Source organism: Chenopodium album, chromosome 17 (genome assembly GCF_948465745.1).
Source record: "Chenopodium album chromosome 17, dcCheAlbu1.1, whole genome shotgun sequence".
In the NCBI taxonomy this organism is placed as follows: Eukaryota; Viridiplantae; Streptophyta; class Magnoliopsida; order Caryophyllales; family Amaranthaceae; genus Chenopodium; species Chenopodium album.
The window spans coordinates 40,934,700-40,995,647 of record NC_137850.1 but is presented as its reverse complement, the minus strand read 5'-3'; the positions used below and the strand labels follow the sequence as shown (position 1 = coordinate 40,995,647).

At 36.9% G+C, this 60,948-nt stretch overlaps 6 protein-coding genes, 1 non-coding gene and 1 pseudogene across 11 annotated transcripts; 3 read left to right on the top strand and 5 right to left on the bottom strand.

The window, feature by feature from the left end:
• The first annotated feature begins 1,578 nt into the window (after positions 1–1,578).
• LOC145587985 (putative sulfate transporter 3.4) lies at positions 1,579–6,580 on the top strand. Its single transcript, XM_081644626.1, has 12 exons — positions 1,579–2,039; positions 2,519–2,567; positions 2,649–2,856; positions 3,759–3,930; positions 4,169–4,234; positions 4,351–4,464; positions 4,632–4,748; positions 4,874–5,000; positions 5,105–5,391; positions 5,484–5,674; positions 5,757–5,842; positions 6,053–6,580. The coding sequence occupies exons 1-12, from the start codon at positions 1,647–1,649 to the stop codon at positions 6,271–6,273; spliced, it is 2,031 nt and encodes a 676-aa protein (XP_081500752.1). The 5' UTR covers positions 1,579–1,646; the 3' UTR covers positions 6,274–6,580.
• A 1,601-nt stretch (positions 6,581–8,181) lies between these two features.
• On the bottom strand, positions 8,182–13,989 carry LOC145589719 (uncharacterized). Of its 2 annotated transcripts, none has more exons than XM_081646399.1 (3): positions 13,447–13,989; positions 9,871–10,097; positions 8,182–8,630 (listed from the first exon to the last, which is right to left on the bottom strand). In XM_081646399.1, exons 1-3 carry the CDS (start codon positions 13,668–13,670, stop codon positions 8,614–8,616), a joined length of 468 nt encoding a protein of 155 aa, XP_081502525.1. In that variant the 5' UTR covers positions 13,671–13,989; the 3' UTR covers positions 8,182–8,613. The 2 variants fall into 2 exon arrangements, with proteins under 2 accessions (XP_081502525.1, XP_081502526.1); XM_081646400.1 differs by having other exon boundaries at positions 8,182–8,621.
• Positions 13,990–14,098: 109 nt separating this feature from the next.
• Positions 14,099–14,172, top strand: TRNAR-UCG (transfer RNA arginine (anticodon UCG)). Its single transcript has one exon. It is a non-coding gene; the product is annotated as a tRNA-Arg (tRNA).
• A 503-nt stretch (positions 14,173–14,675) lies between these two features.
• LOC145589718 (MAR-binding filament-like protein 1-1) lies at positions 14,676–22,552 on the bottom strand. Of its 2 annotated transcripts, none has more exons than XM_081646397.1 (4): positions 22,096–22,552; positions 18,308–18,351; positions 16,926–17,066; positions 14,676–16,721 (listed from the first exon to the last, which is right to left on the bottom strand). In XM_081646397.1, the coding sequence occupies exons 1-4, from the start codon at positions 22,400–22,402 to the stop codon at positions 14,925–14,927; spliced, it is 2,289 nt and encodes a 762-aa protein (XP_081502523.1). In that variant the 5' UTR covers positions 22,403–22,552; the 3' UTR covers positions 14,676–14,924. The 2 variants fall into 2 exon arrangements, with proteins under 2 accessions (XP_081502523.1, XP_081502524.1); XM_081646398.1 differs by having other exon boundaries at positions 18,308–18,348; positions 22,096–22,551.
• A 10,176-nt stretch (positions 22,553–32,728) lies between these two features.
• Positions 32,729–35,472, top strand: LOC145587984 (uncharacterized). Of its 2 annotated transcripts, none has more exons than XM_081644625.1 (2): positions 32,729–33,546; positions 33,814–35,472. In XM_081644625.1, exon 2 carries the CDS (start codon positions 33,944–33,946, stop codon positions 35,177–35,179), a length of 1,236 nt encoding a protein of 411 aa, XP_081500751.1. In that variant the 5' UTR covers positions 32,729–33,546; positions 33,814–33,943; the 3' UTR covers positions 35,180–35,472. The 2 variants fall into 2 exon arrangements, with proteins under 2 accessions (XP_081500751.1, XP_081500750.1); XM_081644624.1 differs by having other exon boundaries at positions 33,719–35,472.
• A 3,243-nt stretch (positions 35,473–38,715) lies between these two features.
• Positions 38,716–40,839, bottom strand: LOC145588991 (uncharacterized). Its single transcript, XM_081645571.1, has one exon. It carries the CDS (start codon positions 40,837–40,839, stop codon positions 38,716–38,718), a length of 2,124 nt encoding a protein of 707 aa, XP_081501697.1.
• Positions 40,840–43,206: 2,367 nt separating this feature from the next.
• LOC145587983 (pentatricopeptide repeat-containing protein At3g16010-like) lies at positions 43,207–46,771 on the bottom strand (annotated as a pseudogene). The gene is made up of 3 exons (XR_014101510.1): positions 46,651–46,771; positions 46,107–46,200; positions 43,207–45,452 (listed from the first exon to the last, which is right to left on the bottom strand). The product of XR_014101510.1 is annotated as a pentatricopeptide repeat-containing protein At3g16010-like (transcript).
• A 6,681-nt stretch (positions 46,772–53,452) lies between these two features.
• On the bottom strand, positions 53,453–59,265 carry LOC145589717 (heat shock 70 kDa protein 14-like). The gene is made up of 10 exons (XM_081646396.1): positions 59,105–59,265; positions 57,337–58,529; positions 56,737–56,964; positions 56,504–56,599; positions 56,180–56,404; positions 55,101–55,295; positions 54,864–55,010; positions 54,598–54,747; positions 54,380–54,510; positions 53,453–54,065 (listed from the first exon to the last, which is right to left on the bottom strand). Exons 2-10 carry the CDS (start codon positions 58,504–58,506, stop codon positions 53,858–53,860), a joined length of 2,550 nt encoding a protein of 849 aa, XP_081502522.1. The 5' UTR covers positions 58,507–58,529; positions 59,105–59,265; the 3' UTR covers positions 53,453–53,857.
• Between the last annotated feature and the right edge of the window lie 1,683 nt (positions 59,266–60,948).

The window sequence follows — 60,948 nt, the reverse complement described above, 5'->3', positions numbered from 1 at the left end:
TATAAGTAGGAGTTCATGTTCAATGTATAGCTAATCGAGAAAAACATGTACGTAGATGGAATATGCTGAAAATTGTCTTTATTTTTGGTTTTCGAATGACGAGGCTATAGCATAGTACTACGTGATTGATTTTTTATTTTTTAATTTTATTTTTTTTAACTACGCATTTGCCTATTTTGAGGGTAAATTTTTGAAAGATAAAAATTCTTCCTAATAGTAAGTTGTTAAAACTTTTTTTTTTTTTTAATGAATCTTAACTTGTTCTCCATCTTCATTCAAATTTTTTTTTAAAAGATTTAAGTATAATGAGTAGAGATGCTATTCAGATAAACAAATTGTGTGTTTTTGTGTCAACTTTGGACTATTCACCAAATATATCAAGAATTAAGTATGTAATAAAAGTAGGATTGTAGCATTGCATTATTTTTTTATCCAATCAGATCAAGTTCGAGCAATTTATTCGTGTATGACTTGAGTCAGGGTTGAGTTTCTCTTAGTAACTTCGAGTTGAGTTAAGGTCATCGATTTACTTTCAGATTTGATAAAAAAATCGCATAGTTAAATCAACACGACTTACTTAACTTTAAGGGATGAAATTGGTTATCAATTCTCATTAATTTAGACTTAGTTTTCCGTTGAAATTTGTATATAAAACAGAGACATGAAAAGTATACATTTAACAATGTAAAATCTTATAAATCAATTACTATTTTTCAATATGAATGACTTAGATTTTCCATTTATTTATAAAGTTTTATTCCGTACACATGCTCACACTAATTTATATATAAAAAATACATAAGTATTTATACATCCGTCAATTAGACTTGATCTAGTTCTAAAAGCTTACATCTAAGTTTTAAAATAATTATACCGCGTCCAATCACCCCGTAAGCATATTCAATTGATCCAATAAGACACATCTATACTAACATAGTAACATGCCTATCTCATACTTTCAACTTTCAAGTAAGATTTACAATTTACATACAATACAAGGTACTCTTTTGGTACATTCCGTAGATTCCAAACCATTATTTGGTGTTTATACCCAAGAGAGCATGCAAATGATCAGAAAAAACCTTTGTGTTACAAGCTCCATGAGCACAACACACGCACATAGATCCAAATTGAAACATAAATGACTCTCACTCTTCTAGTCAAATGGCTCAAACCCTTGTTGTAAAATTCATGTACATACCTTATTGGTCCACTAACAACATCCTTTTTTTTCGAAAGAAACACTAAAAAAAACTACATCGTTATTTAATTTTTTTCCCAAAAAAAAAAAAAAAGAAATGAAAAAAGTAAAACCCTAAATTACGAAAATACCCTTTATAACACTTACACCATTTCTCCTCATAACACCCACCCCTATAAATTCCAATTCCCATCACCCCTCATTTCTACAACTCTAGCTCAAACACACACTCTCCAAACAATTCCTTATTATTATTAAAAAAAAAAAAAACTAAAAAATTAAATTACCAAAATACCCTTCTCACCACCTATAACACCCACCCCTATAAATTCCAATTCCAATCCCCCTCTCATTTCCCTCAACCCAAAACACACACTCTCTCCAAATTATCCTTTAATCAAAACTTCATAATTTTCCCCTTTTTTCTAAAATCTAAAAAAGAAAAATGGGAGTAAACTCAAATAGAGTAGAAGATGAGAATCATTGTTTTGAAACAACTCTCAATATCATCCCAAATCACAACAACAATATTAATAATACAACAGCACAAACAATGGTGGTGCAATTACCAAATAACCCTTCTTCTCCAACAGAATTACACCGTGTTTGTTTGCCACCAAAAAGAAGCACTCTCCAAAAACTAAAACACAGGGTTTCTGATATATTCTTCCCTGATAATCCATTCCATAAATTCAACAACCAAACATGGCTTAAGAAATTTATTCTTACTCTTGAGTTTTTATTCCCTGTTTTTCAATGGGGTCCCACTTATAGTCTTAAGCTTTTTAGGGCTGATCTTATTTCTGGCCTCACCATTGCTAGCCTTGCCATCCCTCAGGTATGTTTTTTTTGTTTGGTTCGTGCATAACACACGTCGGTATTTTATTTTTATCAGAAAAACAAAGTTAGGAGCGCAAAAAACTTACCAGAATTAATCTTAAGGAGTATGATAAAATGGGTTGCTATTAGTTTGTTATAAATGTGCACAAATTCTGTTTTTTTTCTTCTTCATATTTTTCCTCTAAAATTAAGATATTTTGCTGAATTTATGACTTATGAACGAGTAGAGTATGAAAATTAAGTAGAAATTGTAAATATCTAAATTCATGGAACGATCCATGATTTTAGTAGCTGGCCAACTTTATGCGTAGTACTACAATACAGTGACCGATAAAATATTTAATACTTATAAATAGTCCGATCTTTTATTTTTATTTTTATTTTTAGTTTTATAATGATAGTGTATATTGAATGAGAAGTCTTAGTCAAAGAATTTAATTAACAAAATCTTACATTACTTCATTACTTGGATTGCAGGGAATCAGCTATGCAAAGCTAGCCAACCTACCACCAATCATTGGCCTATGTAAGCTACTCATAATTTTTTTTTTACTACGTCCGTTTTTAAAAGTACTTCCTGTTTATACGTCGATTGTTCGTCCTGTAGATTCAAGCTTTGTGCCACCATTGATATACTCAATACTAGGGAGTTCAAAGCATTTAGCAGTGGGCCCAGTTTCAATAGCTTCATTAGTAATGGGAACAATGCTAAGTGAAGTTGTTTCTCCAACTGAAGAACCAATTCTTTATCTTAAGCTTGCTTTTACTTCTACCTTTTTTGCTGGTGTTTTTCAAGCTGCTCTTGGTTTTCTCAGGTTTGTTAATTTTTTCTCCTTTTTTTTGGGTTTCAACACTTTTTTTTTTGAAGAATATTCTAAGAATATTCTTTTTTTGGGTGGGGTTGGAAAAAATAGTTGAAACACATTTAATGGCAAAAAATCATCATTATGTATCATGTATGTGATCTTACATGTGAATTGCGTAATATGTATCATATTAATGACATATTGGTACATAATTGCTACTCCTATCTCATATTACTTGCATAATTTTAACCGGAAATTATGTTATACTGCTTTGACCATTGGTATGTTTATAATCTATTTATAAAAATTATAAGAAAAAAAAGTAAAACTTTTAGAATACTACACTTTAAGATAACACATGAAAAATAACTAACAAACTAACATTTGAATGTGATGGTATGTAAGAAAATTCAATTGATTTTTTCATAATTTTCATATGTATGTAATGGTATATAAGCGGTTTTAAAATATCACTATAACCGTTTTAGATCGTGAAAGGTAGCTCTTGATTTAAGGGGGTCGTCATTTATTTAGACAATACAATTATACAAGTAATATTTCTAAAAAATAAATGAAAATTTCTTTAGAGAGTTACAAGCTAAACTAGTTGACAATTGACATCACCCGATGTCGGTACTTCATACTCCGTACAATTTAAGACAATCTTCCACACTAAATGATGATAGTGCAATGAATTACTCCATGTTCCCAAAATAAAGAATTATATAGCGGTGGGATGATTAATAGAAAGAGCCAAAGGAATTTGGACTATTACAGAAAGAGATATACCCAAAATTGAAATAAATAATTTTTTAAAAAAAAAATTGTGAAAAATAAATAAATTTAAAGTAGCAATTTGTAATTTTGTAGTTGAAAGAATTAAATTCAAAAATCTGTGGGTTTAATTGCAGGTTGGGATTTGTGATAGATTTTCTGTCAAAAGCAACCCTAATAGGATTTATGGCTGGGGCAGCAGTCATAGTGTCATTGCAACAGCTCAAGGGTTTACTTGGGATGGTCCACTTTACTAACCAAATGCAGATCATTCCTGTTTTGTCCTCTGTTTTGAAGTACAAAGATGAGGTATTCTACGTGATTATGTTTTTCCGTATATATTCTTCTTAATTTTATCAATATACACTTGTACTTGTACTCGTAGATCTCGTACGAAGTATAACCTAGGAGTACAAGTATTTTTGTAAAAATGTCCGTTGTCTAGAACTGTAATTCTATTGAAAATTTTATAGTTAATGAAAATAAAATATTAATGCATTTATGAATAGGGTTGATATTGATAATTTTTTATTTTTTGGGATTACAGTGGGCTTGGCCAACAATTTTAATGGGCTTATGCTTCCTTTTCTTTCTTCTTTCAGCAAGACATATTGTAAGTAGCACTTTTGCTATTGTTTTTCTTCTTTTGTTTTTGTTGTCTTTTTACAATTTCATTTGATTTATACTATGAATTGACACATTTTTTTGTCTTTCTAAATTTTTACCCAGAGTGCCACAAGGCCTAAGTTGTTCTGGTTATCAGCAGCTGCACCATTAACATCAGTTATCGTCTCTACAATCATGGTGTTCGCCATTAAGCCAAATCCTCAACGTATCCCAATTGTAAGAAAGTTAAATAAACACTTGGATTTCATACATAAATTATATCATATTATAAAAAAAAAAAAAAAAAAAAAACTCTATTTATTAAAAAAAATGGTACATTTGAAGAATTCATGGCATTGTTTAGATATCTAATAATATCATGCTGTTCTTTTGTAATATACTAGATTGGTCACTTGCCTAAAGGCCTCAACCCACCTTCAGCAAACATGCTCTATTTCAGTGGCTCTTATCTCGTTCTTGCTATCAAAACCGGCCTTGTTAGCGGCATTCTTGCCCTCACTGTAAGCATTCTGCATACTAATAGTTCTTAACTTCTTATTTACGCTATTTATCCAACAATATAAGAAGTGCATTTCTTGCAAAAGATCGAAACTTATATGTATATCTTTCGCCCCCTTATTTGTAGGAAGGAATTGCTGTTGGAAGAACATTTGCAGCCCTTAACAACTACCAAGTTGATGGTAACAAAGAAATGATGGCTATTGGTCTCATGAATATGGCGGGTTCTTGCTCTTCTTGCTATGTCACAACAGGTAATAATTTCATATTCTATAATAATCTATACTTCAGGAACACATTTTATTATATTTTTTTCCCCGATTTTTAGCTAATTATTTCTTCAAATAATAATTTGCAGGATCATTTTCAAGGTCTGCAGTAAACTATAATGCAGGAGCTAAAACCGCGATCTCAAACATAGTCATGGCATCAGCAGTCCTCATTACTCTTTTGTTCCTCATGCCTCTGTTCCATTACACGCCGACTGTTATCTTAGCTGCTATCATCATCACAGCAGTCATTGGTTTGATCGATTACCAAGCTGCTATTCATTTGTGGAAGGTTGATAAACTTGATTTCTTGGCTTGTGTATGCTCCTTCTTCGGCGTCCTCTTTGTTTCAGTTCCTCTAGGACTTGCTATTGCTGTAAGTCAATCTGTTTTATACTCTTTAAGTAAAATATCATATAATGTCCTTGGAATCCTGCCTCATGATATAATGAAATAATCATTTTACAGGTGGGAATTTCGGTGTTCAAAATTTTGCTTCATGTCACAAGGCCAAACACAAATGTTCTAGGAAACATTCCCGGAACTCAAACTTACCAAAGCCTTGGTAGATATAGAGAAGCAATGAGGATCCCTTCGTTCCTCATCCTCGCTATTGAGTCTCCTATCTACTTTGCAAACTCGACTTATCTTCAGGAGAGGTTCGACTACTATCCTAATCTCATGGCATTCAGAAATATATATTAAATATTCTTAATTATACTAACACAACTTGTGATACAGAATACTAGGATGGGTTCGAGAGGAGGAAGAGCGAGTCAAAGCTAACAATGACAGCGTGATGAAATGCGTAATCTTAGACATGAGTGGTAAGTTTAAATCTAGCATCCCCTGTTTTTTCTTTAGCTCAAGCAACTACTTTGAAATTGATACATAATGTGCCTCTATTTTGAACTATGCAAATCTCACAATATTGTCGAGTTTATGTAGACCAACCCTTACCCGACAAACCACCCTACACTGAATGATACGCGTAAGTACACCACCTAATTCACCCATTTGCAATTTCTTTAATGCAGCCGTAACAGCTATAGATACAAGTGGGATTGAACTGCTTGGCGAGCTCAGGAAGATGCTTGATAGAATGTCGCTGCAACTAGTACTAGCAAATCCAGCAGGAAATGTGATGGAAAAACTGCACGTTTCAAAAGTCATAGAATCCTTTGGCACACAAGGGCTTTACTTGACAGTCGGAGAAGCGATAGCTGATATTTCCTCATCATGGAAAGCTCAACCTTAACCAACCTCCAAGAGACAATTCAAGTAGACATAAAATATAATTGGAATCATTTTAGGTTAGAATTAGTCGAGCAGAGTTGTAGCAGTACCATAAATGTAACTAATGTGAACCATCATGTTCCAGCTCTTTCAAGGAGGAGATTTTGAGGCCTTTTTTTTTTTTTTTTTTTTTTAAAAAGTAGGTCTTTGTCCTTTGGAAAAAAATAATGGAAGATAAGTTGCGCGAAATAGCCAAAATACCCTGTGATTACCTATTTAATAATAGTGAAAATTAGTGACGGTAGGCAAATACCGTTATTTTTATGTTCTTTTTCCTTCCATGTTGTCGTTTTCGCTTTCGTTTTATAAAACCTTATCAAAAGAATAATTAATCTGTTGATTAGAAAGAAAAGCTTCAAATTTATATTAATGAAAGGTTGGAGAAAAGAAAAGAAAAGTGTGTATATAAATTTGTCTGATTAGTACAGATTTTTGACACAAAATGGGATACCCCATTAACAAGATTCTGAAGTATAATATTAGAAGAAACAACAGTACAAACCATTAAGCCAATTTATGAATGTTGATAAGCATATTATAGACTAGGTAACCCTACCACATTTCTACTTTTCAAAACAGAATCAATTATATATATTTTTTTTTTTTCATTTTTTGATAAATAGAAACCATGAAAACTGCCTTCTCATCTTAAAGATGAGTCAATCTTTATCAATCACAAAAAAAAAAAAAAAAAAAAAAAAGCACTAATATTTTTGATATGATATAGAACTATAGAAGTCTTTGTTTGTAATATACTTTTGGTTAAATGCAATATTTGTGATGGGGCTCAACTTCCAACTTGATGAGTTGACCCTCACCCATTGATAATAGGATGTAGCCGTAGTCACTCAAAAATTGATCTATCTCCTTGTCACAAGTGTATGATTTTATGTTTAACAACTTAAAAAGTTAAAAGTTCACTAATTTTACAGTGTAAAAGTGCTTAAAATATAATAAATAATTATCACTATGATTGATAAAAGCTCAAAATATGAACAACCATATCTTTAACACCAATGTTGAATGTTTGAAACATTCTTATCCTTAACACCCTAACATAAAATAAATGCACTTATCTAGTTATCTATGAATTTTGCCCAATGCAAAGTTGCAACACTTTCTTTTTAGGGACTCGTGAGATGTACACTATTTTCCAATCTCTATGACGGAATCTACCCAAACGCGATGTTTGCATAATACACGATATCTTGACACAAGCCAAAACCGGCCTTATACTTTTAGCTCCTAAACGTGGAAGGTACAATTTCCTCACACCAACTCGTGTACGTACAAGGCAAAGTTCATGCTCTAGAACATGGATTTGAGGACTTCAAATGTGTTTATGAGACATTCAAAACTTTGCTTTGGGTGTACCTTCTTTATGTCCTATCAATGTATTATAGACTTATGTAAAAGGAGTTGGAAAACAAATGGATATGGCTAAGAGGGCAGCAACAATTACTGAGACAATTGGCTACTTTATACTTGCTTCTAGATTTTACCTATGATTGTCTCCAATGAAATGAACATAGCATTTCAATAATTGTTATCTATACTAACTAAATGGATAATTAAGATGTCACTTCTATCTTCTTTTGTGGCTCCACTTCGATTATTTACATAGATATTTCTGTAGATTTGATACAGTAATTATTAGAATATAGAGTTCTTGGTCTCAAAATAATGTCCCCTCTTTCGTAAGGAGGATACACTGAATTGAAAGCCGAAATAGCTTCTTTCAATGAGGCGGACATACAAACGAGTAGAGCATACAACTGTGATTCTAGTTGCATAAAAGGATAAATGCAAGCAAGTGTGCAGAGACGAATGCATGCACAAAAAAACAGAGACAAACAAAGAAAGCCAAAAGTAGTACAGGAGGAGTTCATGCCAGCAACACCAAAGATTTTCCATTGTCAAGAAAAAAATAACGGTCCGAAACAATGCACAACCAATGAACCAAGGCATTTGAGATTTGATTAAATGAAATCTGAACAATTGATTGATCCTCTTGAGAAGATGCCTAGAGATTTTACAAGTTCTTCGAAAACTATGCGTACCTAATAACAGCAAAAGCTCTATGTTTCAAATACCTCTTTAACTCTTGCCAAGTGCTGCTCCCATGTGGAATCAACCAAAACAATAAGAGCTCCGTGTAAAGCGCTCCAGTCAATCCATCCTCGTGAAATATAACTTGATAATCTATATATACTTGAGTTTCCTCCACAAGCGCCTTAGAGAGCAAAGCCACCAATTCCAAGTTAAGAATAACAATTTCTCTCACATAAGTTTTTCCGGCCAATCATACATCTGTACAAGCTAAGTGTCAAATCAGAACACAGTTTATGGATATTATTTATTTTGGATTTTCGGTCAATAAGAAAACAAAACAATTGCAAAAGAATTACATGCTCTCAACTTTGAATTTCAAGTTATATGCATTTCGACAATGAACAGTGCAACAAACTGATACCAAACAAACTTCCCATCCAATTGATCCCATTAGGCAAAGCAATCAATCAAACAACTCCCAAGAGATGAAGAAAAAAGCAATCATCTTCATAAGTGTTACCATTTTGCACACTGAAACACCCTAACTTCACCTAATACTTAGTATCTGCCTAATCTGAATTACCAACTTCATCCTACATGAGACTATTATCCGATCGCACTAAACCAGACTATATCACAAAGTAATTCAACATACCATCAAGACTACAAAAACCATACCCCATGAATATATCACAAGGCAATTCATGGTACCATCAAGACCCGAAAATTCCTATCCCATCAAGACCATAACATGCGATTAACACCTGAAACCCCCCAACAAGTTAGGAAGTGAATCCTACAAATTCCAGTCTGCAGCTGCCTCCTCTAGTAGCCACTGCAAAACAGTCCTAAACCAGTGGATCCACAAGCCAAACACACAACTCATTATAGACCTTGAAACATTAATGACAAAAGGGAGATACAAGGAACTCGAACAAACAACAGAGCATTCAGACCAAGCCTCAGACCTAAGGTCTTTCACACCCAGACTACTCATGTCACTGACCTAGTGGGGCATGATTTTTCACAGGTAATACAACAACATTTTGAAGTGCAGAAACAAAAGGTTCAATATACAAGCATTCTGGTCCAGTATAAGGGTAATATCATAATATGTATCAGAATAATCACAAAATTCCAGAATATACAAGCTAAGTTTAGGATGTTTGCTATCAGCCCATTTGGTGCAGGTATATTCTAGCCTTGGAAACAGCATTAAAAAAATTGATATTGAATCACTTGTTAGTATCTATGAATTGACAACAAAAGCAGCAAGTTGGTATTGTCTTCTCATATGTTCATTATTGGCGCTCGGTAGAAAGAAAAATGAAAGAACTAAGAAGTTAAGATTAAAAAAAAAAAAAAAAAACCAACCTATTGAAGCAGCCATATAATGAGTATATCACAGATATACACAGAGCAAAAAAAATAAAGCTACAGCTCACTGAAAACTAGAGTTTTGAAATAAGAAATTAAATGCCAAGGTGTAAAATGATTATTTGCTTACTTGAACGCAAACGAGTAATGGGAATTTCCCGAAGTTCACGTCTTATGCACAAGTATTCACCAAGTAATGCCATAACTGCAAGTCCAGCGATATTGACAATCCACCACGTAAATGACGAAGGCCATCCACCATACACAACACAAATGATGAGATGGATGATGTAGATAGTTGCGGAAAAATCTAAGCACTTTTTTGCCCTCTCAACCAGATAAAGTAGATAGCCAGCTCTGATCATAGATGAAATTTCATGAATTAGACTTTTAATGACATCTAAGAATTACGATCAAATCTAAATAAACTGTTTCAGAACTTAATATGCACTTGAAAAAGGTGAAAAGAGAACATCAGGATATATCTTATACAAGTCAGCAAAAGATCACGCTTGTTTAGAGAGAATGAAAACCTAGTAAATTTTCATAGCTATTACTGCAAAGGCCCTATGTAGTTCAACCATCTGCTGATCACAGATGATGGAATGAGGCCCCCTCCAACCCCATTGGACTTTGTTCTAGTTCAGAACACTGATTACTGGTACAATCACATCCTTTATAGGTTTGTTGATGTATTACAATCAAGTACTCACAGTCTACTCCAAGCAAGAGAAAAGACAACCCAATAGAAAGGAAAAAAAAAAAAAAATAGTAGTCACCAAAGGCATAAACAACATTTACCCCCCCCCCCCCCCCAACCTTCTCTCTTTTTCTTCTCCCCTTATAATGTTGCTTAAAAACTTTGCAATAATGCATTAAATTCTAGGCTAATTTGATTAATAAAATATGTACGGTCTAATTTTTTAAGAAGATTCCTCAAACAAATTGCATCAATTGTTGTCGAAGCTGCTAAAAAATCTTCACAAGTTGACAGTGTTACCAAGTTACCACTGTCTGTTTTTCAAAGTCCAGATGAAAGGTGCAAGTTCATTTAGTAGTACTTTCTCTTTCATCTTGGTCAGAGACCCATTTATTATCAAAGTTTCCAACTAGTCTTAAATTGTCTCCATAAGCATAAATCATCCCATAATTTAAGATGTTTTTTTCTACCATCCATTCCTGTTTGCAGCACTTCAATAGGATATATAATAGGTGTCTCAAAACTCCAAAGACAATATTCCGTCATGGTAAAGTGCCTCAGACTTCCAACTAGACTGCTGTATAAAGTTGAGTCATTTAATTTCCTCTCCCCAATTTATTTTCATACCTGTTGCAACAGTACAGCATAATGTTTTGCACGATATTCATTATAAACTTCCTTGGTAGCTTATTTGTGTAGTTCTTCTCTAAAACAGAAACTAAACTTTGAAGTGGATCAACTTCAATTCCAAAAATAACAATAGTATAACATCAATCTCTAATTTCAAGCTCATAAACTTGTAGAACACGGCAGCCTTTGGCTATTTCAATCTCATCAACATCACAACATGTAAACTAATTCTCAGAATATCTCCTACATACTCATATGGCCATTTAATCAATCCAAATGGAATCTTAATACCCATCAATGCCAGCAATTCAGCCGTTAAATGCCTTCTTTCATGTCTTCGAAAAAAACTTTTGGTACTTGATACTTCAACTTATTTCTTAAGACTGAAAAATGTGGGCTTAAAAATGAGGAACAAAAAACTTCCACAATTAGTTTGTAGCCTTTTTCTACAAAATAACACCCCCCCCCCCCCCTCTCCCTCTCCCCAAAAATTAAAAAAGTCAGAACCAGCAGTATTACCCATTAAAAAGATGCTTGTAACATAAACTTTATAAGAGAAGAGCAATATCAGACAAATCACAAATGAAAAGGCAAAGAGTCCCTCTCAAATAACTTGAATTTAGTCTACCATAACCATTTACTTTTTTCTATTTAACAAGCCGGAGACATCCACCACTGGCCAGAAAAGATGGCGAAGATGACAACTTCATATTAAACGTTCATATTATACGTCTTTAAAAGGACCAGTCCTCCTATGCTATCTTTTAATCAAAACGACAGAATCTGAGACAAATTCAAACCTAGCTCATAAAGCTAAATGCAATCACTTTTATAGCATTGTGAAAAATCTACAATAAAGGTCTTTCCAAAGCCAACTTGCAAGTAAATCTAGGCTCTTATCCAAAAACCCAAAAAAAAAAAAAAGGTACAATAAAACATAATGATCTGCTAATGAAACACAAGTTCCTAACAGCACAAAAGCCCACAGCGTCCATAATAGTCCTAAAAAAAAGTAGCAAAACCTAATAGTAATCACATAAATAGGCCTAAGAACCTTCTCTTTAGGAGCAATCCTTAGATGCCTTTCACTCTGTCTAAAAAATTCACTAAATATTTTACCGCTAAGACTTATTTCAAAGGAGCAAACAAAGTAGATTAGAATCCATGCCCTTGTTCATCCATTCATTTTCTACTAGCATTCAATACCTTCAACAATACTCTTAGTGACAAAATATAAGAGAAAGCTAGCAATAGAGGAGTCCGGAGTCAAACTTCTATGTCACTAATAGTCTTTAACATCCTCCTCACTCAAAGACCTTTTACTCATAACTACTCATGTCTTGATAGTTGGTACCCACCACAAAAATTCCAAAGTAATAAAAAATTCTCAACTCTAAACTATTGGCCATATTAAGAGGCGATCTGATGTTAATTCCTATTGTCTTATCGTTCTTTATTCATGAAATATACAACTCTTGTTAGCCATTTTGGGAGCTAAGATGAAAAATTGTTTCTTACTTCATACATCTAGCTTTCGGTAGCAATCACAGAAGACATAACAACTAGTCCTCAGAACTGTGCTCTTCCAACAAAGCCAAACTAGTACATAAAACCCAACATGTCTAATGATCTCCTGAATTGAACAAAAGTTTTGACTCCATCAGACTATGATTCATATGCTTCAATATCCACATAAGAGCAAACCAATCCAGCCCCTACAAGTGTACTGAATTATCTTGAGTGGAGTTATATATTTAGGTTACAAAAACCACATATTTCACAATTAGCTACAATAGCACAAGCCCACCAAACCCCTCCTCCAACATATGCACAAAAACAGATCAACCTCAAAGCCCACATTACAATGACACTATACCACAACCGCGTACAACTACTCATCAAAAAGAAATTGACCAAAATCCATAATTGAGTACCCACCCTTCTTTTGTGATTTGAACTACAACAAACACCTAGTAACAAAAGACTTCTTCATTTAAACAATTCTCAATCACCACCGCGAGGCATAATCATAAATCCAAAGTCAGATCAAAACATCATTCTTAGTAGTTAGTACAGAAAGCACCCTCATTACTCTTTCATAAAACTTACCAAATCAATCAACCAAATTACCAAATCCATTCAACTTCATCAACCCTCAAGCATCTTCAGAAAATTTACCTACCCCATTGATCCAAACTAGATCATAATTCTCAAAATATAAGTTCAACCTAACAATAAAATACAAACCCACCTTACAAAAATAAATATAAAAAAATCCCAAATACAGCAAAATATCTGAAACTGTAATTACAACATAATTAATGAATTATAATCAAAATTATAAGAAATTGAAACAAATTAAGAAAATGGGCTTACCCAGCAAGGGAAGTGAGGAGGAAAGAAGCAATGACACACCAACCAGTGACGGTAGAAGCAGTAACAGCGGCGAAATCGAAGAAATAAAAGAGGCCCATTCTTGAAACCCTAGTTCCAACTAAAAGGGCAAACAATAATCCCAGTGTTACATAATACAAACATTGCAAACACACAATTTGAGCGACGATCATCCATGGGTCCCACACCACCGCCCCATAGAACATGACTCTACTTTCTCTCTCCTCTCTTTCTCTTTCTCTCTTACTGAAATTCGATCAACACTGAATTCCGATTCCAGTAATTAGGGTTCTACGGAACCCATGAAATCAAAATTCGGATCTTTTGGATTAAAATCAATGGATCAGATGTGAAAGAAAGATTAACAAATTGGGTGAATGTTGAAGATCAAATTGATCTGATTTGGGGGAGGAATTGTTGCAATAGTTGAAATTAGGGTTTGAGAATTGGGAAAAATCAGTGAATCGGAAGAGAAAAGGGGGAAGAAAGGAGACCGTTGAGCCACAGCTGATTCTTCCACTTCACATAAACAGAAAGAAAGAAAGTGAGGAGAGAGAAAATCAGTTTTATTTTATGTTAATGAAGAATTATTTATTATTTATTTAAATTAATTATCATAAAATATTCATCAATAGACCGCATAGCGCAGTGGATTAGCGCGTTTGACTTCGGATCAAAAGGTCGTGGGTTCGACTCCCACTGTGGTCGAATTTTCTTTTTCAGTTTGTGATCTATTTTTTGCTTTCTGCATGAAATGCGGCTTAATGTTTTTTTTTTTATTTATTATTTTTAAACCCTCACGGATTTATTTTTTTTTTTAATTTTTTATTTAGTATTTGCAGGCAAAGCACTTGGGACTTGAGAGTAGAGGGGAAGGTAAGGGAATCCGTACCCCCTAAGTACCCTCACTTGGTTGGATTCGAATCTCAAACCTCTAGAATTTGAGGTAAGAGTCTTACAAGTGAATCAACACTTTGTTGGTAATGCGGCTTTATGTAGTGACTAGTTTTGAGTTTGGGTGATACCCCGCTTTTTTTAAGTCTGAGTGATGCAGCCATGCAGGTCTCGTGACTTGAAAATACTGTCAACTTTCCCAAAAATATACTCCCTTAATAATTGGACTAAAAAAAAAAAAAAAAAAACCATTTTATATCTCTAAGAAATCTATATAGAACAAGGAAAAGCCATCTACTGATTTGAGGTAAAGAAAAAAATGCAAGTAGAAGCTTAGAGCACTAGAGATTAATAACTCAAATATTCAGTCAAATGTGCCTGTGGATCTTGACAAAAAAAATTTACATCAGTTTCTAGAAACTCATCTTTACATGGCAATGGCAATGGCATTAGCATATATTATGTGAAATTACAGAAGCCAGAGAAACTATAGGCTAGAGTAAAATAATGCGAGAGAAAAATCAATGATTAGAACCCAAGAAGGTGGACAATTTACCCGAGAGCTCTCACTGGCTACTTGTTCTTTTCCTCCGGGTAGTTTTCTTTACTGGTGCTGCAGTAGAATCAATAGCAGGCTCAGATTCTTGCTTTGGTTGGTTGTTAACAACTGTTTGAGTTTGAGATTCGGTTTCTTCCTCAGAATCACTGTTAGATGCAGGCAATTTTCGTTGCTTAGGCTTACCGTTAGATGCAGTTTTTGAAGAATTTACTTCAGCTCTCAATCTTAAAATTTCACCCTTTGCAGAAGCTAAATCCTCCTCCAGTTTTCTGGCTTTCTTCTGCAAATTCTCTCTTTCAGTACCAAGCCTCATGATAACACTCTGTGCATCTTCAAAATTTTCTAGGGTTTCTTGGGCAGCTTTCTTTTCAGTTTCAAGAGAATTGTTGAGGAATTCTTTTTCTTCCTCGAGACTGGAAATTCGGGAGTTAGACACCTCAAGATCTTTGGAAAGCATCAATGTTTGTTGATTCATCTCATCAAGTGATCTAGTTGCTTCATTGAGACTGGCCTCGAGAGATTTTCTTGCCTCCTTGTCCTCCAGTATTTGGTTTTCCAAGGTTTGTACTTCGTTATTTAAGGAAGCAACCATTTTCTTTTCCTCTGTCAAATCATTGGTTGCACTTTCAGCCTTTTTATACACTTCAACCAATTCCTGCTGAAGGCTATCACAATTCTTAGATGTTGCTGTCAAATCCTTAGACAAAATTTCGAGCTCCTTTTTAGTTCTATTCAGAGCCTCCTTCACTGAACTTAGATCCCCAGCTAGTGTTTCTGAATGTAAAGTAGCCTCATTTAGGCTTCTCTGAAGTGACTCTCTTGTTGTTGAAAACTCTGCTTGAACTTTCGAGAGTTCAGCCTCAAGCCCTGATGACAACTTTCGCGACTCTTCTAACAGCTTATTCAGATCAGATGCTTCAATTTTTGATGACTCAAAAGCTTCTTTTGTCAGTTGAAGCTCCTGTTTTAAACTTTGCACAAATTTGGTTTCTTTATCAAGCATTTCCATATAGTTGTCCCTGTCTTGTGTCAGATCAGATATCAAAGCCTGCTTAGCACTAGCTTCGTTCACAAGCAGCTCGTACTTTTCTTTTAGTACATTCAGTTCACTCTCTTTCTCCTCTAGAAGTCTCCTATCATCAGCTGTCTTTTTCTCAGATGATGATTTCAGATCATCATACTCATGCTCAAGCGTGTCGAGCTTTAATTTTAAATTGTCACGATCAACCGTCAAAGAATCAACACTAACATTCAGATCGTCCAACATCGAATTCTTCTGCTCTAGTTCATTTTGATACTTCAACAGTTGTTCATTCAAATTTATAATCTGTGATTTAAGGTCATCAACTTCATCCCTAGTTTGTCTATAGGAAGAGTTCAACTCAGTCAGATCAGAATCCTTTTGCGCAAGAGAGGAGTTAAGGCCTTGTATAGTTTCCTCCTTTTCCTTTATTTCTGAACTCAACAAGTTAACTCTTTCTTGCAAGACTGCAACTGAGCCATCCTTCTCCTTCACTCTTTCTTCAAGTGAACCTTTTTCTTTTGCAGCCTTATCAAGTTTAACCCCAAGATCTTCAATATCGAGCTGCAGCTGTTCTATTTTCTGTTTTTCACCTTGTAGCTCTCGACCTAGCCCAGTTATTGTGCTGTTTGCCGACTCTAAACGATTTACCAAAGACAGCTGCTCTTCTTTTGCTTTGTTGAGTAGCTTATCCTGTTCTTCCTGTTTGGATGATAATTTTGACTCAAAGTTCTTCTCCAAGGTTACAATGGCAGCATCCTTTTCCTTCAGTTGGTAGTTAAGCTGCAAGTTTCAAGACCGTTCAATAAGACAGTAACACACTAAAAGAATTAACATGTTGCATCAAACATTTGGGGAAATTTCAAGATAAGTAACCAATCACATGAGGAAGCCTTAAAGACTAAATATACAGATGAAAGCAGACTGCTAAAAATAGAGGGAAAGGGAAGATTACCTAAAAATAATCAATAAGAAGAAATGACTTACATATTCTATCTTCGCCTCTGATGTTGCCTTGTCCTTTCGCGCCAAAGAATAGAGAGCAGCAAGCACACCAGAACCAAGGAGTCCTATTGCATTTAATAGAGATAGAAAAGGATTCGATGATGAATTTCTTTGACCTGTTTTCTGCCAATAAAAGTTTCTCATTTCAGCTAATAGCTAACTTCACCAGGACAGAAAAAAAAGTAAATCAATTTGATCAGTATACGGTACTCCTGGAGTACCTAATATTGTACTCCAGGCCTAATCTAAATTAGCGTGCTAAAAACCCAACTAAAAGAAGCGCTTGCGAAATTTCATTTTACGAAATAACAAATAAAGAATATGAAATAACTTAAATTATATATAAGAAAGATGGACCAAAATTCAAACCATTTTATTTCTCACTCCACTCACTTTTCTTGTTTCTCTCTCCGTTTAAAATTACAATTTCTCCATTTGAAATGGAGTGGAAAATCTTCAACTGCATCCATCGAAGACAAAATTCTTACTCAAACAAGCCCAAAACTAATATAGTAAAATACATAAAGTTTTTGAATAATTGTAAATTATTTTGCTAATTAGTGTTGAATTTGTGACAATTTTTGTATTTTCTAAAATTTAATATGCAATTAACACATGGAGATATATGTAGTAGATGAAGCTGAAAAAGGAGAGAAACAAATTTTGCTTCTATATTTTGATTTTAGGCTACTGTTATCTCAAGATGATGTTACTGTTCTTTAGATCTTATGTTATTTTGTGTTTATTGTGTGTTATTTTAGTCTTTGGAAGTAGTGGAGGTGAATGTTATTTTGTAAATTAAATGAGATTATTCTACTTAAAACCTAATGTTATTTTGCTTCTTAGGCTTCTGTTATTTAATTGTGTTCCTGTGTTATTTTGTTAAAACCATGTGTTATTTTACAGACACCATATGTTATTTTGATAAATATAATTATGTTACTAAATCGTGTTATTTAAATTCTTATATTGTGTTACTTTGTATATAACCTTATGTTATTCTTTAAATAATTTAATGTTATTCTATACATTTAGTTTTATTCTGTTGCTTTTGTCTGATTGTCTTCTTCACACTATCTCCTTCTTCAATCTGACATCATTAATGGCATTCAAATATGCTTTTTAAGTTTTTCTCTCTTTTTTTCCTTTCTCCATCTCAATTTACTGATTTAGCTAGGGTTTTGTAGTCCTTAATTTTTATCGAACTTTTTTCTCTCTTGTTCTCCGTTTGTGCATATTTGTCTTTTGTTTGTTTTTTTAATAACGTTGTTTTAATCCCGGAGTACTATGCTCATGGTACTCCAGGAGAGCGATAGAAATTGCGAATTTGAAGTATTTATCACAAAGAAAGAAAACAAACAAACCTCAATGGCTTGATTTTCTTCTCCGCTTCTTTCTTTATCTTCTGCTACAAAAGAAGTTACAGAACCATGTAAGAAACTCAGGACCACATAAACAGAAACCGCATTTACCATTAAAGCGTGTATATTGGTACATCTATCTTCCTCCACCCCCTAAAAGATACCCTTTAGATATCAACCCAAAAACCCTAACAATGGTGAGTATCACTCCATGGAAATCCAACCAAGTGTGGGCCAAAAAGATTGGAAAGCTATTAGCCAAAAGCCTTTGAGTCTCTCCATGGAGAACCACCCAAGTTACGCCAAGAACCTCATTGTCGCAATAGAGCTAGTGCTCCAATTGCTCTCCTTAGTGAAACACTTGGAGAACTCCTCCAAGATAACCATTGCACGTGGTCAAGGTTTTTTTTTTTTTTTTTTTTTTCCAGAGGCAAATCTGCATAATTAGGACTGAGAAGTCCATTTTGAACAGCTAATTCACAACTTAAATCATGAGTGTTAGTGTGTTACCATGTTTCATACTATAAAGAAAATTATTAAACTCTCAATCTGCACCTTCCACACACGCTCTTTTAAGAAGAAAATAGACAAGGGATTTGAAGATATCCAACTACAATACGGAACTACGTATTTATTGGCCTCTCAACAGACTGTAATATTTTTTAACACAGATCACCAAAACTATCTTCACGCCAATTAATGTAGGATACATGCATCTGAATGTCAACTGAGAGTTTTGGAATATGAACCCTAAGTTACTAAAAAATAATACTTCATAATAATTAAATATATAAAATAAAAATTAATGGGTTCTTTGACCAGAATTAAGTTGGGAAGCCATTTTCTGGCAACGAGATTAGTGTAGTCAATGAGCCAAGCTTATTAAGAAAGAACAAAATTAATCAGTTGATTGAACAATATAGTATAAATCATACCAGAAAGAGAGAGGGGAGGGGGGGCAGTGCAGTAAGAACTACAAACAACCTAAAACTGAGGGACACGTCTATTTTAAGGATATATTTCAGTCACAACCCTCTTGATAAGAATAATATAGCTTAAACATTCATCAACATTAACAACAAAGCCTTAGTGCCATAATGATTTGGGGTGAGCTAACATGAATCGTATACGGAACCGCCCGCAAAATAATGTAATGTAGAAAGAAAATGATATAATGAAAGTGGACAAAAAACAAGAAAAAAAAACATAATGAGCAAAAATGGGAGCAGTGTAAGTGAATGCCCAAAAAGAGAATACTAAAATAAAATTTTGATAGTAAGGGGGGCAAGGGGAGATAAAAAGAGAGGAAAAATGAGAGTGAAAATACCAAAGTTTGAGAAAACCTTAACAAAGGCAATAAATAGACTTTGCAAAACACAATGAGTTTAGGAACAACCAAAAAAAAGAAGAGGGTACATTTAAAGTCGTGACATGTCCTCAACGTAGAGTTTTCCCTCCACCCTATCCAATCCCATATTTTCCCTATCCTCAAAAACTCATATCACTCTCAGTTTGGTCTTCCCCTACCCCTCACAAGTCACAATCCCATCACTTTGCCACTCTTCCAGCCTCCTTCACAGAGCCTCACTCGATCTCCGTCTTACATGGCCAAACTACCTTAGGTGATTCTCCCTCATCTTGTTCTCAATAGATGTAACCCCTACTTTCTTCCAAATTATTTTATTTCCAACCAACCCTTTCTAAAATTCCTCCAAGGACTTCTAAGATATTGTTTCACTTCCTTAAATAAATGAATAGCAGGACAATTCAGATCAACATCACCTTCACCTACTTAAATATCATCATTTGAGAGGATTGTGGAAGCCATCAGTCGAAAGGGCCTAGAATCTTAGGCCATTACTGCTTCTTACAGTTTGACTATAACATGTTGTTTGGATAGCAAATAAGGAAGGAAAGGAAGGGGAGGGAAAGAAGGGGAAGGGAATGGAAAAGAAAGGGAGGGGGAGGTGAGCTCCATTTCCCCTCCAAATCTCTCCAATTTTGGAGGGACTATGCTTATTAAAGAGAGAGGGAAAATGGATCCCTCCCTCTCCTTTTGCTTCCTTCCCCCAATCCTTTACCCAAACAAGAGAGTTTGTGCCCCTCCATTTCTCTTCCTTTCTTTTCCTTCCACCTGCTTCTATCCAAACAAAGCGTAAGACTCTTAAAATTTGACCACCACCATGAGGATATGCTAAAGGGGGAATTGAGTTGGCTACAAATGATGAACTAGTTGAGGCTTTGTTCTTCCTCCGATTGGGAATGATCAACAATAATGATGGACAATTCTCTAGGCTTTGTCCCCTCTCTCTCACCAAGGGAAAACAAAAAGAAAAAGAAAACACAATAAGAATTCACAAAAACAAGCCTTGCACCAAAATATCTACTCATCCTTTACAAATAAGAGAACATATAGGCGGTAATGTGTAACAGTTCAAGCTTACTGTTTATGGCAGCTTCAAGGAGGCAACCTCCAGCTCTAATAGGAAGATAGAGAGAGGAAGAGAGGAAATAGAGAGAAAAGAGGAGGATTTATTATCATTCTCGACATAAGGATCAATTACAGCTTGTTCATTATTTATATCAGCAGCTAACAAATGAATTGGTTAGTAAGCAACTTAAGAGTTAACAGAATTCCTAGTTTAAGGAAAAGAGAACTAACTCCTATTCTAGTAATAATCCTGTTACATAATGTGATATAAGAACCATATCGAACAGGGAAGAAATAAGGAGTGTCCGTGAACCATAGTGACCTAATCATTCATAGATCTGTAAATAGCGAGGATATCAGAAATCAGAATACACCAGGCTTTGAAATGCACAGGTAGCAAACAGAGGTAACCCTAAGCACTAAAAAATTATGTTATGAAGTTGAGAAGAGACAGGGGTTTGAACAGAACCTTTAAAAAATCTACAGCCTGCAGAAAGATGGGGAAATAGTATCCAGACTACCCACTATCCAGGCAACCAAGGGTGATCAAGAAGATGAAAAATGATGTAATGGCTTGTCCTCACCTCCTCTCTTTCATCAGACTGCAAAGTTCATGTATGCCCTCTAAAATCATTAATAAATAACAGGAAATGAGGACAAACAAACCATAAAAAAACCCAAGGACTTAGTTCCACCTCAATATATCTTTGCTGGTCATGAAGACTCTTAGACACGTCGCATTGTCGCTTGAAAGCTTTGACTCCTTGAGATTAGGCCAATAATAATCTACAAAATCCTTAAACCTGCTAATCCACTTCCTAATTCTATATGTCATTGTCAAATTGCACATTCTTTTACCACCTCCAAATCTTCTCTCCTTAACACCACATTCAAAGGATTATAATTCCAACTGAAACTATAAAATGTATGCTGATCCTTCTCAATCATCACATTCCTGTCAATAGATCATCCAAACAGCCCAACTTCCTTTCCTCATCGAAAAGCCGACAAATTATTAGTTAATCTTACCCGCAATCTCCTATAAAGATTCCAATACTACTACAACTGAAATTTCAACTAAACTATTTCACATCAATATATGACTGGAAAAAAATTAATTAAAAAATTCAATACATATACAGTACAAGATGAAACAGTAACAATTCAATACACAAATACAGTGAAATTCGAGCAAAATTCCATGGTTGAAGAGCATGAAACACCAGATTAAAACCCAGAAAAAATCACAGCATCTAAACAAAAAATAATCAACACCCATCTCATCAAACGCCAAAATTAGCAAATGCATCAAATAATTCCAAACAAAAATTGAAAAATCAATACCCTAAAACAGATTTACCAGAGGCAAAAGCATCATTATTCCAAGGCAAAAGGGGAAAAACTGAGATGCCCAGAAGCAACAAAGCTCTCCTTTTACAAGAATCGATATCTTGTGGGGTCAATTGGCGATGCAAAGAAGCCATTGGAACTCTGCAATTTTTACTGCTTCTCTTTTTACCCTCTGCATTTCGAAGGTAGAGGAAGAGTGGACGAGAAGAGAGAGAAAGAGATGAAGAAGAAGAAGAAGAAGAAGAAGAAGAAGGATGAGAAGGGGGAGGAGAGAGAAAATGGTGAAGAGGAGAGTGTAAAAAGTAAGAGCTTCCCATTGCTAAGTGTCAATCAACAATGGCGGATTTGGGTGATTTTGTTGTTTCTGAGATAGAGATGAGCTCAGAGACTGACACCTTGGTTCAATGGTGTTTGATTGATTTTTTCTATCTCTATTTTATTTTAATTGTATTTTTGTCAACAAATAAGATTAGAAAATGTGGCTGAAATACAAAAATGGAATTGAACAAGTAATGGAATGTGATTTCCTTCAAAAAAAAAAAAAAAAAAAAAAAAAAGTAATGGAATGTGATACTGTTTTTATTTTTTTTCTTTTTCTTTTTTTTTAACAAAATGTGATACTGTTATCAGTTTGTTGTCAACTGAGAAATTTTTGGAGCCCTTAAAAACCCCATTTAGCCGCAATTTCTATCTTACTCCCGGAGTACCATGCTTACGGTACTCCGGATTAGTTAGATAGTATTAAAAGAAAAAAAAATCACTACTAATACAAATTCGCAGAAAGGGAAAAAAAGAGACTGACGTTATGGGAGAGTAAGATAGAAATTAGGGAAAACATAGAAAAACTTAAAATCGTGATTATTGTACGTACGTTGAAATTTGGGGGGGGGGGGAAGAGATAGATTGTGAAAAAGAAAATTGAAAACAAAGGAGAAAGAATAGGATAAGGCAAAATAACATTTTATTTTAGCAAAATAACACAAGGTATAATTTAAAACAACATCATGTCTAAATAAAATAACAAAGGTACTAACATAAAAAAAAATTTAAAAAAAAATAAATAAATAAATAACACTATGTTTAAGCAAAATAACTTAAAGTTCGCATATCAAAATAACATATAGTTTGTGTAAAAATAACACATGATTTTAATAAAAATAACACAATAACAAAAATAAAAGTTAAAAAGAAAATAACACAAGTTTAACTTAAAATAACACAGATCTTAAAAACAACGACGAAGTATTTTAGTTCTAATAGACATTTTCAAAATAACATATACTCAGTTTAAAATAACAAGTTTTAAATAACAGGTGTTCAACTTAAATTACACAATCTCATCACATTTGATTTCATTTGATGTTAAATTAATGAAAAAAAATATAAACAATAAAATAAATATTGAATAATTTTTGTAAAAAATAATAATAATTGAATTTAAATTTATTTACTTACTTATCTTGTTTTAATGATTTGTCCCTTTTTCTATGAATTCATGAATGTTGACCCATTTTGATGTTGTGAAATTAGAAATTCACATTTGATTGAACAATTTTGTACTTGTTTGTAGTAGTTAATGCAAAATTTGGATGAATATTAGTAGTTTTTGTTGAATAAAAGAGGGTTTTAATGATGTGAAAATGGAAGTTTGAGAAATTGGAGAGAGAAAAGGTGGAAAGAGAAAATGGAGAGAGCAATTAATTTGAAAATCTGATTCAATTTGATTATATAGTTCAATATGTTTATATTATTTTGTTTTAAATATATGTTATTTCACTAAACTTTGTTATAATAGGTTGGAGTACAATGAACATCATACTCCAGGATTACCTAATACTAACTCCCTTTTAGCCATCTCTCTACTATGAGTCAAGGATAGAAGTGAGTGAGTGAGTGACGCATAAGCATTTTAAAAGAGAGAGAAAAAAAATGTCAATACGAGATAAGACTCGTAAGTTACGATAAGAAAAATTATTATGTGTAGTAGGTTATATTACCTTAATATACCCCTTAACGGAGCATTATGGAGCGGTGCCCAGTTAATATGGCATATTAGCATTACAATGTTAATATATTGGCATTTTCGTAAACATGAGAGGGGGTTTGTATTATTTTAATGTTTTTATTTTTTGCAGGTGATGTGTCACAATCCGTTTGGTCTAAAATTTGGGAATAAAAAACTCAGCTTTCATCTTCTCAAGCTTTCATCCTCCATTAAAAATCCTCAAGCTTTCGTCCTCCATTGAAGATCCACCGCCACCATATTTCTGGCGGCTTCGCCGCCGAAATTAATGAAAACCCTAAGAATAAAGTGTGAAACAAAGGGTATGGTTAACCCTAAATGGTAGGGATTTGTCTTCATCTTCAATACCTCCATTGAAACTGACCATTGAAGGTTTCAATTTTAAAAGTGATGAAGGAGTGATAAACTGATATGGGGATGTTTGATTGTTTGTGAATGGAGGATGAGGGAAGTTGAAGTTGAGGAGATGAAGTTGGAAGGGGAAACTGAAATCTGCCGAACTTTTTGTTGACATCTATACCCTTACTCAAGCATACGAATTGACAATCCTGACCCCATATAAACATTCCATGTTAATATGGCATATTAATAAGGATTTTCTCAGCATTATGATCCATGAAATAAACAAAATAAAAAAGTAATTGTATTCAATTTAGACACATAAATAACACAATCATGAAAATTGTTATATACACCCGGGTGCAAGGTGCACCCAAGTGTATTATGCTCATTTAATATATTTTTTGCTCATTTTAAAATCTAAAATGAACAAAATTATATCAAATGAGCAAAAAAAAACACCTTTTGGTGTACCTACCTGTTCTACGTACACCTGGGTGTATATAAAAGGTTCTAATGCCCTCTAGCAAGGACAGATGTAGGAATTTTACTAGTATGCAGCTTAATATTCTTATATGTTTTTTAATCATAGGGGGGTCGTGGCCTAGTGTCACAATCCGGGAGTTAAGGCCCCGAAATGTGCGGCGCGCTCTAGCTTTTTGGCGACAAGAACGCTACCCTTGAGCGGAAGAGGGGCTTGTGAGCACAAAGCAACAAAAGCGGGCAAATAAATCACAGGAGCACTCGCGTCTATTTGGGCGACGGAGTGCGGGTGGTCGGGGCTTGTGACGGCTGATACTTCACGGTGGGCACAAGCGGGTCCGAACCACTAGTTCTTAGTGCATCAAGTTGGTTTGGAGGGGAGCTATTATGCAAATAAGACACAATATCTATAGAGGTCTGACAATAAACAAGCATAAAAGCAAGGCAACACTTAGTAGAAGGCTTAAGATTTCATTAATCATTCACCCTCTAAAGAGCTTTAATTTGATTAGAAGGAGAATCTCTAATGAACACTGAACTGACAATAACACAATAATGGGAGGTAGTTTTCATTGATGATATTTTGATATACTCCACGAATAGGGAGGATCATTTGAGGAAAGTACTGTCGACCCTGAGGGAGCACCAGTTGTATGCTAAGCTATCGAAGTGTGAGTTTTGGTTGGAAAAGGTAGCCTTTTTGGGTCATGTGATTTCTAAGGAAGGAGTTTCGGTAGATCCCTCGAAGATCAATGCAGTGAGTGAATGGCCAACACCCAAGAATGTTTCAGATGTTCGAAGTTTCTTGGGATTGGCAGGCTATTATCGAAGATTTATGAAGGATTTTTCGAGAATTGCGAGGCCCATGACGAATTTAATGAAGAAGGAATGTAAGTTTGTTTGGACCCAGGAGTGTGAACAAGCGTTCCAGACCTTGAAAGACAAGTTAACCTCGGCACCAGTGTTGGCCTTGCCAGATGAAAGTGGACAATATGAGGTGTATAGTGATGCATCGAATTTTGGATTGGGTTGTGTTTTAATGCAGAATCGGAGGGTCATTACATATGCTTCGAGACAGTTGAAACTGCATGAGGTGAATTATCCAACCCATGACCTGGAGTTAGTTGCGATTGTGTTTGCGTTAAAAATTTGGAGGCATTATCTATATAGTGCAACTTGTAAAATGTTCACAGATCATCAGAGTCTAAAGTACATTTACAATCAGCAGTATTTGAACTCGAGACAGAGACGATGGTTGGAATTTATGAAAGATTATAGTGTGAATATCCAATATCATGAGGGGAAAGCTAATGTGGTAGCTAATGCTTTAAGTAGGAAAACCAGTCATTTGATGAATATGATGATTTTGCCAGATCAGCTGTGTGTAGAATTTCAAAAGATGAATTTAGAAGTGGTGGAGCACGGAGAGGTCAGTAAGATGTTGAATGCCTTGACAGTGAAACCTTCTATTTTTGATGAGATTAGAGGAAGTCAGTTGGGAGACTCGAAGTTGAAGGAATAAAAGAGAAGATTGAGAAAGGGCAGGTTTTAGACTTTACTATTGCAGATGAGGGAAGTATTCGCTTCAAAGGGAGATGGTGTGTTCCACAACATTGTGGGGACATCAAGCAGAGACTGATGGAGGAGGCCCATAGCTCTCCTTATTCAATGCATCCTGAAGGGGATAAGTTGTATAAGGATATGAAGAAGGTCTTTTGGTGGCCAAACATGAAGAGAGAAGTAGCAGAGTTTGTGGCAAAATGCTTAACATGCCAGAAGGTGAAGATAGAGCATCGAAGGCCACAAGGAATGGTTCAATCCTTGGAAGTACCAAAGTGGAAGTGGGATTCGATCGCCATGGATTTTGTGGGGGCATTACCAAGGACCAGGGCAGGGAATGACACGATTTGGGTCATTGTGGATCGATTGAATAAGTCTGCAACCTTTGTACCTATGAAAAACAATTGGTCTATGGATCAGTTAGGAAGGGCATATGTGAAGTTTGTGGTGAAGTATCATGGAGTGCCTACAGATATCATTTCAGATCATGATTCGAGGTTCTTGTCTAACTTTTGGAAAAGTTTGCAAAAGGTCATAGGAACAAAGTTACTAATGAGTACAGCTTTTCACCCTGCAACTGATGGTCAGACTGAAAGGACCATACAGACCTTGGAGGACATGTTGAGAGCATGTGTATTGGAGTATCAAAGTTCATGGGAAGACCACTTAAACTTGATTGAGTTTTCATATAACAATAGCCATCATGAAAGCATTGGAATGGCTCCATTTGAAGCCTTGTATGGAAGGAAATGTAGGAGCCTAGTTTGTTGGAGTGACATAAGTGAAACTGTTGTACTTAGGCCTGAAATGATCGAGGAAACTGTTAAGCAAGTGAAGTTGATCCAAGAGAAAATCAAAGCAGCCCAAGATAGACAGAAAAGCTATGCTGATGAGAGGCGCAGAGATGTAGAATTCCAAGCAGGAGAGAAGGTGTTGCTGAAGATATCTCCTATGAAGAGGGTAATGAGATTTGGTAAGAGGGGAAAGTTGAGCCCAAAGTACATTGGGCAATATGAGATTCTTCAGAAAGTTGGGAAAGTACCATATAAGTTGGACTTACCCAACGAGTTGGAAAGGGTGCACAATGTTTTTCATGTAAGTCAGATTCGCAAGTACATTCCTGATGTTGCACATGTGCTAGAACCAGAGACAATAGAGCTAGATGAGAGTTTGACCTATGAAGAAAGACCGGTGAGAATTTTAGATAGTAAAGTTAGAAGCACCAGAAACAAGGATGTGAAGATTGTCAAGGTTCTATGATCGAACCATAAGGTTGAGGAAGCAACTTGGGAGGCTAAGGCAGAAATGCGTAAAAAGTACCCTAACCTTTTCATGGTGAGTGGTTAAGTTACGGGGACGTAACTTCCTTTTAAGGGGGGTAGAATGCAATAGAGTTTCGCGCTTTCCTTTTATGTTTTTATTAAGTGAGTCTTTTGAGTCAAGTCCTTAGGTTGTGCCAGAACTTACTAAATTTTAACCAATTTAAGATAATTTGGAGTATTAATTCGAGTTATTAAATAATTTTAAGTTTCGGGTTGAAACTTCTTTTAAGGGGGGTAGACTGTAATACCCCTAATTTTTGGAAATATTTTCTTAATTATTTTAATTATTTGAAACAATTAAATAAATTATGATCTTGGTCGGTCCATACTTTATTAACGTTGTACGTCGTTTTTAAATTAATTTTTGTTTTTCAGATTTTACCTTAATAATACTTAACAACCTTAGCTTAATTATTATCTCATGAATTATAACTAATCCTAGTTTTGATATTATCTATATAATAACTTGATTTAATTATCTAATTCAATTGTTTTATTTATTATTTATGATTTTCGCATTTAAAAAAAAAAGGGGTTAAACGTGATCCAAGTAGATCAAAATATCATGGTCATTTTTATCACTTTACTTTGTTAATATTTATAACTTAACCTCTAATTTTCTTCTTTATTATCCAATTTTGCTTCCTATCTTCATTCCTTCAACCATATGTAAACCTATCTAAATTTCTTCTCATCTTTTAACCCAACTACTAACCTAGACCCAATTTGATCCAAGTACTTTAACAAACCCCAAAACTTATCATATCTTCTAGTAAACATATCATACCTTCAACTCTATCTTTTCTCCCCTCTAAACACTATAAATAGACCTTCAATCTTTCACAAATTCCTCACACAAAAATCAGAAAACACTCTTCCCTATTTCTTAAACTCACGACCCTCTCCTTCTTCCTATTTCCCTTGCCTAAAACAAACACCGTAATCGCCACCAATTGTTGTTTCCGTAGCCACCATTGCCACCTTATTGTTGCACTAACAACACCTTGACGCTGCTACCTTATTGCCCCCTTTATCTGCCACTTGCTGCTGCCACAAGGTGCTACGCACCATCCTGATCATTTCACTTCCTATTTTGCGTGAACTTTTATTAAAAACATAACAACAAATTTCTTACTCTTTTACTCCTTATGATACTACTATTAATATTATGATTACTATTATTAAGTTTTGATACTAAGAATATTATTATGCTACCTAACTTTAGTACTAAAGTAATAGTTACGTAATTGTTGTAAATTTTGATTTTTAAGTTGATATTTTTGTAGTTCATGCACAAATAGAGTATTATTTATAGTTTTGTGTTTATTTTGTTAACCTTATATTAATTAAGGTTATTTTAATTGTGTAGGAGGAGTCCCTCGATCGTGGTCAAGTTTAGTAGTCGTACCTTATTGTTCTCGTGATCAAGGTACGTATAGGTGGCTAGGTCCTTGATACAATTTGAATGCGTGTTTTGGTAAATGTTTGTTTAAATGATTGTTTGAATAAATATTACGTATGAATATTTAAGTTAATAATTTTCATGACGAGTTAAAATATATGATTTTATGATCTCTAAAAATGTTGATTGATTTAATAAAAGTTGTTTAATTTATAAATCACTTGATTTAATTAATTTGCAGCTCATTATGAGCCTGAGTATTTGATATTCTAATTGTCCCTCTACCCGGGACTGGTTAAGTAAGACCATGAGCTTTGTATGATTTGGTCTTTCCTCGAGTATAATATAACTTGCTTGGGGGGTGTGCACACTTAGGTGAGGAAATTGGTTTGTAATTATATTTTAAAATTGGAAGTTTATAAATTGGAAATCTATTGGTTTGGAAAGCTTTTATTGATGAACATTACTACCCTTGGAAGGTTTAATTTTTTGTAGAAAGTGACTTGTGGCAAGTTAAATTTAATTGGTTATTTCAAAAGCATCTTTGCCTAACAAAAGTATTTACATGCCTTGCACTTATACGTACTTAGCGTTTTTGCTAATCTGTTTTCCTTTTTGTTTTGGTTCGCCCTGTTTACCATTACTAGTAAGCAGTCTTGATTTCAGGTGTGGAGTTGTTCGTGCACATGCTAGTGTCGGGATGGGATCACGTAGTTAGGAGTTAAAAATTTATTTTATGACTGGTCGAGTTTTTACTAAAGTAATTTCAAACAGTTATTATAGTTATTCATTTTATTAATAAAAGTTAGTTATTTCCCGCTGCAACTTGAGTAATTATTCAAGCCTTACGTTTTCACGTGGCGGTAATACGCCCAAGTCTATCTCTATGGTATTTGTATACGTATAAATATAGTATTTACATAGAGGGAGATTTGGGGGTGTTACAGCTCATCCTGTAAATCGTACCCATTCTTTGAACTGGGTTGTTGTCTCTGCTGGTCTCTTTCTCTTACACGGACATGGATGACAATCTCTTTTGGATCTTGTCAAGCTCTTCTTTATGCTCGCACTCCCACCATTTATGTGGGCCTCGACAAAGAATGCAATTCGGCGGCTTTGTATTTGCCGAGGACGCGCCGACCTTAGAGTTTCCGGAGTTGTGGGAGGGGGTAGATGTAGATCTCAGTGCATCACCTCCTCCACTTCTTCTATGATATGTATTGACGGTGTTGGACGATACTCGAGAGCCATTCTTTGTACCCTTTGGAGAGCTTGGAGTTGGGCTATTGGAGCGTGTTGACGTCCTACTTGAATCATTCTCAGATTGACGGCCCTTCCCGACTGAGTAGTCCATCAATCTCTCAGCAGCGCATATAGCAGCAGCGAGGGTATCAATCTTCTGCCTTAAAATCTCTCGCTGCGCCCATTCCTTTAACCCATTGACAAAGTTGAACACACGATATTTCTCGTTCATGTCTGTGATGTCCAACATTATCGACGGGTATTCCTTCACATAATCGCGAAGGGAGCCCTTCTGGCGGCACTCCTGCAACTCTTTCCGAGCAACAAAGTCTGTGTTATCCGGGTAGAATTGTTCTTTGAGTTCCTCTTTGAACTCTGCCCCTGTATCGATCTTTATCCTTCCTGCTTTGATATCTACGTGCTTGGTGCGCCACCAAAGCATGGCATCTTCGGACAAGTACATGATGGCAGTATCCACCTTCTGATCGTCACTCAATTGACATATTCGGAAGTACTGCTCCATGTCGAAGAGGAAGTTGTCGACTTATTTAGCATATCTGGCGCCATTGTAGTCGCGAGGTTTGGGCGGCTTTATCTTCACCGCACCAATACCAAGTGTGTCTCTGCCCACAACGCGCATCAGGGTAGCACATTTCTCAAGTGCTTCATCGGCTTGTCCTTGAACAAATTTCAATTATTCATGGAGAGCATCTCTATCTTCCATCAAGTTTACAATTTTCTCGGCTTGCTCGTGTACAAATGACCCGCAGCTGGGACCATTCGTCCGCTTTCATCTCGAGCCAACCGAATCTTTCCTCTACGTATTCCATCTTCGTGTAGCCTTCCTTGGTGCCTACACGGGTTGCTTGCGACGAGGTTTGGACCTCGGCTCTGATACCAACTGTCATGATCCGGGAGTTAAGGCCTCAAAACGTGCAGCGCGCTCTAGCTTTTTGGCGGCAAGAACGCTAGCCTTGAGCGGAAAAGGGGCTTGTGAGCACAAAGCAACACAAGCGGGCAAATAAATCACAGGAGCACTCACGTCTATTTGGGCAACGGAGTGCGGGTGGTTGGGGCTTGTGACGACCGATACTTCAAGGCAGGCACAAGCGGGTCCGAACCACGAGTTCTTAGTGCATCAAGTTGGTTTGGAGGGGAGCTATTATGCAAGTAAGACACAATATCTATAGAGGTCTAACAAAACAAGCATAAAAGCAAGGCAACATTTGGTAGAAGGCTTAAGATTTCATTAATCATTCACCCTCTAAAGAGCTTTAATTTGATTACAAGGAGAATCCCTAGTGAACACTAAACTGACAGTAACACAATAATAATGAGACCTCAGGCTTAGAAAACATAAAGTAAACTCTAAGAAAGCATCTAAAGGGAATCTAATACATCAAAATGATTCGGATTCTAACACCTGGGCTGGGCACCCCCTAGATCCATCTTTGCCCTCTAAACTTATCTTGTCTTTCGTTGGAAGCTCAATAGAGTACTCAAAACAAAAACTCACATACGAGTATAAAAAAGAGGAAAAAGGGGTGAGCGAAACCTAGGCCATTGTCTAGTGGATAGAATACTTATGTTCTAATGTACCTAATGTTTAAAAAGGATCTAGAAGGCTTAATGGACCACATACGTACACAGCTAGGCTAGACTTGGATATGTTATATGTGCTCCTTATTAGGACCTATCTTTTTTTTTTTCCTTTTGTGAATTGCAGAATATTTGACTTGTCATTATTAGCAAGATTTCTTAGCCATTACAAATCAACTGCTACTTTAATTGAGTCCTTGATTTTGTTACATATTCGATTCGATTCCGTGATTTGCTCCTCAAATTAATAGCTACCTACTTTTATTCTCCAAGTCTAGCCTATTTAAACCCATTCCTTATTCAAACCCATTCTTTTTTCAAACTAATATACATAGAAATCATCACACGTTTATTTTCTTAAAATTATTCTCTAGTTCTAAGCAAAAATTATAATTTTCATCCGTGAATTGTGAATGCACACAATTTGCAAAGTGGTGCTCAATTGCTCATTGGAGGGTGACGATGGCAAAGTTTTTACTACATAGGGTAGTGTGATATCGTCCTTGAGGACATTGTTCACCTCCATATAGCGACAATTCTCAATTTCATCTATGTCACATCCAGATAAGTTTTTATTGCTTTATTTTTAACATCTTTTGATTCAGAATATGAAATGAACCATCTAAATTTCTATGCAAGTGAACCAACGTTTATAAGGCAAGTTTATATCTTTACTACTAAAGTGAACCAATATTTATAAGGCAAATTTAAATGACTAAAGAGAATGTTATTATGGTGTTGAAAACAATCTTTCGCCGACATGTTTAATTGTTTGCATACCTTGCAGCCTACCCTAATGTGCATCGATGCCGTTGCTAGCTTGCTACCCGTTATGATATACATCTCATTGTGACCTGAAATAGCTCTACTTTTTTTTTTTACGAAATAGCTCTACTTCAACTTACTTTTCCCACCCCTACAAATCTGATCAATCCTCGTCCAAATAAAGCATTACAAATTTAAGAGTCAATGTTGCTATATAAACTCTGATTATAAGTTTTACGATAACAAAACCACTTTCAACTACTTCAACACAAGTACGAGTAATTAAACTAGTTGACATTCCTTTTAACTCGATAATCTCATGTTATCATCGCCCAATCTCGTACAACTATCTCTTGGCTCGAAGTAAGAGCCAACATGTGATCTGATGACATGAACGGCAACTGATTAGCTGAAGCACAAAAAAAATGAGATCATCACCATCAGCTGGCCGAGGATAACGCACTCAGCTCGCTTTAGCAGGACATTCCCTGCTTCTCCTTCCTAAATCTTCAAACCCCTTTTTCTCTCTCATCCAAATTTGTTCAGTTTTCCCTTTTTAATTTCATCTGAAACCCTTGACTGCTATTAAAATAAACAATTTCCATCAAAATATTATTTGGGGTTTTTCAATACCCTTGAAATTGGGCGCTAATCAATGCCAATTTTCAATCATGAACTGTATTTTTTGGGGAATTTTTTCTGGGTCACAAAGATGCAATCTTTGAGGTGAGATTCTGGATTCCTTTGCGTTTTTTAGTCTATATAATGGAGAATTTATGTGGGTTATTACTGAATCTTCAGATTTTTGGGGTATTTTGTTGTTGTTTGTTGTGATTTCCTTGATGTTTCAATAAAGGGTTTTGAATTGCATGTACATTTCATTTGTAATTCTGAGCAGATTTGATTAGTTTAGGTAGGAATTTAGCCTTTTTATGGAAGGATTTTGAGGTGTGATTGAAGATGCATTGTTGGTTGTTTGGAAATTTGGTGCAGAAAATCATTTAGTTGCAGTAAAAGCAGGCCTGAATTGTGAATTATGTTTTAAGGTAATATTCTTGTGGTTGGAATGCAATCTTAATAAACCAGTTTGAGGTCACTTGTGATTTTGTTGCTTTAATTGAGAATGGATGATGATAAGGATAACGGTTCGAGGTATATTCCGAAAGCATATGGTCAGAATGACCAGCAAGAGTATGGTTCCTCGCTCCGCCCTAAGGGTTCTGGATTCAGTGATAGGTATCCTAGGGAGAGTAATCAATATCCCGGTGATGAGGAGGAAGATATAGAAGATGAAGAATTAGGGGAAGAAGACGTGGAAAGGAATGGTGTTCGAATGATAGGCAAAGATACTTATGACGATGAGGAGGACGAGGAAGAAGAGGGGGAGGAGGAGGAGGAGGAGGAGGAGGATGACTCTGATGATGAAGAAGAAGACGACAATGATGATCATGAGGATGGTAAAAGATTTAATGGGAAGGCAGAGGATATCAGCAATGGAAAGCCTAGAAAGAAGCGGAAGTTAAAGACCATAATATCAAATTATGAATTTGCTCCGCGTGTGCCCACCCCAACCGTTCAGAAAGCTACATTGCCTCAAGCTCAACCAACATCGAGTGGGCAAAATCCTGTGGGAGATTGGACTGAAAAAGAGACTTTTGCCTTATTAGATGCATGGGGAGAGCGGTTTCTTAGACTAGGCAGGAAGAGCCTCCGTTCAGATGAATGGCAAGAAGTTGCAGAAAAAGTGTCACGGGAGACAAATGTTGAAAGAACTGATGCTCAATGTCGAAATCGATTGGATACATTGAAGAAAAAGTACAAAAAAGAAAGTACCAGGTTGATAGCAGGTGGAAGTGGCGTTAGCCAGTGGGTTTTCTACAGAAGGATGGATATGTTGCTGTCTTCTTCACATCAGCAAACTGGCCTTTCATGTGGAATTGACTCGGGGGAGTATGTATTTATGAACTCTAACGTGTACTTGAATCGTGCTAATGGATTGGATGAGATGAGAGATAGCCCAGGAAATTCAGATTATCTGAGAGATGAGGACGGCAATGATTCAGATGGACTCCCACCTAAGGGAAAGAAGAATAAAGGGAGAAGAGTTGACGGTTCTTCTGTCCAATTGCTCGCTGATTCTATTGAGAAATTCAGTGAGATATATGAGAAGATTGAAAATAATAAGAGAAAGCAGATGACAGAGTTAGAAAACATGAGGATGGATTTCCACAGGCAACTAGAAACACAGAGGAGGGAAATTCTGGAGAGAGCTCAAGCCGAGATTGCAAAAATAAGACAAGGTGATGATGATGATGATGATGCAGAAAATGATCTCTCTGCTGAAAACCTCAGTGGATAAGTGGTTAGTATTCAGTTGTAGCTCGTAAATAATGTAATTCATGTTCATCGATTGCCTGCTAAATGTTGTACCATATTCTGTAATATGACAGGTTGTATTTTTACAGATTCAGGCACCTCATTTTACAGTTTATCTGAGTTTCTTAGGTTAAAGTCGATTCAAAGACTTCAACACTTGGCAGAACTATATGTATTCCAAATCAATGGAAATTTATAACTATAATGCCTGTTAAGTCCTTTAGGCCTGCTATTCAAAACTTTGCTGCAGAGAGCTTCTTTCACCACAATAGTTTTCTGGTTTCAAAAATTTAAACACAATTAGCGTCAACAAAGTGTATCTGACTCACCTTAGTCATGAACATTGTAACATTTGCTATCAGCAGTGAAGGCATAATATGGATCCAGCCATCAGCATAGCATCACTCCTTTCCACACAGATCTAACTTGAGATGCCCAAGCTTTTTTATGTCCTGGTTCTTCCTCACCATCCAAGATCCAGGTACTTCAGTTCAGTCAAGGAGCAACCGTTCAATACACGAGTTTAACAAGTTCCCAATGCTTCTATAAGGAAGTTTTCCTCAACATTTTGCAACGAAATACGTGTACACACAACAAATACTAGAAAGGCAGCTTGTTCGATTGATTAAGCCAAAGGCTGGCGAAGATTAAACATGGCTTTAGGCCATTACTCTCCAATGTCTCTACAAATTTCTGGGTGTCTTTCTCATACTAGTCTTCTACTTCTTATACTACCAATACACTACTTAAAATGGCTACATTGCCTTAATTAATACAATTACTACTTTCTTGTCTTCTTACTACTTTAGTGTAATACAAACAAACTATTACAAGTGCTTGTCCCCTGCTCTAGCCCTCTGTTTCATGTTGCTGCTGCCTTGGTGTGTTGTTGTTGGTGTTGATGTCCAGCCCCCTGCTGTTGGTGTTGATGTCCAGCCCCCTGCTGTCCTCTCTGTCTCCTGTGGTAGGTGATTGTCACGGAAGGAGGTTTTGGATGCATTGCAACACTCCCCCCCAAAAGCAACACCTTGTCCTCAAGGTGGAAATTCGGAAAACTCGAAGTAATGGCCTCCGCGTCTTCCCATGTCGACTCAAACTCAGGCAACCCCCGCCACTTAATCAACACCTCCAAACCTTCGGACCCCCTTAGCTTAGGTCTGCTATCAAGCACTTGTTCCGGCTCCACCACTAATTCCAGTTCCGGTGTGAGTTGAGGAGGGATGGTGGATGAGATCGGGCTTGCACCTACCACCTGTTTCAACTGAGACACATGAAACACTGGATGAATCCTGCAATCTGGTGGGAGTAACAGCTTATACGCCACTCTCCCGATCCTTTGCACCACCTCATACGACCCATAATACCTCGCAGCTAGTTTCTCGAAAGGCCGCCTTGCCAAGGATCGCTGCCTGTACGGCTGTAGCTTTAGAAACACCCGATCCCCAACTTGGAACTCCAATTCCCTACGCCTACCATCCGCATTGGACTTCATCACTTGTTGAGCCTTAACTAAGTTAATTTTCAACTCATCTAAAATTAAATCGCGCTCTTGCAATATTTCCTCGGCTGTTCCAACAGCAGTCTGTCCATATCCCACTCTCACAAGGCGTGGAGGGTCACGGCCATAGAGCACCTTAAAAGGGGACATGCGAGTTGATGAATGAACAGAAGTATTATAAGAGTACTCGGCCCACGAGAGCCACTTAGCCCATGACCTTGGCTGTTCTCCGGCGAAACACCTAAGATAGGTTTCCAACCGCTTGTTGACCACCTCGGACTGCCCATCCGTTTGCGGGTGATACGATGTACTCCGTCTGAGATCGGTGCCTTGCAAACGAAATAATTCTTTCCAAAAAGCACTCACAAACACTCGATCTCGATCCGAGATAATACTATTAGGGATTCCATGGAGGCGCACCACCTCTCTCGCAAACAATTCCGCCACGGTCGCTGCTGTAAAGGGGTGTTTCAATCCCAAGAAGTGAGCATACTTAGACAATCTATCAACAACCACCAATATCGTGTCCCAACCCTTGGATTTCGGCAGTCCTTCCACAAAATCCATCGTGATGTCTTCCCACACCTGCTCCGGGATCGGTAACGGTTGTAAGAGGCCCGCTGGGGATTGCTGGGAATTCTTGTTGCGTTGGCAAATCACGCATTCCCTCACGAAATTTGCGATTTCCCGCCTCATACCCATCCAAAACCACTCTCTCGCCACTCTTAAATAAGTTTTGAGCTCACCTTCGTGGCCACCTTCCGGAGAACTGTGATACGCCTGAAGTATAGCCGTCTTCATGGTCGAATTTTGGGGAATTACCAATCGCCCTTTGTATTTCAGTCGACCACCCTCCAAGGTGAACCCCCGATTTCCCTCACCCTGCTCTACGGCTTGAATTAAATTTCGCACCCCCGTGTCGCCATCAATTTCCCTCATCAGAGCCTCCCAATCAACCCCTTGTACCGTGATGATGGCACCCAATTCCGCCTCTCCTGCCGCACCTCCCCGCCGCGAGAGGGCGTCGGCCACCCGGTTGGCCACCCCGGGTTTGTAATGAATTTCGAAATCGAAACCAATGAGCTTCCAAATCCACCTTTGATATTCCATTCCCACCTCCCTCTGTTGAGTAATAAATTTCAAGCTTTGTTGGTCACTCCTCACAATGAACCTCCTTCCCAAAAGATAATGTTTCCATTTTTCTACGGCTAAGCACACCGCCATTAATTCTTTCTCGTAAATTGACTTCTCGCGGTTTCTCGGCCCCAACACCTTGCTATAATACGCCACCGGCCTTCCCTCTTGAATCAAAACCGCTCCCAATCCAAAACCCGACGCATCCGATTCGACTACAAATGCCTTGGTAAAATCGGGCATGACCAGTACAGGCGCGGAGGACATGGCCAATTTCAGCTTCATAAATGCTTGCTCCGCCACCTCGGACCACCCAAAAGAGTCCTTCTTGAGTTGGTCGGTGAGTGGTGAAGCAATCTGAGCATAATGGAAGATAAACTTCCTGTAGTATCCCGTAAGGCCAAGAAAACCCCTTAGCTCTTTAAGAGATGTGGGAGTGGGCCATTGCAACATGGATTGGACTTTTTCTTGGTCCACAGAAACTCCTTCCTTTGAGATGATGTGGCCCAAATAAGCCACTACACTTTTGCCAAATTCACATTTTTTAATATTAGCAAAGAGTGAGTGGGCCTTGAGTAATTTGAGAACTTCTCTTACATGACAAATATGAGCTTCCTGACTTGCACTGTACACTAGTATATCATCGAAGAACACAAGAACAAACTTGCGTAGGAATGGCCGGAATACATCGTTCATCAAGGATTGAAATGTTGCCGGTGCGTTCGTTAACCCGAAAGGCATCACTAAAAATTCGTAGTGACCCTCATGAGTACGAAACGCGGTTTTGTGAGTATCCTCCTCCCTCACAAGTATTTGGTGATACCCGGCCTTGAGGTCTAACTTAGTAAACACTTGAGCTCCATTCAACTCATCGAGAAGCTCATCAATTACCGGTATTGGATATTTATCCGGTACCGTCTCCTTGTTGAGGGCCCGGTAATCGACACAAAACCGCCAAGACCCATCTTTTTCTTCACTAGTAAGACCGGGCTCGAGAAGGGGCTTGTAGACGGCCGAATTATGCCTGCGGTGAGCATCTCCCGTATTAACATCTCAATCTCGTCTTTTTGAAATTGAGGGTATCGATATGGCCGGACACTAACGGGATTACTTCCTTCCTTGAGCACAATAGCGTGTTCGTGGCCCCTACTCGGTGGCAAGCCACTTGGCTCCTCAAACACCTCTTTAAAATCCTCTATCACCTCCTCCAAGAAGGAAGGTGCCACCTCCTTTGTTTTCTCGCTCTCCTGCCCCTCCATACGGTTCACCTCAATTAACACTCCACCCCCTTGCTTCCTAATGGTCTTCACCATAGCCTTGAGAGTAATCCCGGACTTAGCAAGGCTCGGATCCCCCTTCACCGTGACTAATTTGCCCTCCACCGAAAAGCTCATCTCTTGGAGTTTCCAATTAGTTAGGATAGAGCCCAACTTCTCTAACCACTGTACACCTAGTATTAAATCTGAATTCCCAAGTTGAAGAGGCAGGAACTCTTCTTCGATCTCCACGTCGTCACTAAGCTTCAACTTAACTCCTAGACACACCCCTCTCCCTCTAATGGTCTCCCCGTTCCCTAATGACACCCCAAAGGCGGCATCACCGGTTACCTCCAACCCCAATTCCTCCACGGCCTTAAGTGACACGAAGTTGTGTGTTGCGCCGGGATCGATCATCACTATCACTTCCCTTCCTCCGATTTTTCCACGTAACCTCATAGTTTTTGGATTTGCCAACCCCACAATCGAATTTACAGAGATGGCAGTGAGGGTGGCATCCTCTCCCCCTGCTTCTTCCTCGCCACTCTCCAACACCGCAAGTTCACTCCCAGCCTCGTCTTCTTCCACCAACAATACACTCAGACCCTTGGCCGTGCAAACATGGTTCGGGCCCGTCCAACGGCCATCACACCGGAAACAGAGGCCTTTAGCCCTCTTCTCCGCCACTTCTCTCTCTGTCAACCGTCGTACCTGGCCGGAAAATTGGGTGGAGCTTGGGTGGTTACGGCTGTGGAAGGGTGGTGGTGGGTACGACACCGATGCTGCTGACGCCTGGGATGTATGGTGGTTAGTGGAGTTAGCTCGGTATTGGGTCGGGTTGGAATTCTGGTGGTTGGGATTTTGTGGGTTATGTGTTTGGATGGGCTGGTGTGATGATGGTGTGGATTGGGCTGGCCCAGCACCAAGAAGCGTGGATGCGGGGCTCCGATTGAAAAATGAATACGGTCCGGGTCTCGCGAAAGCTCCACTTCCCTTCTTTAACCCATTTACCCGGTTTCGCTCTTCTACCCGAATTGCTAGATCCATTGCATCCTCTAGTGTTAACGGGTTAAGCATTCGGATCTCCGACTTCACATCCTCCTTCAACCCATTAACAAATTGCGCTTTCATTATACTTTCTGGTATGTCCGCCAATGGCGACGCCTTCTCGATGAACGCCCTTCGATACTCCACCACGGAGCTGACCTGGGTGACGGCCAACCACTGCTCGTGCAGGGTGCCGGAGTTAATTGGTCGGAACTGCGAGAGGACGCGTAATTTCATATCCTCCCAATTAATCACCGGTCGCCGGCGCTGCTCCCACTGGTACCACCTCAGCGCATCACCGTCTAAGGCCACCACGGCCGCCTGAATCTTCTCCCTCTCCGTCAAGCGGTAGAATTGGAAGTACTGCTCCACTCGCAAAATCCATCCATCTGGGTCTCCGCCATCAAACAACGGCATGTCAAGCTTCCTGAACTTCCAGCTTCCCCGGGCTTCCTGTTGGTGGTGGATGTGGTTCAAGCCGTCTCCGTGCCGGGGTTCCCAATTCCCGATCCTTATACCATTAAATGCTCCGGTCTCCAGGGTTGCGTCGTTGAATCCGCCCCCCAACTGTGGTTGTTCTACCTCCTCATCACTGGGTATGTGTGGTGGTTCAAGTGGGTTGGGTGGTGTTGGGTTGGGCTGCGCGTTCATGGCCTTGAGGGTGTTGCGTATCTCATCCAAGACCTTGTCTTGGCGGCTCGCCGTCATGTGGATTTGCTGGTTCACATCGTGACGGAATCTATCCATCTTCCCGTCTTCTCGTATCCTCCACCTTTCCATAGCTTCCTCCTGTTGCTTCAACAAGGTTCGTGAAAGGGAGTTCTCTCCTTCTCCTCATTTTTCCATCACTTCCTCTACCTTCTCTTCGAGCGCCGCCACGCGTTCCGGCGTCACTGTCAGTGGTGTTGGCGGCATTGTTGCTCTGATACCAACTGCAACGAAATACGTGTACACACAACAAATACTAGAAAGGCAGCTTGTTCGATTGATTAAGCCAAAGGCTGGCGAAGATTAAACATGGCTTTAGGCCATTACTCTCCAATGTCTCTACAAATTTCTGGGTGTCTTTCTCATACTAGTCTTCTACTTCTTATACTACCAATACACTACTTAAAATGGCTACATTGCCTTAATTAATACAATTACTACTTTCTTGTCTTCTTACTACTTTAGTGTAATACAAACAAACTATTACAAGTGCTTGTCCCCTGCTCTAGCCCTCTGTTTCATGTTGCTGCTGCCTTGGTGTGTTGTTGTTGGTGTTGATGTCCAGCCCCCTGCTGTTGGTGTTGATGTCCAGCCCCCTGCTGTCCTCTCTGTCTCCTGTGGTAGGTGATTGTCACGGAAGGAGGTTTTGGATGCATTGCACATTTCAACAACTTCAGGCTAAATTATAAATGGGTTTTTGACATCTCCAGAGCCCCCATATAATCCAAAGATAGGTCACATGCATTCAGATAAGACAATGCAAATGCTCTAGTCTTTAAATGGATATTTCAAAATAATAGAAAAACATGTTACCAAAATAAACAAATTAATAAAAAAAATATATATATATACGTAGTATATGACTAAAGGAATGTGTTACAATAAATACTACATACCCTGTATGCATAATACATTCTTAAAAAGACAATAGTTATGTAACCAAAATATGGAATTAGTGAGAAACTTGTCCATCAGTACAAAAGAAGCAATTTCCAGAAGAGAGTGATTTTCCCACGCTCAACTCCAAAAGGATTAACTCCAGCTAGATGATGGGCAGCTGTTCCCATCACTTTTAACATGAGAAAACGATACAGAATTACTCAAAACAAGAATGTCCTCCAGAATGGCATCAAGGTCCATGTTAAAAATCGCTGCTCTGTTCAATCTGCTCACAAGTAGTTCACAATCCGACTCCACCACTATGTCATTCAGTCCGTATCTTCTACCAAGACAGAGCACTAGGGGACCACCACGCTTTAATGCAGCACACAGCAGCAAGCAGAATCTCTGCTTGACTGTCCCACGCCACCACTCCTAACCTGGCCGGCTGGCCCAATCTTCATATTCAGGGCTGCATCAATGTACAGCTTAATCACACCATCAGGAGGGGCTGACCATGTTTTCTGATGGGAGGGTTTCTTCATCACAGGCTTGGAATAAATTTGTTTTGCATACTTGCCTTGTTCTTCCTTTAACCTGAACACACGGTTAAGTAAGATGGTGTTTGGCGTTTCTTTCCTGTCAAACACTTTCTTATTTCTTTCAGCCCACAACCACCATGCTAGGATGGCACCACACTACTTTAATTTGGTGTCAATATTCCTCCCCATCACAGGAGGATTTTGAGTCCCCAACTCCCCATCACGCATCAAGATATTGCACTTAGTCTCCTCCCACAGACTCCTAACTCGGATACATTCATACAGTACATGCCATGGACTTTCTTGTTCTGACTGACACCAAGTGCATGAAGAATCCTCAATCAGGTGGCAGCTCTTATAAATAGTTCAGGTAGGAATTGTGTTGGTACACAATTTCCAAAGAAAGTGGCAGACCTTAGGTGAGACATGAAGGCTCCAAATTTCAACCCAAGTGTGATGAAAATCATCAAAATTACAGCTTTCCCTTAGCATATAAGCTGATTTTACAGAATACTCACCTTTCCTTCGCAAAAGCCCAGGATATTTCATCCTTTGGGGCACTACTGATGGGGATAGCAAGTATGCATTTCTGATCCCAAACAAGTAACAAATCAGTCCTCCATTCCATACGCTCTGCATCAATTAGATCACTCTCATTAAAATAATCCTCTAACAAATCAGTCCTCCATTCCATACGCTCTGCAATTCCCACGTGATTATGTTTTTTGTTATGTATATTTGTTATGTATAGTTCACTAACATTGGTCAAAGTAGAGCATATGAATAGTGCTAAAGTCTAAATAGGCATATTTATTAAAAAAAAAAAAATGGACTCTTAATGAGTATTTTTTTCATTCATTAAATTTATTGAAAAAAAAAAAAAAAAAAAAAAAACCCAAACAACAAAACTAAAAACTGTCCTGAGGATGACATATTAACACTAAAAAGGTGCTTTCATAGGTGCATCCGTGCATGATTTTGTTTGTTGCTTGGGATGTAAGATTGGAACACGAAGACTTGTTTAGTTGCTATAGATGAAAACAACACTACAAAACATAAATAGCTAGAAAATCAGAAATGCAAACTAGCCTGATCGCCAAAGCCAGAAAGGAATTGGTAGGAGAGATGCTTACTCATCAGGATATTACAGCCTCACTTCATCCAATACTGTAACAAATGGCTCATCAGACTAATATGAAAACCAACGAAGCATTATGAAGAAAATATCCTCATAAATTACGCAGACATCGACCTATCATTGCACTGGAAAGGTTAGTATTTAGCTTTCATAACCCATGAAAATTTAAGCAAATGAATAGTCAATTAAGGCAGCAACAGTAACAAATAAGCAGCATACCTGACTGCTGTACAAAAGTTGGTGGTGTAAGCTCATCATCTATCTTTCCCACTGCCTCAAGAAGTGATGAATATGTTATTTGGTCATACTGAAAACCATTGTTATTCATCTCTTTCATCAATTTCACAGACTCCTCAAACATACCAGCACGACTAAGACAACTAAGCATAGTATTGTAGGAAACAGCATCTGGTTTGATGGGTAAATTCTTCATTTTTTCAAACATTTCTATTGCTTGTTTTGGACCACCTGTTCGAGCCACACCATTTAATATGATATTTCGTGAGTTTATATCTGGTGCACAGCTATTTTCTTCCATAGTCTGAAGCAACCTTTGTGCTTCATTTATCATGCCAGCCCTCGCCAACGCAGACATGAGTGCATTATAAGCATAAACATTTGGACTGCAGCCAGCTTTCTTCATCTCATTGAAAAGATCTATTGCTTCATCAAGACAACCACTTTTACCATACTGTTTAATCATTACGGCATAAACTCTAGCACTTGAGGTACCAGAGGTTTCTTTCAGCTCCTGGAATAGCTCCTTTGCAACATCATATTGTTTTGCTTTTCCAAGGCTATTAATCAGACTGCAATATGCTGCTGGGCAAGGAGGAAAACCCTTCTCATCCATTTCTTCAAGAAGCATCAAAGCCTCCTCAACTCTATGCTTCTTGCAAAAACCATCAATCAGAATGGAGTAAGTGTAAGAGCTAGGGGCAATCCCAACTCCCTTCATTTTGTCGAACAATGCAGAGGCCTGAGCTAGTGGAGCATTGGCTTCAAATAAACATTTGATTACTGTGTTATATGTGACCACATTTGGTATACACTGCAAAGATTCCATATCTTCAAACACCTTAAGTGCCTCAGCCAAAAGACCAGACCTGCCTAAAACATTTATTAAGTTGTTAATTAAGACAACATCTGGCTTGCATCCTTCTTTAGCATACTTAAAAAGGTGTCATAAGCCTCATCCACTCGGCCAAGTTTACCAAGTCCCTTAATCAATTCAGTATACGTGTAAACAGTTAGAGAACACCCCTTTTCTTTCATTTCTTTGACCAGATCCAATGCCTTGTCAGCCCTGGCCTGCTTGAAATAAATGGCCAATATTGTTGTATAGATCTTTGCGTTGGGAACTAATCCGTTCTCCTTCATCTCATCAAACAACCTCACAGCAGAATCGTCACGGCCCAGTTTTCCAAATGCTTGTATCAAAGCACCATATGTTACTGTATCAGGGAAGCAGCTGTCATCATTACACATCTCAGTATAAAGCTCATGCACCTTTTCATAATGACCTCCTTGCATCAACATCAAGATGAGGGAGTTGTAAGTGCTTGACGTTGGTTTACACTTGTGCCTTTTAATCTGATAGAAGATTGAAACTGCTTTGTTCAGCATCTTAGCATGGCCTAAAACTCTCAGAACTTCAGAAAATTCAGATGGGCTAAAGTGACATGAGCTTCGAACAAAGTCTTGGATCGTCTTCCAAAGTTCACTAGCTGATCCAGCTTCAAACAAACAATGGATCAAAGCCATGTAACTGGTAGAGTCATGCTCAAAATTCCTCCTTTTCCCTGCCCACTTAAAGAACTGAATCTTGACATTTATATCAACATCTATTTTAAGAACTTCACATACCAATCTATGATCCACCCTTAGCTTCAGTACTTCCAAAGCCTTTTCAGCATCAGGCCCCCACTTAAATACTTTCAAAATCCTGATAAATCTCTCGTCTAATGCTCGAGCATAACTCTTTCGACTTGGTGACGTGCTTTGGGAATCAGACACTGGATTTTTTACAAGAAACATCTTGACAATCTCATTATCTGCAGTGTGACAAAAGGCATGTAGGAGTGAAGGCACATCATTCATATGTATATACAGTGAAGGACATATGACTGATAGAAGATAGCAGGCAAGAAACAGACTCCAGATCATTTTATTATCATTAAACACTCCACCAATGAAAAGAGCAGAATTCAGAACTGATGTTCCATTCAAGTATCATTTGATGCTATACAAATCATAGTTGTCTAGAAGTGCATTCATTTCAAACACAAACTAAAATGCCTAAATGGTCAGCTCAGTTCTTTTTTCCAAGAATGTGTTTGTAAACAATAAAGTAAAAAAGTTAAATGAAGTCCTAAGATTTGGGAAGAAAAATAAAGTATAAGGTTGGTTGAATTGGTTCTCAAAGTGGAGACAACATAACTTCAGTTCACTTCTTGCTATGTCTTTGTCAAACCAAACTCATGCAAATCCCGCTTATCAACCAAACAATTCAAATGCCACTTCCTAAACTTTCTTTTCTCTTACGTCCTCTTCCCATCAAATCAAAGCAGCAGTTCAAAACTAGCATGGTTTTCTTTTTGGAATGAATAGCCAAAATACATACATTGTAAGTTTGTAACATTATATGCACGACAAAAAATCCTAAAATTAGCGGAATTTTACATAAGGATCAATAGCGTGCACTCTACCTGTTTGTTTAATTCGTTGGCATAATCTAGGAATCGTTGATATTGCTCGCCTTCCAGTAGCCACACCAATCATCATTTCCCCGCGTTAAGCCCCCTACAAGTAAGTTATTTCGCACGAAACCCCTGTCAAATTATAGAATACCTCAACAAACCAAAAACACCCCAAAATGAAGAGTTCGTCACTTTGGGTTACTCAACAAATTGCTAACATTTTCAATTGACAAACAAATTCAGGCTGGTCGCTGAGTCAAGGCAAGAGGGGCAGCTGCTTTGGGTGATAATTCCATATTCATAGTTCAGTCCAAACATTAAAGGGTTTTGCAACACATTATCAACCAAATTTGACTCAAATATCATATTAATTCTTCTTGTTTAAGCAAATGAATACCAAAATTCTAGCATCGTAATATTGTTTCAGTAATTACATTAAAAGCAATAGTTCAATATCAATCATACACAAAAGAACCCTAAATTGAATTAAATTAAAGATTAACACTAGATTGTGAAACTGATATTTGATGATCAAGAAAAACAAACATCTTACTTCTCAGTAGCTGCTTCAATGGAAGAGAGAAAGCTCAAAAGCCGCCTCAATAAAGGAAAGAAAGCTCAGAAGCCGCATCAATGGAGAATTCAGAGTACGCTTCAATGGAGGAGAGAGGGTGCAATTAGGCCTTGATCAATTTCTTTTTTTTTTTTAAGAAAAAAAACTTAGGCTTGTTCATTTAGTAATAATAATTTCATTTATTAAAATTAATTTAAATTCAATTAAAATAATTTCATAGCAAAAAGGGTACTTACTCTTTGGTAAATAGGGTTTTACTCTTTAATAATCCCTTCATATTTTATAATACTGATAAAAAATTCAAGAGAAATGGAGAAATAATGAGTACGAGTATCAATTTAATTTCTACTATTACTCACTCTCTAATCTCTATAATACTTGTATCATTTTTTTATACTCCATTTTTTAGGGTAAATTTAGAGTGTCCTCTATTTGGGTAAGGGTAAAGTTAGAGAGTCCAAAATTTGGATTAAATTAGCTTAGAAATTCAATCTATTCCATATCAAATTAGTCATTCAAATTGATTTTTTTTTTTAAAAAAAAAAATAATAAATAAAAAAAAATCAGAACTGAAATTTTGAAAAATCAAATTTTTAAATCAAATTGGAATGATCAAAAAACTGAAATTGCTCTTGAAGTCATTAAATACAGGTGTAAAATATTTAAATTTATTAACATAAATAGTACAATAAGTTAACCCAATTAAACAATTCTCCTTAAGACATAGTCCATTGAAATTTTTGGATAGGCTTGACAATGCGTTTTTATGCAATTTTAGTTGTTTTTTAGCCTAGCCCGAAAAAAGTGTACGGCTCGACCATATTTGGCGGATTTGGGCACATAATTTCAAGGGCGAGAAATGGGTTTTTATTACCTCAGCCCAGTCCAACCAATGATCACCTCTAGGATCAACATAAGTCAATTTGTAAAACCATTTTCATTGGTGAGACTCAATTTTAAGTATTGAAATATAAAGCCGTCTCCCTTGGTAAAACCATCTCCATTGGTGATACCTAAACCACTTCTCAAATTAACAACTCATGTAAAGTCTAATTTTCCAATAGTGAGACTCCTTAAAGTATACTAATGTCACTTTCAATTTAAAACCTACCAAATCCATATTGAAAGTTTTTTATAAAAAAAAAAAAAAAAAAAAAAAAAATTAAAATAAAACTTAAATAATTTACAAAATATATTATAATATTGATAAGGGACCAACACTTTTTTACAAAGGATACCAATAAGTTGGTATCTAAATTTTGCAACTTTCTTTTGGACTTGTTAAGTTTAAATACCAACGAGTTCCTAAGTTTAAATACCAATTTATTGGTATCCTTCGCAAAAAATACTCTCTCTCTTAAAAAAAAAAAACTCTCTCAAGGCCTCAAGTCTCACCATTGGAGATGGTCTAATATTTTGTAACATATTTAATAACATTATTTAAAAATATATCAGGTCAAAAAAAAAATGTAGTTTAATTTAGTTCGAATTTCGAACTTGATCCAAACTATCGAAATCTAATTTTTAGATTTGATTTTGAGAAAATTGATCATATTGGACTTAATTACTATTCAAAACTTGATTTTAATTCACAGCGGAGTGAATTTGGCCCGAATTAGAATTACCAAATAAACATATCTACTACCTCCGTTAAATATTACTCCGTAGTTGCAACTTTATGGTATTATTTATCAGATATAAAATATTTCAAAGTTACAACTAATTTTTAACGGAGGTAGTATACCAAAATTAGAGAGGCACAGATATTCACGTTCTAATTTGTCAAATTTAGTGAAAAATCAAATGGAGCAAACAAATAGGACCAAAGGAAGTTTTAATTAATGCATAGGTACTGGTATACTAATGTGCTTAAAAAGTTATTAGAAATGATAGTTTTTTTTTTTAAATTTAACAATGGCTTCTATTTGCTGACACCGAGTTTGCCTTGCAAAAAGCTCAAGATAGACCGATTGATGAAGATAGTTGTAGGGAGTGTAATGAGCTCGAGAAACACCTTGATGAGTTGCAAGAAAAATATGAAGCTTATTGGCACTTGAGATTGAGAGTTGCGGAGGTTCGAGAAGGGGATAGAAACACGAAATATTTCCATCATAAGGCTTCCCAACGTCAGAGAGAAAATACCATCAATGGGCTGCTAGACAAGAGGGACGTATGGAGAACTGAGGAAGAGGAGATAGCTGCGATTATTGGTGAATACTTTGAGGGTATTTTCACAACCTCGAATCCAACGAGTGTCGACTTTGAGCAGGTTCTTAGCAAGGTGCCGATTTCAATCTCTCATTCAATGAATGAAATGCTCACAATGCCGTACACAAAGGAGGATGTTCACTCTGCTCTCAAGAAAATGCACCCAAACAAGGCCCCGGGCCCAGATGGTATGCATGCTATTTTTTATCAACGTTTCTGGCATATTGTTGGTAATGATGTAGCAAATTTTGTCACTGGAATTTTAAATGGAAACACTCTTCCGGAAAATGTTAATAAAACTAACATTGCCCTCATTCCAAAAGTAAAAGTGATATATTCAATTTATATAGTGTTTTACCCCCGTCCCACGGTCATAATTAGTGGTGTTTTTGGCTCTTTAGAGCCACTTTTATTACTAATTTGTGTTTTCTAGTGTTAGCGTAGTTTTAGTTGTATTTTACAGGAAATTGCACTTTTGGAGCATTTCCCGGATTTTTATGGATCAACTACGGAGGCTAGAAGGACACGGCCACTCTTGAAGCCCAGGATCGGTAAGAGCCGATGATTAAGGGCTCGGTATGAGACACCGGGGCTATTGGATCGATTGATCAAGACCCGATGAGGAAACTTAGATTGGGCCGAGGAATTTAGCCCAATCGAAATCCAAGCCTCGGAGAAGAAAGTCGGGCCCGATCGGGCAAGCATACGCCCGATCGGGCGGCTGCGCGCATAAAGACCCTCAAGGGAGAGACGCGCCCGATCGGGTGAGCGTAAGCTCGATCGGGCGCGGCATACCAGCAGCGGGCAAGGCAAAAAAGACGGGCCCGATCGGGCGGCCCTTCGCCCGATCGGGCGCGTGTTTTTCTCAGAGCTGATTAGATTAGTTTTAATTTTTGTTTTGAGGGATGTTTTAAGTACGAATTATGTACGTAACTTTTGGGGGGATTTTTTCTTCTTTTAGATTTTCTCTCTCTACTTAGGATATTTCTCTCTCTTAAATTCTCTCTCAACTTTTGTTCTTAATTACTTTCATTAATCCAGATTTCTTTTGGTAACAATTTCTTCTCTTTTAATTTCAGCTATTTTATTTACTTCTTTGATTATGCTTTGCTTTATTCATTTGATTAGTTTGGTTATGATGATGCTTGAGTAGTTTTATTTCTAGGGTTTATGGGGATCTAATAAATGATATGAAGGGGTAATTTTGTGATTGTTAATTATCAATGCTTGGTTAATTTCCTATTGATTGATTTAATGCTATGCAATTAGGTTTGGCCAGATTTAATTGTATGAGTTTAGTAATATTAATTCGAGATTCGACAGATGAGAATTGATGTTTAGGCTTAGTTTCAATAGGCAGACTAATTTATAAATGGTTAAGTCGAGATTCGACAGATGAGATTTAATACCGGTAAATTAACTCTGTGATTATAATACGTAGCGAAAGCCCTTTATAATCTGATTGATCAATGCTTGATGATTGCTTATTATGATTTACTCTGGAATATTGTTTATTAGTGAACCTATGCCCTAGGTCTTTTAATATTTGATTTTTCCCCTACTTTATTTCTTTCGACTTTACTCTTCGTAGTATAAGATTTATTCCCAAAAATATTGGTTACTTAGATAATTTAGATTATAATAATTAATTAGGAGTAGAAAGACTTGTTTCCCTGTGGAGTTCGACCCTGCTTCCCTATCTACTTTAGTTAGAGGACTTAGGTATTTACTTTTGATTAGGGGATACGACTTTATTCTGTCAAAAAGAACCTCAAAATGCTATGGAGTTCCGACCTATCAGTCTTTGCAATGTTATTTATAAACTTGTCTCGAAATGTCTAGTCATTCGGTTAAAAAATGTGTTGAGTGAAATCATTTCAAAAAAATCAGAGCGCTTTTGTCCCGGAAGACTAATTACTGATAATGCTTTGATTTCTATGGAGTGTTTTCATACTATGAAGAAGAGAAGCAAGGGTCGGAATGGTCACATTGCTATGAAACTAGACATGAGTAAGGCTTATGATAGGGTTGAATGGGGTTTTTTGCGCCAACTACTTTTGAAGATGGGTTTTGATGGAAGATGGGTTAACCTTGTGATGATGCTTGTTTCTTCGGTTATGTACTCCTTTGTGATCAATGGAGAGGTTTGTGGTGTAGTGACTCCCTCAAGAGGTCTACGTCAAGGTGACCCTCTCTCACCTTATTTATTCATTATTGTGGTTGACACTTTTTCTCATATGATTCAGAGTAAGGTGGAGAAGGATGATATTCATGGTGTGAAAGCGAGCTGAAAGGGTCCAGAAATATCTCACCTTCTTTTTGCAAATGATAGTCTCCTTTTTAATAGGGCAAACCGACAGGAATGCTTAAACATTGTTGATATTCTCAACCAGTATGAAGCTGCATCTGGGCAAAAAATCAATTATGAGAAATCGGAAGTGTCCTTCAGCAAAGGGGTTAGGACTGAACAACAAGAAGAGATTTTGGGAATTTTGAACATGAAGCAAGTGGATCGTCATGAAAAATACCTTGGTATTCCGAGTATTTTGGGGCGGTCAAAGCGGGGGGTTTTTGAAGCTTTACTTGATAGAGTTTGGAAGAAACTGCAAGGTTGGAAGGAAAAATTATTATCCCAAGCCGGGAAGGAAATTCTTCTGAAATCTGTGATCCAAGCGATTCTGACTTACCTCATGGGAGTCTACAAATTTCCCACTAAGGTAATTAGGAAAATTCATGCGGCTATGGCAAACTTTTGGTGGGGCCAAAGTGAAGGAAGGAAACGCATCCATTGAAGAAGCTGGGATTTCATGTGCACTCTTAAGTGTTTAGGTGGGATGGGTTTGCGGTGTTTAACGAAGCCCTTCTTGGTAGACAAGCTTGGAGATTGATGTCAAACACTAATGCCCTCCTTAGTCGGGTGATGAAGGCCAAATACTACAATAGCTCAGATTTCTTGGAATCCTATCTTGGCTATGGTGGTAGCTTCTTGTGGCGAAGTATTTGGGGATCGAAGGCTCTTGTGAAAGAGGGTATTCTTTGGAGAGTTGGCAATGGAGATAGTATAAACATATGGACTGACCCTTGGTTAGCTGATGATGAAGGTCAGTTTGTTACTAGTACCCCTTCGATAGAGCTTACAAAGGTTAAGTGATTTAATTAATTTTGAGTGCATGGCCTGGGATTATGAAATTCTGCAAGCACATTTTAATGAGCGTGATTTGAAATGCATACTTGCCATTCCCCTAAGTGCTAGAATCCCAAATGATGAATTAATGTGGGCTTTCTCAAAAAATGGCTTGTATAATGTTAAGACAGCCTATATGTTGGGTAAGGGCTGCGATCTTGATGATTTTCATCGTGCTTGGGTCGAGTTATGGAAGATGAATGTAATCCCGAAAGCTCGCAACTTCTTGTGGCGCCTTTTAAAATACCGCCACCTCACTGAGTTTGATTTGTGCCCTTGGTGTGATAGTGAGCCTGAGACATGGCAGCATACTTTCTTTGGTTGAAGTAGAGTACAGGACCTCTGGTTTAAGCATTGTGAAGAGATGAGGAAGGATGTGGACTCCCCGTCCCCATGTGACCTCATTGAAAGCTGGAAGGATTTAGAGAATGGGGTTAGAGTCCGTGGCATCTATTTGATGTGGGGCTTATGGCAAGACAGGAACATGAAAGTATTTCAAGGGAAGGATGCTCCAATTGATCTCCTTGTGGCTCATGTTCTATGTTGGACTAAAGAAAGCACCAAGATTGTTAAGGCAACCAAGCGAGCTGCTGCTGTTAACTCCTGCTCAAGCCCGAAGAAATGGTTTCCTCCCCCTCTTGGAACTATAAAAATTAATGCCGATGCTTCTGTGACTGAAGAAGGTTGGGTGGGATATGTTGTTGCTAGAGATGACAGGAAGGATGTCCTTTTCGCAGTCACGAGAAGAGTGCGCGCTTGGTGGCCTGTTGAAATAGCTGAAGCTAAAGCTCTTTGTGTGGCCTATTAACCTGGGCTCGAAGTATGATTACAGCTCTATAATCATAGAATCAGATTGCCAAGTTGTGGTCTCTAGACTAGCAAAGGGTGTCACTTACAACATTGATCTGGATTCAGTTTTAAGCGACGCAATAGCACAAAGCACAGTCTATGGCAGAGTTCAGTGGAGCCATGTGAGGCGAGATGGAAATGTAGTAGCACACAACCTTGCGAAGTTTATTCTGTTCCACCGAATGTAACCCCGTATGTACTTATGAATGCTTTGGCTATTTAATATATAAGTTTGCTACCCCGTCAAAAAAAAAATAGCTTCTCTTTAACTATAGTAAACTCAATATCATGAACAAGCGTGTCCCAAAAAAAAGATATATCATGAACAAGGTTGTCCAATTTGCATAGAAAGATAATTATAGATTCCAATTTACACAAGGGTTTTATGTAGATGATGGTCGAGTACAATGGCCAGGATCTATTGAACCTATAACCCCTATCATGTACTGAAATGATAGAACTTTAGATCGGCCTTACGTGAATAGCCAAACACTGACCAGCCAATTCACACGAATCTAAAACCTTCCAAACAAATTGATATCAGCAAATCAAAGAAATAAATTTCGTGATCATTGAACTTTAAAATAGCTTAAAAATACTACTTTCCAGTAACAAATAGAAGTGAAAATTCAAGTAAAAGCATTAAGAAGTCTTCTAATCCCTCATCATCCCTTAAAAACCCATTCATAAAACTGGATTTTGAAGAAACCTCGTCACACACCCCTTCCCACCTATAAAAAAAGTAGATAATAAGCACTCCTAATGAGGAATCAATATTACAATATTCTAACCGGATGAAGAACAAAAACATCTGGTAGCTCCTCCCTGTAAGAGCCCCTCCTGCAAAGGTCTATGGGCTCAAAAAAGAAACGTAAACCTGAATAAGAAGAAAAACCAGCCAACCCCTCGTAAAGAATTATCCTGAAGCAAACCCATTGCATAAACTTAGGCAGAACCAGGAGCAGTTTCTGGCTTCTCAGTCTCCATGGGCTCTGCATTTGGTGTCTCGTTGCTGTCATCCGCACCACCATCCACATTGGCATCTCCACCTGGAGAAGGAGCCTCACCACCTTGAGCCTGCTGAGGTTGTGGCTCAGGAGTAGCTGGCTTTGGAGGGGCTGGTTTGGGTTTCATCATTATCGGTCTACATAGCCTGTTATGCACCAATGCATTGTTAATCAGGCACAAAGAAACAAAATTATAGCACATCACATGCTTCATACGTAACTCTATGTAAATCAGCTACAAGCCTAAAACCAGAAATGTGTTTCCGAATAAAACAAAATCATTTTAAATTTCCCAAAAAGTACAATAACTCCTCCATATTGTAAATTGTAACGCACAATTGCAACCACTCAAAACTGAGCAGTGAGCAGTAGAAATAGATGCATGGTGATATCTTAGACAGTGAGATAAATAATAAACTCCTCTAAAAGAACTCAAACAGAAATAACATGAAGCATTTACCTGTCAAGCTCCTCGGCTTTCTTCAACACATCCGCTGACTTCAGAGCAGGAGTCGCATATTTAGGAAGCACATCCTGTTGCTGCTGCTTCTCTCCAAGCCATGCTTCTGCTTCCGCACAGGCATTAACGACCTAAAATCAATTCAAAAGGTCACAAAAACCGATTGTCTGAGGTAACATATGCGCGTCACAGTAGCAATAGAAATCCACGTATACTACCTTCTGTTTATCCGCAATATCAATATGGTCGAATCTGGTATCATTTGGCAATACAGCATTCCTATAACTATTGATACAATCGGCAAGCTGCTTGATAACATTTCCCCGGTCCATGTGATCCTTGTAACGTTCTTCAATCGGATCACCTTGCTGCAGTTTATAAACCATAAATGTCAGCAAAAATTTATAGAGAAAATTCCTTACCCTGAATACTAAAGGGAAAGACAACATTAGGAACTTCAATCACATAAATCCAGAAATCTTGCCTTTTTCAGCTCCTCAAGCTTTGCAACATAGACACTCTTGATTTCATCTTCACCATCCTCATACAACCAGTCTTCAACCTCTTGAAGTCTAGCAATAAACTCATCTTTCTCTGAAGGAGTGACAAACTCCTGGTATTTGTCATTAAGCTGGATACAATAAAAGAAAACGAAAATTCAGGCACGACATTATAGTTTGGGCATAAACAGTGATCCACCAAGTTACACCACGCCACATACCTTGTTTCTCATGTCGTAGACATAGGCTTCAACAGCATTCTTCCGATCCTTCGTTTCCTCCATCACACGATCTTGCAAAGCTAATTCAAACTCCTTTTCAACTGCCTTTTGCAAATCAACTGGTGACAAACCACCATGAACCAGCTCAGTGACTGGTACAACTGTTTTCTTAACCTTCTTCTTCATAGCATCAGCCTGTGAGAAAGACAACAAAACATAAGAGCCACAAAAAACACAACTTCCAAATTGCAACATCATGAAACATAATAGGAGTTCAACTGCAATAGCTTTCCACACAAAAACCAATCACTATGTTTGGATAGAGAGAAATGGAGGGAAAGGAAGAGAAAATAAAAGAAAAGAATTATCATCCTTTGTTTGGATATCTAATGCAGGCAGGGAAAGGGAGGGAATTGGAAAGATCCATTTTCCTTCCCCTTTTAATAAACCAAATCCCTCCATTGTTGTATAGATTTGGAAGGAAAATGAAAGGCCACCTTCTCCCTCTCCCTTTCACTTCACTATTGTTATCCAAACATAGTGAATAGCAAATCAACCATCTATCTAAAAGCATATGTTCAAAGAGCCTTAAAAGTTTCACAAATTTTATTTTGTTAATTGTGAAGCTCGACTCAGCGAAACAGAGCAAGGAAATCAACTTAATTAAAAAGCAAAGTTCATCATAATATAAAATAAATAAAATATCAGAAAAGGGTCAGCCTAAACAGCATTTCAGTATTATAGAGACTCTGAAGGCAGAAGACAAATTCACTAAGGTGCCACATTTTAAAAAGACAAATTCACCAAGGTGCCACATTTTAGAAAGGCAAATTCACAAAGCAAAATTATATTCATCACAAATCATGCAACCCAAAAGGCTACATCAAAGTCTAGACATTCACTTCTCTAACAATTGAGTTACATTGAATAGTTGAGCAATTTTGACTATAAACAATAAAATCTAAAGTGACTTTTTACTTTTTAGGAAAAACATAAATAGCTAACGCCTACAAGTCAATTTGCACTAAACGCCTGCGTAGAACCTGGACCTAAACGACAGAAGTGATAGAGACAAATACCTTGGCATCAGTGTCCATCTGCACTGGCTTATCATCAGCTTCAGACGTAGACTTCACCCCTGATTCAGGAGTACCATTTTCTGCTGCTGTTGCCTCCGCAGCACCCTTGGCATCTTGCATGTTCACATCAGCTTCACCAGCAGGAGTCTCATTTGCAGTATCATCAGTGTCCATTTTAGTAGTTTCTTTCACCAGAGGAACCTCAACTTCTTCCTCTTCCAAGAGCTGAAATAAAAAAAGAAATTCCACAAGTCATGTAAAAATGAAAGTAGACAAAACTTACATCACCACATTCACCAGTAATCAAATTAGTCGTAGACTCACCGTTGCTGATTCAATAGCCACAATTCCATGAAGATTCAATCGCACTCTGACCTTAAGCTTTGCACGATCACCATTACTTGATTGAATAGGGCCAATCTGTCCATTCCCCAGAAATATATAGAGGGCCAAAAGCATATTTAGAATAGCAGTAGAAGCAGGATTACCAACAAAAAATTGCGTGTTGTAATAAAATATGATAGCTACATAACAAAGTAGCCAAGAGTACTACTAACCGTGTAGGAACTAATCTTTGCAGGAGCCTGCAACTCACTGACATCAGCATACTGCACATCAACAGCAAAAGTACCTGACCGGAGGATTGTTACAGCCTTCAAACAGGGTATAGTACTCCCTTTGGGAATTACTGTTATAGTTTGCTGCCCCTCTGCAGCCTCATTCTGACCATCAGCAGCAACCCCTTTCCATGACAATGAAATGGGAAATGGGAAACTCTCATTAACCTGCAGCAGGGGAAAAAAGCATAAGAAAAGAGAGATAATATGAAAACAATCCAACACCAATATAAAACTAGCATTTAATGCATCCCTATAGGAGCCTTTTAAGCCACACATAATGATAATACATACTCCGTACAAAAATTTACAAAGTACGGCAGAGTACAGATGACACTTAATGAACAGATGACAGGCCAAAGGTCAGCTTCAACTTCATCACAACAATCTCATGAAAAGAGAAGTTTAAAAAAATGGAACCCAAATGTAGCCAAAACAGAATCGACACAATAAACACATTAGACCGCAAAAGAGTGTACAGTTTCAGCAACAGACCACCATATCCATTAAAAAAGACAAAGTGGAATGTAAATCTCTCACCTGAAATTCTTTGACTTTGAATGTAGGGCTGAGAATTGCACATTGTAATGCACAACCCTTTGCTACACACTCACTGGCATTCATTGTGCGGCGAGGATCCTTCCCAAAGAAGTCGGTCAAAATCTTCAAAACAGCAGGAATCCTAGAGGCTGAGCCTACCAACTCAACAGCATGAATTTGGTCAACTGTAAGACCTGCCTCTGCAAGAGCCTTTTCCAAAGGCTTCTTCACACGCTCCAAAATTGGTATGCAAATTTGCTCAAACTCATCCCTCTTGATGAAGCCTCTAACATCCTTCTCCTCCATAAGGCACTCAATGTTCAACGGCGCCTCTGGATTAGCACTGAGAACCTTCTTCAACTTCTCACATGCTGCTCTCAACCTGAGGCAAGCTCTAGCATTCTGATAAACATCAATCTTATACTCTTCCTTGAACTTAGCAGCAAAATGCTGGAAAAGAGCATCATCAAAGTCACGCCCACCCAAAGACCGGTCAAATGAGTGAGCCAACACTTTGAGTTGGGCTTTCTTGAAAGCAGCAATGCATACTTGCAAACTTGAATGTCCAACGTCCACAAATGCAACATTTATTGGGTCACTTTCAGGTAGATCTGTCTTGTAAATTCCATACGCCAAAGCAGTAGCCGTCGTCTCATGAATCAATCGCAAAGGATGGAGTCCAGCAATGGTTGCGGCATCTATCACAGCTCTTCTCTGAAGATCAGTAAAGTAAATCGGGATTCCAATGCAGCAATCAACAACTGCAGCATTCAAATTCTTCTCTGCTATGCCCTTCAAATTGGAAAACAGCATACCCAAAACCTGAGTCGGGGTGAATGTTTTGGTTTCTCCCAAGTACTTTACATGGATCAAAGGATATCCATCAGGCCCTTCAGTCACCATAAATGGCATTGATTTCAGATCCTTCTGGAGCTCAGGATCAGAAAATTGCCTACCTATTAATCTTTTAATCTGTGAGATAGTGGTTTTAGGGTTCATCATCGCTGATGCCGCTCCAGCTGTCCCAATGAACCGCTGCTTGTCACCAAAGCAAACAATTGCAGGGGTCTCCCGTTTAGATTCATCATTCAGCACAACGTCGATCCCTCTTTGCCTTGCGACAGCAACGACACAGCTCTCATTACCAAAATCAAACCCGACCACGCTCATCTTTATAACAATAAGCGATCAACCTGATGAAAACAAGATGCATAGCAGCATAGGTAAATGCTTTGTCAAAATCGGGTCTTCCAATTCACTAATCCACACTTAAACCATAACATCCAGAAAAACATGCAGAAACAAAATGCCGAAAGCCCGAAACACTAAACGAGCAAATTATCAATATAAAACCTTAATAAAAACTATCAGAAATTTAAGTAGCTCAATCCTTTCCTATAGACAAATGCAGCAACAAACACGCACTCAAAAGTTTCCATTTTCGACGTTTTCAATTCAAAAAATTCCGATTAAGTAAAACCATTTTCAATCCTTCACCAAGTAATCAGATATTACAAGTATAACCATCACAATGCGTTCATTAAAAGTTCATACAGATTCATGATTGTGAACTGAAACATCAATCTAATCAAATTCGAGCATAAACAATTACAAAATTACTTCATAAAACAAAAAATTACGACGGAAAATTATAATTCATACCTAAAACAATCTCAAGCAAAAAAAGCAAACAGATCTAAATTAACCAAAAACAAATCTGAATCTAAACAAAAAATCGAAAAAACTAGGGTTTATAGATGAAACTCACCTTAAAGAAGAAGATCTAATGGCGCAAAGAAGATCGGACGGCTGAGAAGAGGAGAGAGAAACGACGTGAAGAAAGGGGGTTCTGGAAAATCCCCTAAATAAGCACTTTGTTAGAGAGAGAAATGAGGTGGTGTTGTTGTAAGGCGGAAGAGAGAGAGAGTGGGGGAGATTTACAAGGGTTTTAAATATCGAACCAAATGAATGGTCAGGGGTTTATATGTAATTAACTACTTCGTGACGTCTCTAGAGAAAATGGTTTGTTCTAGAAACATCTTTTTGAATCTTAGAAGTATGAATGTATGATGCGTTTACTTCTGTTTTATTGGTGATTAGAGCGTTTAGGGGGTTTAAGTTTGTTTAGGCCCTTAGGGTAATTAATAGGAATATAGGATTGTTTATTAAATAAATGACTCGAGTTTTGAACCTGTTTTGAAGATCATGTGTGTGCTTTTTTTATGATGAGATTGTGTTTTGAAGACTGTGTTATAAATAGGGTTAAAATGAGAAAGGGTTTAGGCCCCGTTCTTTACAGCTGCTCTGATCTGCTTAAAATAATACTTAATATTGAATTATTATAATAATAATTAATATTTAATAATATTAATAAATAATTAATATTTATAATAATAATAATAATTAATATTGAATTATTAAATATTTAATAATAATAAATAATTAATATTTTATATTTAATAATAATAATTAATATTGAATTATTATAATAATAATAATTAATATTTAATAATAACAATAATAAATAATTAATATTTAAAAATAATAATAAATAAATAATATTTAATAATTATAATATTATTGAAAATTAATATTTAATAACAATAATAATAAATAAAAAAATAATATTTAAAAATTATAATATTATTGAAAATTAATATTTAATAACAATAATAATAAATAAATAAATAATATTTAATAATTATAATATTATTAAAAATTAATATTTAATAATAATAATAATAAATATTTAATATTTAATAATTAAAATAATAATTAATATTGAATTATAATAATAATAATAAATATTTAATAATAATAAATAAATAATATTTAATAATTATAATATTAATAATAATAATTAATATTTAATAATAATAATGATGATGATAATAGTAATAATAATAATACTTATTATTAATAATATTAATAATAATAATAATTGAATTTTTATAATAAAAATTAATATTTAAAGATAATAACTAATATTTAAAGATAATACTAATTATTAATTTTAATAATTATTATTATTATTATTAATTTTTAATAATAATAATAAAAATAATAATTAAATAATATTTAATAATAATAATAACAACAATAATTAATGATTATAATAATAATACGATCATATTAATAATAGTAGTTAGTAGTAGTAGTAGTAGTAGTAATAATAATAATAATGATAATAATTATTATTACTATTATTATTATAGTAGTAGTAGTAGTAGTAATAGAAATAATAATAATAATAATAATAATAATAATAATAATAATAATGATAATAATGATAATGATAATAATTATTATTACTATTATTATTATTATTATAGTAGTAGTAGTAGTAGTAGTAGTAGTAATAATGATGATGATGATGATGATGATGATAATGATGATAATAATTATTATTATTACTATTATTATAGTAGTAGTAGTAGTAGTAGTAGTAATAGTAATAGTAATAGTAATAGTAATAGTAATAGTAATAGTAATAGTAATAGTAATAATAATAATAATAATAAAAATAAAAATAAAAAAAATCTGCTCTGCTCTGCTTCAATCTGTTCTGCTCTGTTGACATCTGCTCTGCTCTGCCAAGAAGCTCTAAAGAAC

Bases quoted from the DNA above. Each gene is read 5' to 3' on its own strand.
- LOC145587985 (XM_081644626.1), top strand. From the start codon at position 1,647: ATGGGAGTAAACTCAAATAGAGTAGAAGATGAGAATCATTGTTTTGAA. The intron at 2,568-2,648 runs GTAAGCTACTCA...TTCGTCCTGTAG, and splicing joins ACCACCAATCATTGGCCTAT to ATTCAAGCTTTGTGCCACCA. The intron at 5,001-5,104 runs GTAATAATTTCA...AATAATTTGCAG, and splicing joins TTCTTGCTATGTCACAACAG to GATCATTTTCAAGGTCTGCA.
- LOC145589719 (XM_081646399.1), bottom strand. From the start codon at position 13,670: ATGTTCTATGGGGCGGTGGTGTGGGACCCATGGATGATCGTCGCTCAA. The intron at 10,098-13,446 runs GTAAGCCCATTT...ATCTATGATCAG, and splicing joins CTCCTCACTTCCCTTGCTGG to AGCTGGCTATCTACTTTATC.
- LOC145589718 (XM_081646397.1), bottom strand. From the start codon at position 22,402: ATGGGAAGCTCTTACTTTTTACACTCTCCTCTTCACCATTTTCTCTCT. The intron at 18,352-22,095 runs GTAAATCTGTTT...CTTCTTTTGTAG, and splicing joins TAATGATGCTTTTGCCTCTG to CAGAAGATAAAGAAAGAAGC. The intron at 16,722-16,925 runs GTAAGTCATTTC...TGAAACTTGCAG, and splicing joins CAGAGGCGAAGATAGAATAT to CTTAACTACCAACTGAAGGA.
- LOC145587984 (XM_081644625.1), top strand. From the start codon at position 33,944: ATGGATGATGATAAGGATAACGGTTCGAGGTATATTCCGAAAGCATAT.
- LOC145588991 (XM_081645571.1), bottom strand. From the start codon at position 40,839: ATGACGGCGAGCCGCCAAGACAAGGTCTTGGATGAGATACGCAACACC.
- LOC145589717 (XM_081646396.1), bottom strand. From the start codon at position 58,506: ATGAGCGTGGTCGGGTTTGATTTTGGTAATGAGAGCTGTGTCGTTGCT. The intron at 55,296-56,179 runs GTATTTGTCTCT...TCTTTCTCACAG, and splicing joins AGATGGACACTGATGCCAAG to GCTGATGCTATGAAGAAGAA. The intron at 54,066-54,379 runs GTAAATGCTTCA...GGTGCATAACAG, and splicing joins AAAGCCGAGGAGCTTGACAG to GCTATGTAGACCGATAATGA.